Source organism: Mobula hypostoma, chromosome 30 (assembly GCF_963921235.1).
Source record: "Mobula hypostoma chromosome 30, sMobHyp1.1, whole genome shotgun sequence".
NCBI classification, from domain to species: Eukaryota; Metazoa; Chordata; class Chondrichthyes; order Myliobatiformes; family Myliobatidae; genus Mobula; species Mobula hypostoma.
In genome coordinates, this window is record NC_086126.1 from 18,652,185 (window position 1) to 18,723,961 (window position 71,777).

The window sequence follows — 71,777 nt, forward strand, 5'->3', positions numbered from 1 at the left end:
TCCTCCAGGTCACAGTCAAGCAACGGGAGATAAAACACAAGGGTGCAGCCGGCTGTCCGCAGATGAGCGCTGTGAGAGGACAGCTCCAATGCCTCCACTGGATGCATCCACCTCGCCAATGAATGACTGAGATGGGACTGGGCGTTGCAGCAGTGGGACAGTGGTGAAACGTCGCTTTAACTCTGAAAATGTCTGGTCGGCCTCGTCCGTCCAATGGAATCCTGCCGAGGGCTTCTTTGTGAGTGCATTTATTGGAGTCGCAATAGAGACCAAATTCCGAATGAAGCGGCGATATAATTCGCAAACCCCATGAAGCGCCGTACCTGTTTGACTGTGGAGTGTGTGGGCCACACTGCAACTGCCTAAACTTTACTCGGTTCCATTTGAACACTGGCTGGGGTGAGTATGTAGCCCAGAAACGACACCTGGTCTTTATGGCGTGCAGGTTATTTTCAAGAAGCCGTCTGAGTACTCTCCAGACATGCTGCCCGTGCTCCGGATGAGAACAGGAATAGATAAGGATGTCATCTAAATACCCAAACACAAACTGGTTCAACATGTCCCCGAGCACATTGTCAAGCAAGGCCTGGAATACAGCAGGGGCGATGGCCAGACCAAAAGGCATCACTAGGTATTCATGGTGTCATTAGAGGTGTTGAAAGCAGTTTTCCACTCATCCTATTCTCGTATGCGAATCAGACTGTAAGCATTGCACGTATCTATTTTGGAAAATATGGTTGCTCCTTGGAGATGTTCAAACGCAGATGCCAGCAGGGGAAGTGTTTAGCGGTTCTTTACAGTGATGTTGTTGAGGAACAGGACACCGATGCAGGGATGGAGTTTTTTCCATCTTTCGTGCTCACAAAATAAGAAGCCCGCTCTTGCGGGAGAGGTTGACGGACGAGAAAGCCCCATGTTCAATGCCTCCTTGATGTATTCCTCCATGGCCACCGTTTCAGGATGAGATAGGACAAGAGCCAGCCCGGGGAGGTGTAGTACCAGGTAGGAGGTCTATGGCGCAATGTTATGTCAGGTGTGGGGGCAGGGTGGTGGTCTTACTTTTACTGAAAACCTTAAGGAGATTCGCATTCAAGGAGAGGAGAATATGGCGATCACTCCGGTGGTGATGTCTGTTATTTGTCAAGTAGGGTGCCATGCACAATCCTGATTTGATGGCGACGGACATCTGGTGAAACTTCTGAAATGTCTGCTTCGCTGCTGCTGCTACCATGTGCTCCGAAATCTCCGGAGGGGAAGGCCCCGATTCCTCGGCTTTGCTTGGTGCTTGGCGGCCGGGGAGAGGTCGAAGCGCTCGGCCGAGGATGGTGCTCGGTGCTCGGTGTCGAAGGGCTGATCGGAGGCTCGAAGTTTTCAGACGGAATCAGATTCCGCTGCGGTCGGGAGCTTCTAATGGTGCTGCATCGGCAAGTTTGCGGCGCTTGCAGATTCATGGCAGGGAGAGTTTTTCCCTTCTACCGTCTGCGTGAGATGATGAGGCTATCGCGACTTTGAGACTTTTTTACAGTGCCCATGGTCTACTCTTTATCAAATTATGGTATTGCTTTGCACTGTTGTAACTATATGTTATCATTATGTGGTTTTGTCAGTTTTAGTCTTTGTTTGTCCTGTGTTTCCTGTGATATCATTCTGGATAAACGTTGTATCATTTTTTAATGTAGGCATTTCTAAATGACAATAAACGAGGACTTAGTGTCCTTATAATCTAATCTAATCTAATATCGATCCGGAAGCACAGACGGGTCCAGATCCTTAGCTGACACAGGAGAGGATTCATGGAACGGATGTTGAGCTGGACTCAGACAGGTAGACAGCATGCCCGACTCCACGCTTGGAGTCCCGTCGGAGACCAATCGATGCGTAGGTTATGTGAGGATAACCAGGGGGGACCAAGCACCAGTGGCAGTTCAGGTGAATTATCCGGATAGAAAAATATTTCTTCATGGCGCTTGCCTTCCAGCAGCAGTTGGAGGGGTTGGGTGGAAAGGTGGATCTGGCCTTCTCCCAGAAGTCGACGTCCAGCACCTTGACGTTGAACTTTTCTCTGAATTCCTGAGTTGGAACTCCCCATCTCTGACCGAGGGTGATGTCCATAAAATACCCGGCTGCACCAGAGTCTATAAACGCCTGAAGTTCATGGGTCTGTGACCTCAACGGCAAGGAAGCTGCGAGCTTTACAGAATTAAGAGAAGCTGACTGAAGGGAGCACCAACCTGACAGGATTCTCCTAAATCCCCTCCTTGCTGACTGGGATTCTCTTTTACTGGAGGCTTGGAACATGCCGCCTAGAAGTGTCTTGGATCACCACAACAGAGGCCTGAACCTATTTTCCTGCGCCGCTCTCGTTCCTCCTGAGACAGGCTGAGATGTGCATATTCACAAGCGCAATTGCCATATCTAATACGCTGCCGAATCCGTGGATGTGACAATATGCTTCTCAACCTGTCTTTTGCAAATCGAATTTCCCCCTTCACGATAGCTTTCATATTTTCATATGCCCTATGGTTAACATAACTACTATTTTTTTCTGTATTCCTTACTTAACTACCTTTTCATTAATAATATATATCTTCATTCATCCATTTAGTTGATCAATTTTTAGATTGTTTCTTCTAAGCTTGGGTATTAACATTTTCCACACTGTGTGATTTACCTGTTTAAATCGACCACATTGTTACTCAATTGACTGAACGTCAAGCAGTTCTTTTCAGTTTACCTTTTGAAGTCTTTGCCGCATCCAGACAAATATTGCCTTTCTGAAATTCAATTCAATGACGTTTGTTTTTACTCATATACTCCCCCAAGATGCTTCAAGGCTAGCAATGTTATGATCATTTGTTCCTAAAGTCTCAACAACTTCCGTCCTCAAAATTCTATCCTGTTTGTTACAGGTGATCAGATCCAGACAGGCCTCCCCTCATGTTGGTGTATTAAAATACTGGGTTAAAAACAATATGGTGCATTTTGGTAGTAGAAGTTGAAACAGTAACACAATGCTGAATGAAGCATAACTGCTGCAGAGAAAGGTAAATCATAGGGGTCAAGATCATTAGATGGTAGATTCTGGGACCAATAGTCCGTTATTTTGTTCTAGTCAGTGTGATAAATGTTGACACTAAGCCCCATTGTAAATGCTTTCAGGGTGACTTTCTAATTATTCCTGTGTCTTTGCAACTTTTTTCCCTTAAGCGGGATGGGAGACAGAGCTTATTGGCGCCTTGGGTTAAATTAGGTTAAATCAGTTAAATGCCTCAGCTCCATGAGAAGTTTTGGTTTGGTCACATAGCAGCTGTATGTAGGGGGTAAATGTGGTGTGGTAGAAATTGGTGAGGAATACGGTTACAGTAATTGTGCAGAAGGCATTAGGCCAGGGATGACAAGCCCATTTTAGGTCACGGGCAGGATTGCGCAAAATGAGACTTCATGCGGGCCGGATCAGTTGTGCACGCGCGAACGCACGCGCGCGCGCTCCCACAGCTTTCACTGACTTCGTTTTGTTCAAACAGCTCTCATGTGCCTCAGTCTCTGCTACAACTACAAAGTGCTTCACTTTACGAATGTTGTTTCTGATGAAGAAGATTGCTCAGCAAGAATTATTTTGATGATTGTTATTAAGTTACAGTCGCAGGCTGCAAGAATGTTGTGATGAGAGAGAGAAAGAACGATGCAATATTGGCTAAGATTGTTTTGGGAGCCACACCCTTTCCATTAATAAACCATTTAAAATCGAAGATTAGCAGACACAAATGTAGACCTAACGAAACAAATTGTAACTGTAGGCTACACAACTACACCTAATTTTTAACAGCCTGCCTATAAAATTCATTTCCAGCAATCAGACTCAGACAATGAGCACAGTTGGCCTCTAATTTTTAAAATAATAGAAGTCAGAAAATGAATGAATCACAATATTATGACACTCAACATTTCATAAGTGCTCTTTTATATCCACCAAAAATGCAAGATCATGAAGCCAGTCTGAGTTATCCAACTCTGCCACCGGCTTCCCTTTCTCGTTCATGAGTAGTCCAATTTCTGCATGTAATTAAAAAAGGTTTCAGCACAACCACTCTGCTCAACCAGCGGACTTCAGTGTCGTAGGGTAGGCCGTGTCCAATATTACTTTCGGACAAAAGAGTGTCAAATTGCCGATGGTTGAGTCCCTTGGCTGTAATAAAATGAACTGTTTTGATTACTACATCCCTGACATTGTCCATTTTCAGGCTGCTGCTGTATGACGCCTCTTGGTGTATAATACAATGAAAATTCCATAATTCCTGATCTGGATTCCCTGTCTGAACTTTCCCTCTGAGTTTCCCAACAACACCTGCCTTTTTCCCCACCATCGACCGTGCACCATCTGTTGCCACGCTGACCCACTCTGTCCAAGGCCTTGACGAGGCTGGAGAAAACGTTGTTTGCCATTGAGGTGTTTGTCATGGACACCATCTCCACAAAATCCTCGGCGACAGTCAAAGATGCATCATAACCACGAATAAATATCCCCAATTGAGCTTAATCGGTCACGTCGGTGCTTTCATCAATTGCAATAGAGAAGGCAATAAATGACTTCACTTTCTCTTTTAGTTGACTGTTCAAATCTCCTGCGAGGTCCCCGATTCTGTCTGCCACAGTATTTCCTGAAAAGCTGATATTACCAAAAGCCTGCCTCTTCTCCGGGCACACCAGCTCAGCCGCCGTCAGCATGCATGCTTTGATGAATTGCCCCTGTGAGTATGGCTTCGACGGAGCAGCTAATTTGCTGGCAATAATATAGCTGGCCTTGACAGCTCCAGCATGAGTCTCCCGACTTTTGGTGAACACTGATTGCTGTTTATTCAGGGCTGCTTCAAGCTCATTTAACTTTTGCGTTCTGAGTCGTCCTGCGGACTTGTCATATTTTTCTCCGTGTGATGTCTCATAGTGTCGTTTGATATTGTACACACTTGTCACAGCCACTTGTAGCCAGCATAACAAACACGCAGATTTGCCTTTGACCTCACAGAAGCAAAAAAAAATCTTTCCAATTATCGTTGAATATCCGACCTTCGATGTCAACTTTTCTTTTCTTGGAAAGCATCTTGAACCACAGCAGCGAACAGTCTCGGCCTTGCCACAAGCGATACTTACCTGAGGAGTCTGTGTGTTTATACTGTGTCTGACGACGTAAGTGGGGCCCCAGAGGTGTTCAGTGCAGGGTGGAAGGTGCTTATGCACAGCGGGTAGTTAACTGCCTCCTGTTGTTTTCCAAGTACACGCAACAAGCTGCCGGCGCAGCAGGCGGCACAGACACTGGTGGGAGAGAGAGCGGCTGCCGTACAGATACAAAATAAATGGTGCTGAATATTTTTTTTTTCAGAAACCCCTTCGCGGGCCGGTAGTTTGACACCCCGGGCTAAAACGTAGACAGTGTGGAGGGGAACATAGCTCTGTGTGTTCAGGGTGTCCTGTAGATATGAACGCTGTGGAGGTGCAGTGTTCTCTTCTGCAAAGGGGCATTTCATAGTCCGAGGCTCTTCAGAAAACACAGACGACGGTACCAATGAGACCTATTAATATCCAGAATGCAGATAGATTTCAGTCAGTGTGTGAAGAGCATGGTTTTATAACAAAGGATTCGTTGATTATTGATTAAGTTTGTTACTTTAATGGCATATGTGGTGAAGGAAACAACAAAGACTAAAGGTAGGACGAAAAGTATTTTGAAAACTGCAGAGAAAACTACAGAAAAAAGACAAAATTCGAGATTATTAATGATGTTTACAAGGGGGTAACTGATATTCTGACTTCAAAAAAGGGCTCTTAATGCCTTTTTTAATCCTACAATGGAATGCCAGAAGTTTGTTAGCTAATAGCCGAGAATTGAAGAATTTTTTTGAATACTTAAATAAACAAGATGTTATGTGTGTACTGGAAATCTGGTTGAAATCTGCTCTACGCGTTTAGTTACAATGTTATGATGATGTGGTCACTGTGTCCCGGAACGTATGGGGAATGTATCGATTCCGGGGTCGGAAAAAAGAGGACAATTACTGAAGTAAAATCTGAAACTGCCGGAAATATTCCACAGCTCAGGCAGCGTCTGTGGAGGGAGAAACAGGGTTCATGTTTCAGGTCGATGACCTTTCACCCTGAGCTCTGAGCGCGGAGTTGGAGGAAAGAATCTGTCTCTGCCGGGTGGCCTGAGCTGGGCGAAGGAATCGGTTTCATTCTCTGCCTCCTTCATATTGAACCGTAGTCCTTAAATCGAGCGTAAGACCGGCCTTTGCTTAAAGTTTAAAGGATAGCAGAGGTGGATGATGCAAATATTTTAGCGAACATGGGACTCTGTCACTGAAGGTTACACTGAATGTCGCTGAGATACAGAGTCGCTGACGGGATATCTGAAGAAGCAGAACACCGATCGCGAGATTCTCCCTTCCCGGGATCACTGCAGACCGGACTGTTCCACGTCCCCGATGAACCGATCATTTCAACATCAAACTCCGACTGAACCTCCTTAACACTTTTCTGTTTGATTTGAAAATCCGGTTTGAAATCACATTTAATATGGAAATAACAAAACTACTTCCTCGTCGGGGAAATGAAGCCCCCGTTTTCCGTGACGGGCGGGTATATTAACCAGTGACAAGAAACCAGCGTGAAAGTAAATCTGTCATTCAGATGTCCGAACACACGAGGTCTCACGGGGTCAAATCGATATTTGTTCGGCGACCGCGAAACCGGCGCTTTTCGGACATTTTACATTTCTTCCTCTGCGACCGGAAAGGTCTCGGGAATCCCTTCCGATTCAGTTACTTCTTTGTCGAGCACTGCCCAGAGGACACGCTCCCATTTGTGCCTGATTGTGCCTTGGGATGAAGAGCATTCTCCAACGGGATTTATTGTCTGAGTAATCGATGCAGGGAACGGTTTGGAAAATCGAGAGAGAGCGACGGAAGCTCCTGTGCAAGGTCCTCTCATCTCTTTCCCCAGTCCCGATGAAGGGTCTGGGCCGGAAACGTCGAGTGTATTCTTTTCCGTAGCCTGGCCTGCTGAGTTCCTCCAGCATTTTGTTTGTGTTGTTTATTTTCTCTCTTTTCCAGTTGGGTCAAACGGGCATCCACCGGAAATATCTAAGCTCTTCTTTCTGCAAATGTTGTCTACCCACTGCGTGTTTCCAGCATTTTTCTGTTTTTATACAGGACACGGCTTTATTCTGCAGAGAATAGATGACATTAAGATACCTCAATGCACAATCAGTTAATCTTTCCAACCAAACAGAAACCTCCGAAAAAGTTAAAAGGGATTACATATAAAAAAATACATCTCAGGCGAAAGCCAGTGGATTTCCTTGCATCTACCAATGATGGGACGGCCTCGTGTTTTAAAGCACACTGACGGAAAATTGGTGTTAGTAGCAGAGGATGGTTTCTATCCATCGACCTCTGGGTTACGGGCCCAGCACGCTTCCGCTGCGCCACTCTGCTATGGGGGCGGGGTTGGGGGGAACAGAATTGCACTCCCATAAATGTTGTGCAAACTGTTGTGTTTGTGTGTGTGTGTGTGTGTGTGTGCGTGTGTGTGTGTGTGTGTCAATCTGTGCGCATTTGCGTGTGTGTGTGTGTTCTTGCGTATCTCTATATGTCTGGGTCTATGTTTCTGTCTGTGTCTGTGTCTGTCTATGTCTGTGTCGGTGCCTGTATATGTTTAGTTCTTGTCTATGTCTGTACATGTCCGGGTCTGTGTCTGTACATGTCTGGGTCTGTGTCTGTATATGTCTGGGTCTGTGTCTGTGTCTGTACATGTCTGGGTCTGTGTCTGTATATGTCTGGGTCTGTGTCTGTGTCTGTACATGTCTGGGTCTGTGTCTGTATATGTCTGGGTCTGTGTCTGTGTCTGTACATGTCTGTGTCTGTGTCTGTATATGTCTGGGTCTGTGTCTGTGTCTGTACATGTCTGGGTCTGTGTCTGTATATATCTGGGTCTGTGTCTGTGTCTGTACATGTCTGGGTCTGTGTCTGTATATGTCTGGGTCTGTGTCTGTGTCTGTATATGTCTGTGTTTGTGTCTGTACATGTCTGGGTCTGTGTCTGTATATGTCTGGGTCTATGTCTGTACATGTCCGGGTCTGTGTCTGTACATGTCTGGGTCTGTGTCTGTATATGTCTGTGTCTGTGTCTGTATATGTCTGGGTCTGTGTCTGTGTCTGTACATGTCTGTGTCTGTGTCTGTATATGTCTGGGTCTGTGTCTGTATATGTCTGGGTCTGTGTCTGTGTCTGTGTCTGTATATGTCTGGGTCTGTGTCTGTATATGTCTGGGTCTGTGTCTGTGTCTGTACATGTCTGTGTCTGTGTCTGTATATGTCTGTGTCTGTGTCTGTACATGTCTGGGTCTGTGTCTGTGTCTGTAAATGTCTGGCTCTCCCTCTGTGTCTGTCCATGTTGCATCAATTCCATCTTTCCCCCTTATTCCTACCCACTTACTTCACTTTCTGTTGTTAATTCTGTCTCCACTTTCGTTTCTTTCTTCCTTACATTCTGGACCACCCTGTCATTCTCTCCGTGTCGTTTATGCTTTATCCCATCTTGCACCTTGTTCCCGGCATTTCGCCAGTGAATGTCGTTTCTCTAATTTAATTGTTGACATGGACAATTCATCCCTCTTATGGGAACTGAACTCGCTGATTTAGATACCGAGTTGATTTCCGCATCGCAAGCACGTACTACAAACCACCCCTTCATCGGGATTTAGTTAGACCATAAGACCATAAGACATAGGAGCAGAAATCGGTCATTCAGCTCATCGAGTCTGCTCCGCCATTCCATCACGGCTGATCCCGGATCCACTCAACCCCATACCCTTGCCTCCACCGCAGTCTGCGGCTGAGCATTCCACAGATTTGTTACTCTCTGGCTAAAACAAAATCCTCCTCACTTCAGTCTAAAAGGTCGCCCCTCAATTTTGAGACTGTGCCCCCTTGTTCTGGACACCCCCGCCATAGGAATCATCCCTCCATGTCCACCTTATCTTGGTCCTTCAACATTCAATAGGTTTCAATGAGAATTGTAGTTGTTGCTGTAAAGTGCAGAACATCAGGGCCGAGCTTTCGTCCCTTCCCTAAAAGCGGGGGTGTTTATAGAATTCCCCTACCGAAGACTGATACGCAGCAAGGAACCATTCTTAACAATCCCACGTGTTACAGGGTTATCGTGGCGCCTCAACGACGGCAATGAAAGGCCAACGATAGTGCGGGAAATTTCTTCATCTGGGATTTTCCGCCCAGATTTCAAACTTCACAAACAACAATGTGGGAATGCGGGGTTTCAACCCTGAAGTTCATGCTTGCGCTCCTGCACTGAGCCACGTCCCCAGCGTCAAATGAACGATGATATCTTCTGTCTGAGACTCTGATCACAAAGGTTTGACGTTGAAAGATAGAAAATGGAAGTCGGAGTAGGTCATAAGGCTTTTCGAGCCAATTCCGCCATTCATTTTGATCCTGGTCGCTCATCTAACCTCAGTTTCCCTTCCCGATCACTACGCACGCCCCTTGATCCCTTTTGTGTCTGAAGATAAGTCTGACCTCTCCTCGATTTATTCTCATTGTGGGGAGCTGCGTCAGGGAGAAAAGGAGAAGTGACTGTCTGATGGTCCCGCACCACTGACCTGCAAAGTTTAAGGAGTTTTAAGTCAAAGCGCAACAACAGGCTTTTAAAATCAGGGTATTAGTTTAAAAGGCCGAAGTAAAAGCGGATGAATTAAATATTTCACCAAACACAAGATTGCATATTAGTCCTGAATAGAAACAGAACATTTTTGTAAATTCGCATCCACGCCAAATTAAAGAGAAGATATTCAAAACGGAAATCACTTGTCACATTCTTGCAGACTGAAACGGAATGATCAATAATTACCCAAATTAACATTGTTCCCTGCAGTCGGGAATGCCGTCAACCGTGTCGTGAGAATGTCAAGTTGTGGATTTATTTATCTTGCACGATGATGTGAACGAAACATCCGGACTCCTTGATCGGAAAATGACACAAAGAGACTCGGTGAGGTCAATAAATCAGCCACTTGCCATAGAGGACATTGGGGGTCTGGGTCTAGTGTTGTGGCCACCTGCCAGCAGAGGGCAGAGAGGAGCTGGGTCTTGTGTTAGAGCCACCAGCCACCGGAGGGCAGAGAGGAGCTGGGTCTTGTGTTAGAGCCACCAGCCACCGGAGGGCAGAGAGGAGCTGGGTCTTGTGTTGTAGCCACCTGCCACCAGAGGGCAGAGAGGAGCTGGGTCTTGTGTTAGAGGCACCAGCCACCAGAGGGCAGAGAGGAGCTGGGTCTTGCGTTATAGCCACCAGCCACCAGAGGGCAGAGAGGAGCTGGGTCTTGTGTTATAGCCACCAGCCACCAGAGGGCAGAGAGGAGCTGGGTCTTGTGTTATAGCCACCAGCCACCAGAGGGCAGAGAGGAGCTGGGTCTTGTGTTAGAGCCACCAGCCACCAGAGGGCACCGAGGAGCTGGGTCTTGTGTTATAGCCACCAGCCACCAGAGGGCACCGAGGAGCTGGGTCTTGTGTTATAGCCACCAGCCACCAGAGGGCAGAGAGGAGCTGGGTCTTGTGTTATAGCCACCAGCCACCAGAGGGCAGAGAGGAGCTGGGTCTTGTGTTAGAGCCACCAGCCACCAGAGGGCACCGAGGAGCTGGGTCTTGTGTTATAGCCACCAGCCACCAGAGGGCACCGAGGAGCTGGGTCTTGTGTTATAGCCACCAGCCACCAGAGGGCACCGAGGAGCTGGGTCTTGTGTTATAGCCACCAGCCACCGGAGGGCACCGAGGAGCTGGGTCTTGTGTTATAGCCACCAGCCACCAGAGGGCACCGAGGAGCTGGGTCTTGTGTTATAGCCACCAGCCACCAGAGGGCACCGAGGAGCTGGGTCCGATGGAACCGCCGCAACATGTATTGGTTGGCAGACAAACGTTCGATATACTTGATGCCAAATGAGAGTTTGTATTGGTTTCATATTCCATGTTCTGTTCATTCATTTCATGGCAAAATGCATGCAAAGAAAGGCAAGTGGTGATAGTATTCTATTTTATATATGTGGTTATCGCTTTCAATAAATAAAATAGGAGCACATACACCGATTTCCAGAGACTATGAGTGGCCTCGACCACTGATGTTCCGACTAACGGCTCAAGGCTCTGATCGATTGCACCACAGAGACATCCTGAATGAAATTGGAATAAATCGGCTCTTCCTTTGTTTAGATAGGGTGACCAGATATTGGTGTTTCCACCGGTTCTTTCATAATCCGTGTCCGTGAGATGGATCAGAGAGTCATGAAGAATATAAAACAAGAAAGGAAGTCACAGGTAATGTCAGGTTTCGAACCGACGGAGAGACAGCATAATCGATTTGTCATCCATCGCCTTAACCACTAGGTCACAATAACTATGTTCACATGTGACAGGGTCAGAGAAACAGAAATTATTCAGAACTAAAAGCAGAAACTACTGGAAATACTCAGCATCTGTGAAAGGAGAAACAGATTCCACATTTTGCTCGGTGACCTTTCACCCTGAATTCCTTGCTGGCATTTGGGCGGAGAAAAACTATTATAGCGGGATAAGTTTTCATCATATCGCGATCACAAACCCAAAGATCCCCATGTGGGCCTCAGCAGCTGGGACAAAGGTGTTTGCCGTTTCCCAGCTGTCCTGGAGAAGGCGGAGCCGGGCCTTATTCCTGTCACACTGATCTACGTGCGCTGAGGGAGCCCCCAATGGGCACTCAAGCAGTGCGCAGGGACTGACTGCAATGGTGACGTCTGCAGGGTAGCAGGGGCCGCCGTCCCGCACTTGTTTCAATCTCCTCCTACTTTCTCCCATCAGGTGCATTAGCGCCACCTACTGTAATGGAGTATGAAGGGGCGCTTCATGGGGATCAGCTGCGACATCACAACTCTATTTTAACTAAAACATTCACCAGGGTCCGGCACGTCTTAACCGTCCCGGCCTGAGGTACCAGTATTTCCTGCAAATTCCGCACCCCAACTAGACCCATTAAATGCCTAAATAGCTTCCAACGTTCCAAAGAATATCTGTGGCACATCATGATCACATGCTCCACTGTCTCTGGGATATTACAAATATCACACGACACATTCCCATACAACCCAACAAGTTCCAAAGCGGACAGCAAACCCGTATGCCCGACTATTATTCTCATAAACCACACATCTTCCCTCCTATTCTTTCCTAAAAGGTGGCACCCCTGGACTGATGGAAACAAACTATAATACCACCTCCGTCTGCAACTCTTAACCGACAATTTCTGCTATTTCCCAGCCTAGTGCAACATTTGGCTTCATACTTTAAATATAATATCTACCTCAGATTTAGTGTCTGCTTTGCTTTGAGCGACGGAGGATGAGAGGTGACCTGATAGAGGTGTATAAGACGATGAGAGTCATTGATCGTATGGATAGACAGAGGTTTTTTTTCCCCAGGGGTGAAATGGCTAACGCGAGGGGGCATAGTTTCAAGGTGCTTGGAAATAAGTACTGAGGGGATGACAGGGGTAGGTTTTTCACACAGTGAGTGGTGGGTGCGTGGAATGCACTGCTGACGGCGGTGGTAGAGGCGGATAAAATAGGGTCTTCTAAAAGCCTCTTAAATAGGTATATAGAGCATAGGAAAATAGATGGCTATGTGCTAAGCAAATTCTAGGCAGTTTCTAGAGTATGTTACATGGTCGGCACAACCTTGTGGGCCAAATGGCCTGTAATGCACTGTAAATCTCTGTGTTCTGTGTTCTATTTTCTTCCCGCACACTTCAGAGCATATAGATCATAATACACTTCCATCAACAGATCGGCTGTGGTCTTCTTGAAGACTTCGATTCCAAACTCTGCAATACCGAGGCAGTGCCTGGGCAGATCGCAACTCTGTCTGACTTGACTTGTTCAACCCATTGCAGACTGATGATAACGACCATAAGTTCTGCTGTATAGACAGACAACCTTCTCCCACCACATTAAACCAGGGGATAAATAACGCATCCGGTTACTAACTGGGTTTTTAGAACAATCTAAAGATAGGCAAAAAGGAAATAATACTGATGCCGTAAATGACCGGGCAGCCTCTCACTCCCACAAGAGTTTGTTTATCCTCTGGAAATCTCAAATGTATTTCCACATCTGGAAACGTCCATGATGGCCCTCCTGGCCAGGCCACTTGTCCACAAATCCCCTTGACCATACTCCCACACTTATTCTCTAAGTGTCTGCAGAAAACATTTATCAGCTCTGCTGGCATATTCCCAACAACCCATTATAACAGAATTAGTCAGACGTCACGTCCTCACTCTATTAAGCAAGTCCAGTTTGCAAGGCTCATTGTTTTTTATCTCTCGGCAGGTCAAGAGACATCTCGCCTTGTTTAACCTCCGATGCATCTCCAGCTGTGGTCCGGAACGCTCCATTACAGATTCACAGTGCACTGGTCTGTAGAACATCCAACCTATATAAAACTGAATGAGCTGCCTCTCTATAAATGAAACAACCTGTGCAAAAGGACAATAAACTATCAATAGAACATTCTGGAAGAGTCACAGTCATATCCAGCATCACAAAGCATAAACTTAATGACCTGCTTACACTTATCCTCCAGACACTCTACATTTGCTCTCCACATCAGACAAAGCCCGATATATTTAAATACAGGAACACTCGACAGCAAACACTCATACACAGTAATATGAATATAATCCGCACTATGTTTCCGAGTAAACACATGCATTTCGATTTGGACACAGAAAATTTAAAACCCAGTCCAGAGACTATTCTTCCATTGCTGTTAACACTGAGTGTACAGACCGTAGCATATGGGCGGTATCGCAGCCCCTTTTCCACAGACCCCATCATCTGCACATAAAGCTAAACCAAGCCCAGGCCCAACATCATCGGTGGATCCGTTCGTCTCGCAAGACCATGGATCTGCACCTGGAAAGTCTTGCCTCTCCTCTCCAGGCCTCAGGCCTGGGCAATGTTGTATGGAAGACCGGCAGTTGCTCATGCAGCAACTCTCCCACCTCCACGACACCGATGTTGTCCAAGGGAAGGGCAAGGGCCGATACAGCTTGGCATCAGTGTTGTTGCAGGAGTTGCCAGGACGAGGTTGAAGACAATGTTGGACTTCCTTAGGGTCTCCAGCTCTGGATTTGTCCTCAGGGTTTACTCCCGAAGCCTTTCCCATCAGTGGCTATGGCCGCAAGGCAGCGGAGTTTGAAATCAGTTTTCCCTCTCTTAGATGGACAATCTTCCCAGGCTGACGAGCGCCATCCACCTGAACCCAACACTATTAATATATCATTAATCCTCAGATTAAACAATATTGGACTAATAACACCCTCCTGAGTGTGAGGCGTCTGCAAATTCTGATGACTTTTCTTCACAACCCACCATCACTCTGAATAACTGGCCAAATAAAACAATGCCCAGTTGTAAAACATACAAGTTACAGTATACAAGTAAAACATACAAAGACAGGGAAGTTGTGGTAGGGTACAGGCACCGTGGTGTAAAAAGGCTGTAATAACTCTAGTCAAGAAGAAAAGAAAAGCTTACAAAAGGTTCAGAGAGCTCGGTAATGTTAAAGATATAGAAGATTATAAGGCTAATAGGAAGGAGCTTAAGAAGGAAATTAGGAGAGCCAGAAGGGGCCATGAGAAGGCCTTGGTGGGCAGGATTAAGGAAAACCCCAAGGCATTCTACAAGTATGTGAAGAGCAAGAGGATAAGACGTGAAAGAATAGGACCTATCAAGTGTGACAGTGGGAAAGTGTGTATGGAACTGGAGGAAATAGCAGAGGTGCTTAATGAATACTTTACTTCAGCATTCACTATGGAAAAGGATCTCGGTGATTGTAGTGATGACTTGCAGCAGACTGAAAAGCTTGAGCATGTGAATATTAAGAAAGAGGATGTGTTGGAGCTTTTGGAAAGCAACATGTTGGATAAGTCGCTGGGACCGGATGAGATGTACCCCAGGCTACTGTGAGAGGTGAGGGAGGAGATCGCTGAGCCTCTGGCGATGATCTTTGCATCATCAATGGGGCTGGGAGAGGTTCCAGATGATTGGAGGGTTGCTGATGTTGTTCCTTTATTGAAGAAAGGGTGTAGAGATATCCCAGGAAATTATAGACCAGTGAGTCTTACCTCAATAGTTGCTAAGTTGTTGGAGAAGATCCTGAGAGGCAGGATTTGTGAATATTTGGATGGCTACAATATAATTAGGAGTAGTTAGCATGGCTTTGTCAAGGACAGGTCATGCCTTACGAGCCTGATTGAATTTTTTGAGAATGTGACTAACCACATTGATGAAGGTAGAGCAGTAGATGTAGTGTATATGGATTTCAGCAAGGCATTTGATAAGGTACCCCATGCAAGGCTTATTGAGAAAGTAAGGAGGCATGGGATCCAAGGGGACATTGCTTTGTGGATCTAGAACTGGCTTTCAACAGAAGACAAAGAGTAGTTGTAAACGGGCCATATTTTGCATGGAGGTCGGTCACCAGTGCAGTGCCACAGGGATCTGTTCTGGGACCCTTACTCTTCGTGATTTTTATAAATGACCTGGATGAGGAAGTGGAGGGATGGATTAGTAAGTTTTCTGATTACACAAAGGTTGGAGGTGTTGTGGATAGTGTGGAGAGCTGTCGGAGGTTACAGCAAGACATTATTAGGATGCAAAACTGGGCTGAGCAGTGGCAGATGGAGGTCAACACAGATAAGTGGGAGGTGGTTCATTTTGATAGGTCAAATATGATGGCAGAATATAGTATTAATGGTAAGACTCTTGGCAATGTGGAGGATCAGAGGGATTTTGGGGTCCGAGTCAAAAAGGGCACTCAAAGCAGCTGCGCAGGTTGATTGTGTGGTTAAGAAGGCATACGGTGTATTGGCCTTCATCAATCGTGGAATTGAATTTAGGAGCCGAGGGGTAGTGTTGCAGATATATAGGACCCTGGTCAGACCCCACTTGGAGTACTGTGCTCAGTTCTGGTCACCTCTCTACAGGAAGGATGTAGAAACCATAGAAAGGGTGCAGAGGAGATTCACAAGGATGTTGCCTGGATTGGAGAGCATGCCTTATGAGAATAGGTTGAGTGAACTCGTCCTTTTTTCCTTGGAGCGACGGAGGATGAGGGGTGACCTGATCGAGGTGTATAAGATGATGAGAGGCATTGATCGTGTGGATAGTCAGAGGCTGTTTCCCAGGGCTGAAATGGTTGCCACAAGAGGACACAGTTTTAAGGTGCTTGGAGCTTAGTAAAATAGAGGGCTATATGTAGGCCTAGTAATTTCTGAGGTAGGTACATGTTCGGCACAGCTCTGTGGGTCGAAGGGCCTGTATTGTGTTGTAGGTTTTCTATGTTTCTATACCACCAATGCCAAGCTTACTGAGTTTAATAAAAAGCCCCTCCCTCCTTGCAATAACATAAGGTTTTCAATGTGCAAAAAATGCTGATTCTTTACTGTAAAAAGCTTTCAGAATATTCTTTCCCAGTGGTACCAGGGCATCACAGATCTCCCTTCACTAAACACAAATTAGTGGTGACGAAGTAATTCTCTCGTCTCTCAAACAAAGAATGGACAGCACCACAGAACTTTTCCAGTCTCCTGGAAACATCCCTTGCTTCCAGACCTTCTTATAAATCTAAAAAAAAACTCTTTCGGGCTGTCTCGGGCCGATGGAGTATATGATAGCTTCGCTTATCCTATCCTGGGCTGTATTCGTTTCCCTATTGACAACAGATTTCAATTAATCCAACTTAAAGTCATCATCCAACGCACTCTCAATCTTCTAGTTTCCCATAGATCATTGTCCATCAAAATATGCTCTTGTCTCCTAAAATACTCATCCCCTATATAGTCTAGTCTTTCACAAACCGCCCGAAACGCCGACTGTACTCCTTTCCACAGATGCTGCCTGGCCTGCTGATTTCCTCAGGCATTTTGTGTCTGTTGTTCGTCTTGACTATATATCTTTGTAAACACGTTTTACATTTATTCTGCCTTTTTTTTTGTCTGTTGCCGCCAAGTTTTCATTCCTCACTGATACCGGTTATAACTTCCGACACTATTCATTTTATTTAGCATTGTCCACACCACTGTCAGAACAGATTCCCTCCCAATTGATCAGCAAATCCCCTCAAGCCGTTCTTTTGTAATTCCTAATAACCCTGCTTGCTATCGGTCTTTTCTTCTGAACATTCAGCAAAGCTTCTTGCGTGACCCCCCGTTACGAAACACCGAAAGCCCCTCTCCGGTCTCTCTCTCCATTCCCGCGCCCCGGCCCGTTGCCAAGGGAACGACTCTCGCGATCAACGCGCGTTCTCAGTGACGTCACTATTAAACTACTCATTAATCGCTGGGTATCACGTGACAGGTGCCAGTCTCGGACGGGAGGGGGGAGGGGCGGAATAAATTGTCAATCAGAGCAGCCAATGGGAATCCTGCAAATATTACAGGTAAATCATGAAAGAGGCGCAACCGGTGGCGGGGGAGGGGGACGTGGGGAAGCCTCATCTCCACACCGGGCCAAGGGAAAAGAAAATAACAAATACTTACAAAGGGAAGTAAAGAGCGAGATATAAAACTAAACAGAGATATACAATGGTCTACAGGACTGTCGGTGGGAGGTAAGAAATAGACGCCGATTTGGGTCGAACCCTCATCAGGACAATGTTAATGCCGAGATATGTAATACTGTATTAGTTGATTTCTCCCTGAAATTTTTAATTACATCGGGAAAGAACAGTAAGTCTAGTGGACGGTGTGGCAGTTAATGATTGAAAATAAAGAGATATGAGTTTAACAAAGAGGTATCAGCTAGCAGCTTGATAATATTCGGTTTTCCACACCGCTGGAGGACTGTCTGCAGTTCTGGTGGACACATTGTCGGACGAACATGATTACACTGTAATCTGTGACCTGGTGCTGTGGTCCCCATCCCCCCGCCAGTCCCAGGGAGCAGCAATGACCCTCCCTGACAGTGTAGAGCAGATTCACCAGGATGTTGTCTGGCATGTGGCCTTTCCGTGATGAGGTGAGACTGGATGGGTTGGCTTTGTTTTCCTCAGAAAGAAGGAGAAGCTGAGGAGCTGAAAAAAAGACCATCAAACACCCAATGTGCAGGAAAATAAAACAAATCGTGTGAACAACAAAGGCCAGCAGAGAATGATGTTCACGAGAGTGAGAGAGTGAGTCAAGGGTTGTGAGGCCAGTCATCACGGCAGCCGCTGCAGCAGCCCGTTAGTTGCAGCCAGAGCCTCAGTCCAGAGGAGAGACGAGTAAACCTCGCTGAGCAGCCAGCTGAACCGGACTATCCCTTGCTCCGGCCTCGACACGCTGACCTGCCACTTAGATCGATCACTCGGGTGTTTTCTAGCTCGCAGGCCCGGGCCCAAGCCCCGCCACCTCTGCTCTGCATTGCGGCCGCTTGTCTCTCCTCAGTTCTGTAACATCGAATCACCTCCAAGTCTGCTCCAGGAGTGGCCAAACATTGTCTCATTCCCCACACTCCGGCCCGGGCCCCGTCGCCTCGATTCGCTCCGTATCAGCCACGCACAACCGTCCTGAATCTTCAAAACTGCAGTTCACACCGCAAAAATTCCAGTTCGTATAGGCGGTTGGAAAGCTCGACTCCGAATGGCAAGCAACAGCCTGTTGATTGCAGTGATCGTTTACCTGAGAATGTGTGATTAATAAACTAGTTCGTGGTTTTGTTTGATACCGACAAGTGTTCGCTGTGCTTCCCAGCGCCATCATAAACCAGAGTGTCACTCACAACACGCTGGAGGAACTCAGCAGGTCGGGCAGCATCCGTGGAAAAGATCGGTCGACGTTTCCAGCCGGAACCCTTCGTCAGGACAGTCCAGACGAAGGGCTCCGGCCTGAAACGTCGACTGAGCTTTTCCACGGATGCTGCCCGATCTGCTGAGTTCCTCCAGCGTGTTGTGAGTGTTGCTTTGACCCCAGCATCTGAAGATTATTTTGTATAAACCGGAGTGTCCGTTCCCTGGTGCCAGGGTCAGGGACGTCTCCGAGCAGCTACAGAAATCTCTCAAGGGGGTCAGTGTTTATTCAGCCAGAGGTGGTGGTACACGTCGGCAACTAGAAATGAGGTGATGCCCAGTACTGTGAATATAGAGAGTTAGGGAAGAAGTTAAAGAGCAGGACCTGAAGGGTTGTAATCTCCGGTTACTCCCAGTACCGTGTGGCAGTGGGGGTAGGAACAGAAAGTTAGAACAGATGAATGTGTGACGGAGGAGCAGGTGCAGGGGCAGGTTTCAGGATTCTAGATCATAGATTCATAGCGCCATAAAAAAGTTTAGCGGAGAAACAGACCATTCGGTCCATCTAGTCTGTGCCAAATCATCTACACTGCCCAATTACATCGACATGCACTGGGAGCATATCCCTCCATATAACCATCCATGTACCGATCCAAACTTGACATTAAACTTGCATGTATCACGTGTTGGCAGCTCCTTCCAACACCCACATCTGAGTGAAGAATTTTCCCTCTGTGCTCTCATTAAATTTTATCACCAACCAGCCTTAACCCATGATCTCCAGTTGGAGGCCCACCAATTTCCGAGGGAAAAGCTTGCTTGCATTTACCCTGTCACTGGGACTTCTCCTGGTGCAGGAAAGACCTGTACAAGATGGATGGTTTGTACCTTCACTGGAGTGGGGGCGGGGGGGGGGTGGGAATTCAGTATCATAAAGTTCATTACTGCTCCCAGGGAGGGTTGAAACGAGATTGACAGGGGGATGTGAACCAGAACACCAGTCACTGAAAGGAGGGATTGAATCTAAGTTAGATGTCATGTTCAGAAATACTGTGTGGATGGATGGGCAGGAGCTCAGGGATATAAACGACAGGACAGATGGATTGAGATGTGTTCAGTTGAATGAGAGAAGCATTAAGAGTGAATCTACAAAATTAAGGACGGCAATTAATCTGATGGGTTTATGTTATACAGCCTCATCTCCATCAGTCACAGAGACAGTTATAGGAAGGACATAAACAGTGTTATCGTTATGGGTGACTTCAAGATAATCACTGTGGGTGTTGATTCGGAACGGGTTTAAGATGGTGATGGTGAATTAAGAGATTTCTGGCTGGTGCCTAATGAAACACCAAATACATTTTTTTAATTCAGCTTTTTCTGGCTAACGATCACTGGAAGTAATAATCTGTAACTTCTCTTAGGTCTTTAAGGTAATTCGCAGTGGCAGAACCGAGGCAAGGTGAGGAGACGGGCCGGTCGCCAAGAGCGAGGCGGACTCTAGGTTCGATCAATTTCAGCGCCGTGCCGATGGCCGAATGGAGGTGGCGACGTTCGGGCACCAGCGCAAACCGATTCGACTGAGCTCGATGTTTGGACCCAGAATTAATCGCCGTGCCGAATCGGGGATCAGATCGACGCGACGAGGTTCAGGCCGCAGATCTTATCGAGGCGATTAGACCCGACATTTGGCCATCGATTTGGGTGCCCGAGCAAACTGAAAATATCAGGGTGACAAGGCCCGAAGCCCTAGGATCGCTGTTCCACAAAGTTCACTCGGTTCCGCGTTGAACTATGGGCTCGCTAGCGGAATTCAGTTCCGAATGCTGTTTGCTTGCGTTTGTTTCTTCTCTGCACATTGGGTGCTCGAATGTCTTCCTTTTTATATGATTGGGGGGGGGGCTTTGTTTTTGTGGCTGCTTCTTAGGAGACGAATCTCGAGGTTGCATAGTGTATACATACTTTGATAATAAATGTGCTTGGAACTCTTGAACTTTGAACCGCTCCAACATTGACTGGAGACTCTAATGGGGTAAAAGATTCGATGGGGCAGTATTTGTTTGCCATGTCTAAAAGGGTTTCTTTAAGCAGTTTGTGCGTGGTCCAAGTAGGGGGGAGGTTATACACTGTATCCCGTTCCCGGAAATGAGCCAGGTGACGGAACTTTCATTAGGTGAACCAGTGCAATTTGCAACAAGGCAAGAGTTAAGTTATTGCTCAGGTAAGGATAGTTTTCAGATAGTGTGCAGTCAATCTCGGCAAGAAAGGTCTTTGAAAAGCAGAGCTTCCCTTCCACAGAAGCGGACTGGATCCATTTACATACTAAGACAAGATAATGACAATTATAGCAAATGACAGATTATAGTGTAACGTTTCCTTTACTAATTCTAAGTTATCATTCTCTTTAATGTGCAGATTCTTTTGGCTATCAATACTGTATTATTTTAGTTTGAACGTTGACTAAACAAGGACACAAGGAATTTGAACAAAAACAGGTTCCATTGCAAACACGAGGAAATCTGCAGATGCTGGAAATCCAAAGTAACGCACATAACATGCTGTAGGAACTCAGCAGGTCAGGCAGCAGCTATGGAAAAGAGTAAATAGTTGACGTTTTGGGCTGAGATAGTTAATATGGACTGGAAAGATAGAGGTCAGATTAAGAAGGTGAGGAGAGAAGGAAGAAATACAAGGTGGTAGGTGATAGGGGGTATGGTGGTGGGGTGAAGTAAAGAGCTGGGAAATTGATTGGTGAAAGAGATAAAGGGATTGAGGAGGGACATGAGATAGTAATGGATAGAAGACCATGAAAGAAAGGATGAGGGATGGGTAAGGAGATAAGGTAAGAGAAGGAAACAGGAATGGAGAATTAGGAATGCTAATGGAGAGGAGAGGGCAATTACCAGATGTCTGAGAAATCGGTGTTCATGCCATCAGGTTGAAGCTTACCTAAACGGAATATAAGGTGCTGCTCCTCCAACTGGAGTGTGAATTCTTGGTGGTAATAAAGGAGGCCATGGTCTGACATGTCGGAATGGGAATAGAGGGTAAAACTGAAATGAGTAACCACAGGGAGATCCCACTTTTTCTGCCGGATGGAGCGAAGATTCTTGACAAAACGGTATTCCAATCTACATCAGGTTTCTCTGATATACAGGATGCTACACCATGACCACTGGATACGGTCGGCAACACCAACATCCTTGCAGGTAAAAGTGTCTCCTCAGTCTTCTTGGGGCAATGAAAAGTAGTGAGGGAGGTGGTGTAGGGGCGGGTATGGCACTTGCTCCGTTTGCAAGGATAAACACCAGGAGGGGGATCAGTAGGGAGCAACAAGTGGACATGGGACTCGCATGGGGAGCAATCGCTGCAGAAAGCGGAGATTGAGGGTGGAGGAGGGGAGAAAGATTACCATTTGGTCATTATCAGTCTCCAAATAAACAACTCTGTAAAAAATGGCATTTCTTTGTTCAAACTTCATAACAGTTTGGTTCCGAGGCCATGTTGTTCTCCTTCTGCACAGGTAACTGAGGTTTGATTGAAGAACGAGGGCGAGTTTTCAGATTCCAGCTAATGGTGGTGGTGGACAAATGGAGTTTCCTCCGGGACACCGAACCTTTGACTTAGCTGTACAAGAGAAATTAATTCAGCCCCAGTAGCCGATCAGTCCTCACACAGAATTCCTCTTGTGGGAAGTAGTCCATCACCTTTGTCAAATGTGGGAAAGCTGCAACAGTAAAACAGGAGCATTAGATGGGCTTGGATCAGGTGAGTGAACAGGCTGGATCCCATGAGTCGATGGGACAAGAGGTTGCCTCATGCTGCAGTGAATCCCATTGGTGCATGATGGATAGAGAATTCCTCGGGATGGATTCGATCCCATGATGTATGAAAGAAGCGATTGAGTGAGAAAGTGAATTCTGAAGTATGAGTGAGTGCCTGGATTGTGTGTCTGAATGGTCACGTGAGAGTCCCTGTCCTGGACATCAGCAGGACTCCGGTGGCGTGTGTGTTGCACGTTGTGGAGTAGAAAATAGGAAATATGTTGAGAAGTGGGTGGAATGGAAGAAGCGAGTGCCTGCAGGAGTACAGATATAAAAGGAAAATGGGAGAAAGCTAGCAGATACCGTGTGATTGTTTACTGGAAGAGCGAAATGCAAAACATAGCGATATGATTCCCGCAGTAAGAGGAAAAAATATGAACTAAAGTTGGAGAATGAAAAGGCACAGAAAGAGCAGTCTACCTCAGTGTTTAACAAGAAACAACTTGTAGCAGAGTCTGAGGAGCAAGTAATGTTTATAACCCTCTGCACCCCTGCCTCCCACAGGCACAGTAACAACAAAGCCCACCCCTCAATTGTACTGAGTTTGAATCTGTTTACCACTTCGATAAGAAGATTAGAGCTGTGAAGGGAGCACTGGACCGCACTGCCCAGTGAAATCACACTTGCCAATGGAACTGCTTTGAACCATGGCCATAAACTTCTCATCATGGACTGCATAAATCCTCAGCTCTGAAGCTGCTTCATGAGGATGAGGGTGAAGTTTGTTACTGCAACTACGGGGTGATGGGATCAGATTTAGGTAATAATACGTGTAATCCCGATGTCACCAGTGATCCTGCAACTTCTGTTAATGACATTTACAGTATTGGCTGGCAGGCCTACTGTTGTTTGCCAAGGGTATCCCTTTGCCTTTAAATGGAATATTTTGCCTGAACAAGAGCTGTCAAGCGGTTATTGTTCTTTGGTGTATGTAGCAGCGAATACGTAACACCTGCCAGCATTGACTCATGAGGAGAATAATGAGCGTTACTGGATTGTAGTGTTCCTGTTCTGGAGACCTACCAGACGGACACGTGAGGTCATCGGTATGGCCCCAGTGTTGCAGTAATTGGCTAGCAACATTGCTATAGTGCTACATGATACAAGTCTGGTCACCAATGACATTTCTAACAAAATGGCAGCAAGCTGCAATGTGGTCTTTCAAAACTGACCAGAATTAAACTTTATGTTGGCTGATAGGGGAGGTAGTTGTGCCATCATTGGTTGGAATGATGCACAAACATCCTTGCTATATGTGAGAACATCACCAACTTTAGCCATGAAGATCCCATGTGAAGCAATTAAGGTTAAGAAGTTTGGGCAGGAGAGACATGCCACTCTATCATCACCTTTGGAAGTCTACTTATTAGCTTCACTCCCTGCTCGGAAGTTTGTGCAACTCGAGTGTACAGTGGGCAAGGGTTATTTTCTTGCTGGTTTTGACATTTGTGCTACTCTCCTGCCTGAAATCACTCTGTGTAGTAATGGTGCAAATAACAGCTGCCTCCATTACAGTTCAACAACCCTCCTCTTCAGATAGTCCCTGAGGAGAGCCGAATTCTCTGTGCAAATCAACTGCAGCCACAATCCATGTTGTCATTTACGAGGGAAGGGAATTGGGGAGTGTAGAAGTTACAGCAAGTCAAGTTAATGTAGCGCCTTGGCAAAGGAAGATTTCAGATAGTGTTCAGGCAACCTCGGCAACAAAGGTCGTTAAAGAGCCTGCTTCCCCTTTGCATACCAAAACAAGATGAGGTTGCAAAGGACGAGTTCTAGGAACATTTAATATTGGTCACAAATAAGAGAAATCTCCAGGTGCTAGAAATGGAAATCCAAGCAAAACAAAAAATGCTGAAACGTCTCGGCAGGCCAGGCAGCCTCGATGGAAAAAAATAAACGGTCGACGTTTCGGACCGAGACTCTGCATCAGGACTGATATTGGTCAGTTCCTTTACTGAGGTGGTGGGACCATGTGGGAGTTGATATCTGACAACAATAATGTGTTCGGAGTGATGGACTCCGTCACAGAGTGTAACAACGAATGCTGATGAGATACAGACTCTCGGATAATATTTGAGGAAAGAAGTTGAACACAACGTCGCTCTCTTCTCGGATCTACATTCTCGAGCTCACAGCAGCCGGGATATCCACCTTTCCAATATCCAAAGAAATGATCACTTCAAAACCGAATTCCTTGTCCGCATTTACTTTTTGAAGTTACATAATCAGTTAAATGGAGATGACCATGTGCAGTCAAGGTGTTTCAATTGATTGTAGTACACCTGTAAGTGGAAGGTCGAACTGCTGGTGAGTCAGTATCCTGGGAGAAACTACACCGTGAAGACAAATTAACACTCCGAGCTGCTCTGCAAAAAAGTAATTGAAAAACACAAGCCAGGAGATGGATACAAGAAAATTTCAAAGTCACCGAATGCCCTTGGAATATAGTTAAGTCACTGATCCAGAAGTGGGAAGAATATGGCACAGCTGTAAATCTGCCAAGATCAGGGAATCCTCAAAAACTGAGTGGCCATGCAAGAAGGGGCCAGTGAGGGAGGCCACCAAGAGACCTATGATAACTCCAGAGGAGTCACAAGCTTCAGTTGTGGGAGAGATTGTGCATACATCAACTGTTGCCCGTGTATTTCACCAGTCTCAGCTTTATGGGAGAGTGGCAGAGAAAAAGCCACTGTTGAAAAATGCTCTCATGAAATCTTGCCTGAAGTTTGCCAGGATTGTGGGGGACTCTGAAGTTAGTTGGAAGAAGATTCTATGTTCTGACGAAAACAAAATTGAATTTTTTGACCATCACAAACACTAAGTTTGGAGTAAGCCTAACACCACACAACATCAAAAACACACCATCCCTACCGTGAAGCATGGTGGAGACTGCATCATCCTGTGGGTATGCTTCACTGTAGCAGGCCATGAAAGGCACATAAAGGTAGAGGGTAAAATGAACGCAGCAAAATACAGGGAAATCCTGGAGGAAAACCTAATTCAGTCTTCAAGTGAACCTCGACTTTTGAGAAAATTAATTTTCCAGCAAGACAATGACTGCAAGCATAAAACCGAAGCTGCACAGGAATGCTTTAAAACAACAAAGTTAATGTCATGGAATGGCTTTGTGAGAGTCCAGACCTCAATCCAATTGGGAATTTGTGGCTGGACTTGAAAAGATCTGTTCACTCACCAACCCATGCATTCTGACAGAGCTTCGGCAGTTTTGTAAAGAAGAATGGGGAAAATTGCAGTGTTCAGATGTGCAAAGCTGATAGACACCTATCCACACAGACTCAACTGTAAATACTGTCAAAGGTGCACCAACTAATTACTGATTTGGAGGAGATGAATGCAAAGGCAATGAATTATTTTGTTTCATATCTACAATTAATTTAGATCACTTTGTAGAGATCTGTTTTCACTTTGACACAGTGGAGTCTTTTCTGTTGATCAGTGTCAAAAAAGCCAAATTAGATCCATTGCAAAACAGTAAAACATAATAATTTCTAAGGAGACTGAACATTTTTTATAGGCACTATATCCACTCCTTCACCAGCACGTTATGAACAAATCCACCCTGCTCCTTTCCATTTTGCTGATTCCGTGTGGAATATTGAATATTGTGGAATGTCGAATTCTCAGTCCCAGTCTCTGTAACCATGTCCCTGCAGCAGCTGGTAGATCAAACATATTCACCAGTATACAATATGGAACAGATGGCAACCTGCCCTTCGGCCCACAATATCTGTGCCAATCATAATAATGATCAGACTTTATAAAGTACTGGGGAGGTCTCACCGGAGTATCTTGAGCAGATTTGGGCCCTTTTTCTCATGAAGGATGGGCTGAAACTGGATTGCTTTCAAAGGAAGTTCTCCAGATTGATTGCAGGATGAAACAGGTTGCCACATGAAGAGTGTTTGATGGCTCTGGGCCTGTATTCACTGGAATTTTTGAACAATGAGGTGTGGCCCAATTGAAACCTATCGAAGTGTGAAAGGCAATGATAAAGTGGATGTGCAGAAGACGGGAGTGTCTAATATCAGGACACAGCCTCGGAATAGAGGAGCATCCTTGTAGAATGTGGAGATGAAGAATTCCTTTAACCAGAGAGTGGTGAATCTGTGGAATTCATTGCCAAAGGAAGCTGTCAAGCCAGGACTTTATGTATATTTAAGGCAGAGGTTGATTGATTCTTGATTGGTCAGAGTATGAAGGGATACAGGGGAAAGGCAGGACACTGGGGCTGAGAGGAAAAAATGGATCAGCCATAAGGAAATGTCAGAGCAGACTTGATGGGCCAAATGGTCGAATTCTGCTCCTATATCTTAGTCTGTGTCACCTCCTCAGAAACCTCAATCAATTTTATCAAGCGTGATCTGCCCACACAAAACCATGTTGATTGTCCCTAAGCAGGCCATGCCTTTCTGAATGTGCATAAATCCTGGACCTCAATATCCTCCCCAGAAGCTTCTCTACCACTGAGATGAGGCTGCCTTGCCTATAGATTCCTGGATTCTTGTTATTTCCCTTCTTGATCAAAGCTGCAACATTTGCGACACTCCAGTCCTGTGGGTCCTCACGTGTTGTGATCGAGGACACATAGATCCTTGTCAAATCCCCAGCAATCTGCTCACTTGTTTCTTTCACTATTGCAGGATATATGCCTTCAGGCCTGGAGTCTTATCCATCTCATTGCTTCTCAGACGTCCCAGCACAGCCTCCTCCTTAATCTCAACACCTCTCTGCACATTAGCATGTCTCACTCTGTTTTCATTGTCATTCAATTCCTTCTCCTCATAATTACTGACACAACATACTCATTTAGTACCTCAGCCACTTGGTCTGACTTCAACCACAACATTCCTCCTTTAATCTTGAGTCGACCTTTCCATTCTCTGTTTATCCTCGCCTCATTAATACAAATCACAAGGCCTTGGGATCATCTTTGGTCCCACTCCACAAGGACAGTTTGTGGCCCCATTTGGCCTTTCCTATCATCTACTTTAGCATTTCCCTGCTATCTTAATATTCCAAAGGTACCCAGTCTGACTTTAGCTTCACAAACCTTCCATATCATTCTGACTAAATTTAGGATCTCTCTGCTCATCCGAAGTTCCCTTACTTACCATCCTTCTCCTCACTCCTCACCGGAACATGCTGATCCTGAACTCAGAGTTGCTGGTCTTTAAACAACTCCCACGTCAGATGTGGACTTGTCTGACAGTGGCTGCTCCCAATCAATGCCCCTTGGTTCCTGTCTTCCTCCGTCCTGACTTGCCCTCCTGCAATTTAGTACCTTCATACAAGATATAATTTTATTCTTACTCGTAACTTTAAATAAAGTTGTGATCACTGTTCCCAAAATGTTCGCTGACTCTTGGCTGTCGGTTGGCCTGGCTCATTTCCCAAAACTAATTCCCATCTGTTCTCAGCTCTGCTTGGGACCTGTACATAAGGTTTCAAACACTCCTCGGATTCACTGAACAAATCTTGTGCATTTGAGCAAGATCCAGTCATTTGCAGGGAAGATGAAGTCCCTCACTATGACAACCCTGTTGTTCTGCACCTCTCCATAAGCATCAACATATCCGATCCTCCACCTCCCGGTGGTTATTGGGGACCAATACGATAATCCCATCAGTGTAACTGCAGATTGCCTCTGTAGATGAGCCTTCCAGTTTGCTGTGACATTCCCAGTGGGGTAACCTCTGCATCTTTTACCCCCCACTCACATGTAAAACAATCAAACCCAGGAATGTTGAGCTGCCAGCCCTGTCCCTCTGCTAACGTAATACTCGTAGTGTTGAAATAAACTCATTTCAGCCCATCAGCCCCACCGTGTTTATTGGCCTCACATTGGCTGTCGTTCATTTCAGACTGTCTTGTCATACATACATTCTCCCACTTGCTACTCTAGTTCAAACTCTGCCAAGTGACACCATCAAACCTCTTGACGAAAATGTTGGTTCCCCTCCTGTTCAGATGCAAATGGCTTTGTTTGTCCCGGTCTCCCACCTACCTGGAAGGGTGCCCATTGATCCATGAAGATCTCCCTCCCGCATCAGTTCCTCAGCAACAAATTAAACTGCATACAATATCGATTTCCCACCAAACAGCCACATGCTTTGCATCGTAATACAATCCTGAAAGTCCTGATTTTTTTAACCTTGTTCCCGAAAATCACTTTGCAGGAACTCATCCCTACTCGTTTAAACACTTCCGTGTAGCACGAAGGAGGCTCCCCGGAAACATATTGGCTCCCCTCCTCCTTGGACCCGTCTCTCGTTTCCCTTGAGACCCAATGATCCTTGTACCTGAAGACCCACCCACCTCGCACCAGCTCCTCAGCCACCCCTTTACCTGGGCTTTAGAAGCGCGGTCTATATATCTGGTCATGTATCCTGTTCCTGTATGTGACCGGTCTTTCATTTCCCTGGCGACCCAGAGGAACAATTGTTCTAATGAATCAACCCTCTCATCACTGGAAGTGACCGCACCCTCGCCCACCAGCTGCTGTGCCTGAGGGCGCTCGCACTGGTCGTGGGGCCGGTGGGATAGATGAGGTCCTCGGGGATTTGTAGAATGGAAAAACAGTTCCTATAATTTAAAGCAGGAGAATCGGTAAATTCCCAGAAATCCTCCAGTATGTACGTGGTGCGTGAGGGAGTTTTGTTTTTAGCTGGAGCGCTTTGTGTCGGATGAATCGTTGGAAATTGGCGGTTGTGGTAAAGTGAAGGCGGAGCTGGACGATGAGAGGCCGCTCTCGGCTCTGTCCGTCACTCTGACTCTGTCTCCTCCCCTCCCCGCCTCTGTCCCTCTGCGCGTTTCTCGGGCAGGTCGGGGCGCTGTGTATAAAAGGAGACAGCAGCAGGCAGTTTGTCAGTGAGCAGCGACCTGAGTGAAGCAGCATCATGTCTGGCAGAGGGAAAGGAGGCAAAGGACTGGGCAAAGGCGGAGCCAAGCGGCACCGTAAAGTGCTCCGTGATAACATCCAGGGCATCACCAAACCGGCCATCCGCCGTCTGGCTCGCCGTGGCGGCGTCAAGCGGATTTCGGGTCTGATCTACGAGGAGACCCGCGGGGTGCTGAAGGTTTTCCTGGAGAATGTGATCCGGGATGCGGTCACCTACACTGAACACGCCAAGCGCAAGACGGTCACTGCCATGGATGTGGTGTACGCTCTGAAACGCCAGGGCCGCACTCTCTATGGCTTCGGCGGCTGAAAAACTCCCACCTCCTCCCGAGCACAAAACAAAGGCTCTTCTAAGAGCCACCCACCGCCTCACAGACGGAGCCGTATCCACAGACTTTTAGGTATTTTTAATTTTATACTCAGCTGAGTTGCATTTGAAACAGATTGATCGGTTCCACTTGAAACATACTGCAATTCTGCCTTTCCAGTCGGAGATTACCGCAAAACCTGTATTAGAATTGATCTTACTCCTCTTATAAGTTCCGAACAGAAATCAGTTCACTCGTTCAGAGAACTACTCCGTATTTGTGCATTTAAATCTTAACTGAGGAAATTAGATATTAAATGAAACTGAAATTATATAATCCGACATACAATTAATTGTAAATAAAATGTAATCAAGCACCGTTGCTGGGTGCTCTGAAATTGGCGGGCGATTTTAAATAATTCTGCGCCAATCACACTGCATGAATGAAATCCGACCGCCGGTCAGTTTCCTATTTTGTCGTAAATTGTTATTCGCCCCCAGCCTGCAGGAAATGAATCAACCAATCGCAGTAAGGAACCTTAATAGACACCTGGTTCAGCCAATCAGAGCTGATGGAAAGACCCTTTCCAACAGTATAAAATCCTGTCCCGGAGTACGTTTCGTCTATCTTGTTCCTGTATTTCAGCCTGTGTTCTCAGTTCTGAGGGAGAATGGCCCGGACCAAGCAGACAGCGCGTAAATCGACCGGAGGGAAAGCTCCTCGCAAACAGTTGGCGACCAAAGCGGCGCGGAAGAGCACTCCAGCCACCGGCGGAGTGAAGAAGCCTCATCGCTACCGGCCCGGCACCGTGGCTCTGCGGGAGATCCGGCGCTACCAGAAATCCACCGAGCTGCTCATCCGCAAACTTCCCTTCCAGCGCCTGGTGCGGGAGATCGCTCAGGACTTCAAAACCGATCTGCGCTTCCAGAGCTCGGCCGTCATGGCCCTGCAGGAGGCTAGCGAGGCTTACCTGGTCGGGCTGTTTGAGGACACTAACCTGTGCGCCATCCACGCCAAGCGAGTCACCATCATGCCCAAGGACATCCAGTTGGCCCGCCGCATCCGCGGGGAGCGCGCCTAAACCCGGTCTCCGCAACAAACGGAAGAAAAGGCTCTTTTAAGAGCCACTACCACAGCAAAGGAAAAGGTTGTCGCTTGCTGATCATTGTATTATTGTAGTGGCGATCTGCCTTCTTGATGGGGTTGTTCGGTTTTGCACTGACTGACCGCGATCATCAGCTGTTCTGTGCCGATAGGTTAATTCAGCGAGGGACAGGAGATGAACGCGCTCCCTCCCAGTCAGTGTCTCACCTGGCCCTTCACTTCTCCCACAAACCTGCCATGAACAGCTGCTGCAGCTGTTACCGTTTTGTTTGCTTCGGACATGTCCGGCTGTCCTTGGAGTGGGAGCATGCGGTCGCGATGGGTACAGAGGGAGATTTCCGAGAGCGGTAATTATATATTTTTGATTTTTCTCTTGTAAATGTTGTGTAAATAAACTTTTGTAGATGGTACCTGATTGAAGGTCAGTCGGCAAAGTCGCCGGGTAGTTTAGCATATATCTTCCCCCTGCAGTCCATCCCCAGAGACAGATCCGTCTCTCAAGACGCCCCCTCCCCTCTCACATAGGTTTCAGCAGTTCCCAATCAACTCAGCTGAATCGGGCTTTGTGATGCGAGGCGCAGAATCTCAGTCACGCTCTCCTGGAGCGGGAGAAGGAACTGGGCCTGCAGACCACCCCACCGGTCTCTCACACACACACAGCCCGAGTGAAACGCAGTGTTTCACTTCAAATCTGGGACGTCACGGCCGCACTGAATGTCAGAGGTACCGGGAATATCGGGTTTTATGCGAGAAGTTCCCCCGCAAAACTCATTCAGAACCGGCGCGGTAATCACAATATTGATGATCAGCTCTTTTCTGAGATGTGGGAGGCTCTGAGAAGAGCCCTTGGGTTCAAACACTTAACAAACGGTATATCTCAATTCACTTTTTGACTGCTGTCCTCTTGGCCGCCTTCTTCGGGGCTGCGAGTTTCTTGGGCTCTTTGGCTTCGGCGCCGCTAGTTTCTTCGCTGCCGCTTTCTTAGCCGCTGGTTTCTTGGCGCCAGACTTCTTGCTGGGAGATTTCATGACCGGATTTAAAGGATCCCGAAAGACCCGCGCCCTTGGTCTGAACCAAGGAGCCGCTTTCCACTCTCTTCCTGATGCACATCCTGATCTGGGCGCGACGTTTCCCCACATCGACACCGCTGCTGGTCAGAGCCTTCATGATGGCCACAGCGGACATACCCTTCCTATCGCGACAATCCGCCACAATCTTATCGATTTGTTCGCCCAGCTTGGGACCGGCTGGTTTGCTCCGGCCGGCCGCCTTCTTCTTGGGACTCTTCTTTGCGGCGGCGGGTGCGGCTGCAGGAGCCGTTTCGGCGGGTGCTGTCTCGGTCATGTCGGCGACTCTGAAAAATCCTTCTCACAATCAGACTGAATGAGAAATGAAGCGAAAGGCGGCGATACAGAGCATTTTAAAGGCAGAGAGCGGACGGGGCGGAGACATCCTGCTGTCAGCTCCCGGAGATTTCATTTTTCTGTGTTTCTCTCTCCTCAAAAACTCTCCGATTCCAATTAAAATCGGACACTCCGGGGACTCGGACTGGTCCCTGTCTGTCACTGAGGCCGCAAAGTTCGCTGGAAAGAGAGTTTAATCGGGATTAAAGGCAGCACTTTCTATCTTAACCCGTTTCATTACTGCACTGCCCGCGATCTCTCTCCATTTTGTTGACCTGTTCTCTGCTTTTCGGCTGAAATTTTGAGACTAACTAAAACTTTGCGGTTAATTCCCGCTTCGGGACTGAGCTGGGGAGTGGGGCCATCCCGTAACAGAGAAATCTTTTCTTTTTGTACAGGAGGCGCTGGGAAATCCGGCGATGTGTTCGGACCCACAAACACAGTGATACTCGTCTAATCCACCCGCCGCTTTAAAACACTGTCTCTGAATCAGCAAGTCAGGCAGCATCAATGGTGGGAATAAACAGTCGACATTTCGGGCCGAGACCCTCCATCAGGACTCTGGTGGGAGATGCTGCCTGACTTGTTGGGTTCCTCCAGCATTTTGTCCGCGTTGTTCGCGATTCCCAGAATCTCTTGACGTTATGCTGACACAATGTTCACATCTCAACCTTCAGAGGCCTGTACTGCTGTCAGAATAAAACGACAGGTTCCTCGTCATATAACACGGTGATAAATCTGATTCTGATTCCAAGGAATAAGACAAAGGACATTGTCTGGCCAAACTCTATGTGTAACTGAGAACCTCGGGTCCGGGAAATATACCTCAGAAATCTTTTCTACACTCTCCCTAGTTTAACCACGTTTCTTATAACGGTGATAAGAGCTGTATACAAATCGGCAAGTGTGGCCTCCAGTCATTCATACAAGTGTAATATAATGTCACAACTAATATACTCTATCCCCTGACTAATGAAGGCCAGCATGTTAAACCCCGTTCTTCACGACCCTGTCTACAAGAGACACAACTTTCGATGAACTGTGTGTGCACTTTACCCCTAAATCTCTCCGGCCCATTCCACTCCCCAATGACCGATCATTCATAGTGTAAGTTCTACACTGGTTTGACTTTCCAATATGCAACGCCTCACACTTATCTGTATTGAAATGCATTTGCCACACTTGACCCTCTTCCTTAAATGATCACGGTCCCCCTGTAATCTGCGACAACCATCCAAGTAAACTTGAGGGAAGTTATTCCAACTCATTAATGAATCTTTTGTGCACTGGCATTGATCAGTGAAGGTGATTAGTATGAAAATCATGTTCGTTATCACGGACATATGGCATGAACTGTTGTTTTGATACAGCAGTACAGAGCAATTTCTAAAAAAAACAGTTAAAATAAGAAATACAGAATAAACTAAATTGTGTAAAAAGAGGATCAGGGAGGGGCGTAAGTCCGAAGATGAGAATAGGAAACCTAAAACCTTGTCCATTCTTGCCTCTTTTACTCTTCATATATCTGAAAATAAATCTTTTTGTATCTTGTTTATATTATGGGCCACTTACTTTCATAATTCATCTGACTTCTGTATATTGTCATTATAGTTGTACTCTATTTTTTAAAGTTTCATAATCCTTTAGCTTCCCATTAAATTTGATGATATTCTTTGCCCTCTCATGTTCTTTTATGCTGCCTTTGTCTTCTGTTGTTAGTGATGGTTGCCTCATCCTCCCTTTTAAATACTGTTTCTGCTGAGGGATGAACCGATCCTGTGTCTGCCAAATTTCTCCTGGAGACTGAAACTTTTCATACAAGGTAATATGAGGAAGTTCAAATGCCCAACTACTGTAAGCTTGTTCCCATTACCCCTCTGTTTGATTTACCAATACGTCTGCTGCACAGTATCTGAGCCTATTGGGAGGCCGGTAGTATAATCCCATCAAAATCATCATTCATCATTTTATTTAAAACCTCTACTTACAAGACCTCATCAAAACCCCTCTTATTCCTGCAGTGTTGGTCTCCTTAATCAAAGATGCAACATCCCCCACCCATAAGGTAGCTTTTAAATGTTTCCCCTTCACCTTAAACAATTACCCTGTAAATTTAGGCTTCCCTACCCTACAAAAAGGGTGCTCACCTACTGATTTTGTAAACCTCTGGATGGTCACCAGACAGCTCCTTACTCTCTCAGTAGAGAGAAAGAGAGTCCCAGTCTGTCCAAGCTTCTGCTGATAATTAAAATCCTCCAGTGTCTGTAACATCCTCATCAAACTTCCCTCCACACTTGCCAGCTTCATGACATCTTTCCTGCAACTGGATGACCAGAACTCTGCAAAATACAGTCTGGTCTCACTTTGACTTTTACCGCTGTCATATGGCACCCCAAATCCTCTACTCAGTTCCCTGATCAATGAAGACAAATAGGCCAAACACCACCTTCACCATCCTGACTACCTGTGTTGTCACTTTCAGTGAATGATGTTTCTGTATTTCATGGAACCTCTGTTCTGTAATTATCTCCAACGGACAAGAATTTACTGTGCAGATCCTTCCCTGGTTGAACTTCTCATAATGCAACACCTCACACTTGTCCACATCAATATCCTTCTGCCATTCTTTGGCCGACTTCCCCAGTTCATCTCGATCCCATTGTAATCTCACACAATCTTCACAGTCCACACTACCACCAACATTGCTGTCATCTGCAAACTCACTGTCACTACAATGTCAGAGAAATTGTTAATGTAGATGATAAATGACAGTACCAGCACTGATCCCTGTGGATGTCACTGGTCAGAGGCCTCCAACCTGAATAACAAGCTGCCACGACCACCCTCTGTCTCCTTCCATCAAGACAAGTATCTTGTCTGGCATCCCCTCTGCTCTAAATGTGCAATAGAAAAGAAATAAATATTAAATCAAAATATATCTACTTACAGCCTACATCTCTCAGAAGAGACGAAACCTCAACTCCCCACTCCAATTCTGGCCCACTCATACAATGACCGCTCTGGTTAAATCGAACTTCTTTTTATTGGTCTTGCCACATTCCGAATTATGGGCAATCAAACATTTCCTTGGGAACTGTGACATGCAAAATGTGCCAACTGCTCATGTTCACTTCATTCAAACTTCCTCTCCCTTTACATAATCTGATGACTGTGTGGGACTGTGGCACTCAAAACTGTGGACTGCAGGAAACCAAAATACACGCCTGCACTGTTCTACAAGGCCACAAATGATAAAAAAACACTGTATAACAAACACTGGAATTCCCTAACTGAGATGAATGGGGAGGCTGGATAATTGAAAAGATTCAAAGAGAAGGAAGATAAATGTTTTGTAAAATCAGGGAAGTGGGATTGACATACAAGGAAGGCTGATGGCAGATCAGCCTTTATATGGAATTGTGGGTGAGGGACTAAGAGAGGACACACTGAAGGTTTCATCCAGTGAGACAATGTGGATAGAGCTCAGGATAAGAGAGGTGCATTCCCTGATGGGGTTATACCACAGGCCTCCCAAATGCCAGCAGGAGATAAAGGAACAGAAATGTAGCAGGTAATGAAAGATGTAAAAGCAACAGGGTAGTTGTAGTGGGTGACTAATTTCCCCAATGTTGACTGAGACTCCCTTGGAGTCAGGGGCTCAGATATCACCGAAAATTTTAGAAGAATACTGGGATGTTACTTAACATACTAACCTGAGAAGGGGGGTCATAGAAAACATTGTATTGGGAAATGAGCCTGGCCATTGTTAGAAGTTTCATTTTGGGAACAGTAAATAAGGACAAGACTGGACCTGGTGGTAATGTGGTCATTTGGGGTACAGTTAATTGCAACTGTCTACATTGAACATGTAAATGATGTTTAAGAGCAATCAGGTCAGAATTCAGACAGAACTGCTTCTATGAGGAGGAAAGACAAGGATGGTAAAGTCTGGCAGAGGGGCATAGTGAGAGATGTTATGAATTCAGACTGATATAAAATGAAGGATAAGGAATATTTCAGAAGTAGAAATTGGAGAAGGCCTCTGGCAACATGAAGCAAGCAAGAGAGAAGTTAGAGAGAATCAGAAGTGTGAAACGGGAAGAAGAAATAACTTTAGTGAGAAGGGGCACTGCGGAGAGGGTACGACAACACAAGCACAGAGGAGAGAGTTTATGTCTGAAGTGTGCGAGGGACTAAACCAGAACAGGGGGATGGTGTTCATTCAGCCAGAGATGGTGGTTTACATCGGTACAAATGGACAGGTAGAAAAGGGATGATGTCCCACAGTGAATATAGAGAGTTAGGGAAGAAGTTATGGAGTAGAACCTGAAAGGTTGTAATCTCCAGTTTACTCCCAGTGCCCTGTGGTGGTAGGGATACAAACAGAAAGTGAGAGCAGATGAATGTGTGGCTGAGGAGCTGATACAGCGACAGGGTTTCAGGATTACAGAACATTGGAACCTCTTCTGGTGCTGGGGTGACCTGTACAAGATGGATAGTTTGCACCTTCACTGGAGGGGGGTCAGTATCATGAGGTTCATTGCTGCTCCCTGTAAGGGTTGAATGAGATTGACAGGGGGATGTGGAACAGAACACCAGTCACTGAATGGAGAGATTGAAGCTGAGTTAGATGCCAGGCACAGCAATATGTAATGATGGATTTTGAGGCAAATCCACATCTGACCTGGAGTTTGTTTAAAGACCAGTGCAGTGTTTCAGGCCCAGTTTGTTCCAGTAAGAGGGAGGGTCAAGGATGGCAAGGTTCAGGAACCTTGGATGATGAGACAGGAAGTTAATTTAATCAAGGAGGAGGAAGAAGCTTGTAAGTCTTAGGAAGTCTTAGGAGTAAGGCTTAGGAAGCTAGAATCAAACAGGGTGTTTGAGGACTATATTTAAAAAACAGGGGAACTCAAGAATGTTCGGAGCGCTGGAAACAGTGATGAAAAATCTCAGGCAAGTAGGATTGAAGATAATCCCATTGCATTCCATACATTCATTGTGGTGAAAAGGATACCTAGGGCTGCACTTTGGGAGATCCATCATCAAGGGTGTGTGCAGTTAATGGCAGGAACATTAACAGTATTGACAAAGGGAAGGATGTCGAGGTTCAGAGACATCGGTTCCCTAAAACTGGGAGCACAGGTTGACAGGGAGGTGAAGTCGTGTATGGCATGTTTACCTTCATCAGGCAAGGCATTGAGTTCAAGCACCAGGACATGATGTTATAGGTTTATAAAATGCTGGTTAGACCACATTGAGAGTACAGTGTTCAGTTCTGATCACCTCATTATAGGAAGCATGTGGAGAGTTTGGAGCAGGATGTCTGGAGGAGGTGTGTGCTGAGGAGAGGCTCGACATGCTGAAACTTTTTCTTCTGAAGTGGCGTCGGCTCAGGAGAGATTTGACAGAAACCTGAGGGATTTTGTGGGTCATAGTTGGTGTAGACAGCCAGTAGTATTTTTCACAAAAGGGATGTATTTAAGCTCAGAGGAAGAAAGTGAAGACAACAGATTGATGGAGACATGGAATGCACTGTCAGGGGTGGTGGCAGAGGCAGAGAGCACAGGAGTATTTCAGGAAATCTTAGACAGTCACAGGAATATGTTGAGATGGGCCAAAGGGCCACTCCTGTACTGTTCTCTGAACAGCAGATGGTCCCTGGGCATGGATCAGTGCATGAGACTGGGATATTATATTTAAAAGTTAAAGTCTGTCCCGAGCCTTGTGGCCCATCAGGCCGGTGCTTATGCTGGTTTCTGTGGCGTGAAGCGACTGAGAGTACGAGACTCCCCCCCCCCACCCCCACCCCACCCCATAGGACGCCAGTCTATCGCCAGGTTAACCCCCAGCATTTGCTCGGACCCATTTTCAGCTGGATGGACTGGAGCAGTGTGTGGTTATCTCCAACAGAAAAATGATTGTCACGGTCAGGACCGGCAACTCAGTTTCACAGTACAAATGCTACAGGTACGATGGCGTGGAGGGGAGAGAGACGGAGAGATGTGTTTGACCAGAGAGAACATCTCAGTGGTACTTAGAGAAGACATCCCTGGGGATTGCCGCATCATGTTGACTGGGACCGCCGCACTGCAAAAGGGTTGGTGGAGCAGAATTTATTCTGTGTCCGGTTTTATCCATCAGTGTTTAGAAGTTCCTACTGGAGACAGGACAGCACTGAACATCCTTGTCGATCCACCAACCCCTTCCCTTTTCTCCCTGGCACAAACAAAAGTCTGTTCTCAGAGCGACCCACCGCCTCACAGAGGGAGCCGTGTCTCGGGAGATCTGACCAAACTGACCCCTTCTTTGCAAATGTTCATTTATATTTCAGAGACCCAGGTGGACGAGATTTTCAGTAAATACTGTCAGTTCCACAGGGTAAATGTACTTTTGTAGATACATGTAAAGCTGCAAATATTATTGTTCTGTGAGGCGGTGGGAATTGCTCATGAAGCGATCAGCAGGCAGTGTTCCCGTCTGCTGCGCACCGGAACGGTCCAGGGTCAACCCGCAATATAAAACCCAGACAACGCGGTTTCAGGTCATGAAGAGGTTCAATGATCGGAGATTAAATTCACCCTCCGCGGGCTGACTCTGAAAGTTCATTTCCCCATCCCGCAAGGGGAGAGAGCTCCATTCAGCCAGCAGAGAGGGGAAATGAGTCAGGGTGAAGCGGACCGCGTACTGTGCAGACTTATACCGGTTTAATTCGCGGAATAAACACGACGGAAGGAGAGAAAACGTTACCAGGGGTGGCTCCGGTCGGGGCCGTGACAGATACACAACCCAGTTACTCTGAACGGAAATCACCCGCTGCTCAGCCCTTCCACAGACACCGTGAGTGGCTCTGAAAAGAGCCTTTGGGTAAATAGGTTCAGCTTACGTCGCTTCACTTACTGGCACCGCCGGTTTTCTTGGGCAACAGCACAGCCTGGATATTGGGTAACACACCGCCCTGAGCGATAGTCACCCCTCCCAGCAGCTTGTTCAGCTCCTCGTCGTTGCGGACGGCCAGCTGCAGGTGTCGGGGGATAATGCGGGTTTTCTTATTGTCCCGGGCCGCGTTGCCGGCCAATTCGAGGATTTCGGCTGTCAGATACTCGAGCACAGCAGCCAGATAGACCGGGGCTCCAGCACCCACCCGCTCAGCATAGTTGCCCTTTCTTAGGAGTCTGTGAACCCGGCCGACTGGGAACTGCAGTCCAGCCCGAGATGAGCGAGATTTGGCCTTGGACCGAGCTTTGCCAGCGGTGCCTTTTCCACGTCCAGACATTTTCACAGTCACAGTAACTGCCCCAACTCGCATTTTTATACCTTCTTTGAGAATGCAAACTAATGCTTGTGAGTGGTTTAATGCTGCTTGTTTTCATTGGTGAAAAGAAATGGCCCAATCGACGAACTGTCTTAATCACCAATCAAGAGCCCGTAAAGGTAGAAGCGCGGAAAGTAACCGTCTCCTCCCCAAAGTACACTGGAAAATGGAAAAAGCCCGCCAAAAAAAAACTATTGTTCAAATTTAATCTGAAATTAAATCATTGCTGATCTGTTTGACGACTGGGTCTTCGCATTTCCCCGTTACTGAAATCGGACACATTTAATGCAAATGTAGTTAATATTGGAATGTCTGGGAACTCAATTCTCTAATACTGCATCTTTAAATTCGTAAAGGAACCGAGTAAATCTGACACACAGCTTCTGCCCGGTTCAGGTCATTGTGTAAACGTTATCAGGTTATGGACAAACGGCTCTTCTCAAACTGTCCCCAGCGTCTAGTCTGCAACTAAAAGAAAAGTTGTTCTATGAAAGAACCGTGTAGTCGTTCCGGCCTCGCATTGAAATGAGATTCAGAGAAGTTACCTAACTGTAACCAATAAACTCCTGAACCCACAGCTAAAACAGCAACGGCAGCAATCCTCCGCTCGACATGTATACCGGCAGGGACGGACTGATGGGGATGGGGAGGTAACAATTCCGTTTTAGGAATGATAAACACGGGATTATACGGGGAAGATGAACCGGATATTCCAACCGCTCTTTAGCTCTTGTAAAAGTCACCACACATAAAATATGCGCCATGCATTGCCTAAACGTTGGTACAACTCTCTCAGTGAAATCGTGAGTGGCTCTTTGTGCCGTTGTGTTTTCGATCATCGCCCTGGGGAGCTTTACTTGGAGCTGGTGTACTTGGTCACCGCCTTTGTCCCTTCGGACACGGCGTGCTTGGCCAGTTCCCCGGGCAGCAGCAGACGCACGGCAGTCTGAATTTCCCGTGAGGTGATGGTTGACCGCTTGTTGTAATGGGCCAGGCGGGAAGCCTCGCCCCCGATGCGCTCGAAGATATCGCTGACGAATGAGTTCATGATGCTCATGGCCTTGGAGGAGATGCCAGTATCGGGGTGAACCTGCTTCATCACTTTGTAGATGTAGATGGAGTAACTCTCCTTCCTCAGCCTCTTGCGCTTCTTCCCTGCTTTGCCTGCTGGTTTGGGCAGAGCTTTCTTGGCGCCCTTCTTCGGAGCGGGTTTCGCTGTCTCAGGCATTTCAGCTGACCGCTTCAGAACCAGAAATAAGCAAATCCCGCCCGGAGCACGAATTAAATAGGCAGCGCCCAGAGGTGTTTGCAAATGAGGGATGGGATGCCGATGATTCTCAATGGCTATTTGAAGCAAAGATTCACGCAGTAAAATTATTTGATTGGATATCTGAAGAAATTCGTTTAACCAATCAAAACTCCGTCTCCACGAATCCGTGTTCGGTCTGGGTAACACCGTGGACTGGGAACTGTCGCTGATCTGGTGAGTTGCCGCTGCCGGGTAATTTGGCAGGAAGGAAATCTAAAGTACAAAATGGACCAACTACAGCGGCAGTATTCGGCCATTTGGCCCATCGTTTCTGCTAGAAAAGCAGATGGAATGAGAAAAACACACAGTTGATAATATCAGACGTTGATGTAATGAAACAGGACAGCAGGAGACCGAAGGTCAAATGGACCAGGTAAAAGATAAATTTACTGCAGCAGCATCATAAACACATGGTATCCACGATACAGCGCTCACAAGAACTAAACGAACAGAATTGTAAAAAGAGAAGAGAATGTGAATATCAAGACAGTCCATTGCAGTGTAAATTGATCAAAGTGGTGCTGTCCTGAGATGGAGAGGAGCGTTGTTCGGGTTTGTTAAAGTACGTAATGTCTGTACTTGTACAGCGTGAGCGTCTGGGTTTCGTTCTGTACCTGTCAGTCTCCGGTACAGTGTGAGAGTGTGGGGTTCATTCTGTACCTGTCAGTCTCCGGTACAGTGTGAGAGTGTGGGGTTCATTCTGTACCTGTCAATCTCTGGTACAGTGTGAGAGTGTGGGGTTCATTCTGTACCTGTCAGTCTCCGGTACAGTGTGGGATTGTGGGGTTCATTCTGTACCTGTCAGTCTCCGGTACAGTGTGAGAGTGTGGGGTTCATTCTGTACCTGTCAGTCTCCCGTACAGTGTGGTAGTTGATACTTGGCACTGTGTCTCCCGGTCTCTCATGCAGTGTAAATGTATGTAAGTTCTTTCAGATTCATCCTCACAATTGAATTCTTTTTAGCTTTTTAAACAATATCATACAATGCGATGTGGCCACACATTTGTTGGAGGAACAACACCTTATGGGTAGCTTCCAACCTGATGGCATGAACATCGAACTCTCGCATTTCTGGTAATGCCTCCCACTGCCCCCCTCCCCTTCACCATTTCCCATCATCTTACCCACCCACCATCTCCCTCTGGTGTTCCTCCTCCCTTTTCTTTCTTCCATGGCTTCCTGTCTCTTTCACTTATCCCAGCTCTTTACTTCATCCGTCCCCTTACAGGTTTCACTCACCTTATTTTTCTCACCCCTACCCCAACTTTTAAATCTACTCCTCACATTTTCTCCTTAAGTCCTGCCGAAGGGTTTTGGCCCAAAACATTGGCTGTGTTTTTTTCTATAGATGCTGCCTGACCTGCTGAGTTTGTTCAGTATTTGTGTGTGTGGCTTGGATTTCCAGCATCTGCAGATTTTCTCTTGTTTGTGACACAATGCTGTACATCGGTATATCAGGGATGATGTATCTGGTTACATTGTACTAATCTGGATGGACTTTGGAGCACAGCATCCAGAGTAACAAGTCCAGACCATTCAACCCAACTCTGGTCTTGTGATAAATGTGTCACTTTCCTCGAGTCTCTGCATGGGAGGGTTTGAATGGTGTGTATCGTGGAGCGACATTCGAGCTGATGGAATTGAGAATGATTTTGACTGTAGATATGTAACCAGTGTGTCCACAGTGATCAGTGATGGGACCTCTGTTTGATCAGATCATATCACACATGGGCTGATCAGATCGCTGATGACACGAATGTTGGTGTAGTTGTGGATGGTGAGGAAAGTTTTCAAACAGACAGAATTCCAACTGATCTATATCCACTTCTGTCTGATACACTGAGGGATCTTGACGTGTTTGTCCGTATCATACTGCAAGTGCCATTGAAAGGAAATAAACTGCTATGAAGATCACAGAGTCAAGTCAAGTCAAGTCAAATCAAGTTGCTTTTTATTGTCATTTCAATCATACACTGCTGGTACAGTACACAGTAAAAACGAAACAGTATTCCTCCAGGACCATGGTGCTACATGAAGCAACACAAAACTAGACTAGACTAAGTGAGAGAACACAAGGCTACACTAGACTATGTAAAACAACACAAAAACTACACTTGACTACAGACCTGCACAGAACTACATAAAGAGCACAAAACAGTGCAGGGCAGTACAATAAATAATAAACAAGACAACAGGCACAGTAGAGGACAAATTACAATATAATAACAAATGATGTAGATGTCAATCTAGACTCTGTGTATTAAGGAGCCTGATGGCTTGGGGGAAGAAACTGTTGCCCAGTGAGAGCCCAAATGCGTTGGTACCTTTTGCCAGATGGCAGGAGAGAGAAGAGTTTGTATGAGAGGTGCGTGGGGTCCTTCACAATGCTGTTGGCTTTATGGGTGCAGCGTGTGGTGTAAATGTCTGTAATGATGGGAAGAGAGACCCCGATGATCTTCTCAGCTGATCTCACCTCACTATCCATTGCAGGGTCTTGCGATCCGAGACGGTACAATTCCGGAATCAGGAAGTGATGCAGCTGCTCAGGATGCTCTCGATACCTCCTCTGTGGAATGTGGTGAGGATGGGGGGTGGCAGATGGGCTTTTCTCAGCTGTTGCAGAAAGCAGAGACGCTGCTGGGCTTTCTTGGCTATGGAGTGGATTCAGTTGTTGGGGGGGGTGTCAGTGCAGAGTAATGTAATGGGTGGAAAAGTGCATAATTAACGACCACTGACATTGAGTTGTGTTTCTCTTTAAGAAGCTGGACTGATGTTACGATGGAAGTACATGGTTGTTTTTTAAACTGTGTTTTACGTTTCTGTATTTGGAGGACAATTAATGAGTTGTTATGGTTTTCCTGAAACAGAAAATGCCTCATGCCATTTTATTTTTAATAGCCTCCACACCACAAGAATACTGCAGTGTCAATCTGCACCCAGAAAGCCTGATCACATTCTCCTGAGGTTCAATGGCATTGCTGACTCTGAGTTTACCGCCGTCGAATGTCAGCAGGGTCACAATCAGCAGAAACTCTCACAAAGCAGCTCTGTTTGTATTGTGTGCTGAGTAGGTCTGTGGGAGATACCCAGAATGTGAAGCTATAGTTATGGAGAGAGATACAAGTCACAGCTTGATGGGCAGAGAGGAAAACAGAGAATTTGATGTTGTGTCCTTATGCCTGAACCATGCCCAGTTAGAAGTGTTGATCCTCCGGACAGTGTTCAGCCTCACTGTAACAGTGTAACATCAGACATCAACATGAAAACTAAAATAATCTCACTGAGATATATTCTCTTTCACCTGTTGATCTTCTTTGCAAACATTTTACAGGGCAGAAAAGGCAAAGAATTTCTGTCTGAGAATCTCAAATGCAACAGTGTGTCATTTCTGCTGTGTCTGTCAGTTCCCCAGCATTTGAATGCGACCAATCACTGAATATGAAGGGGGAGATGGTTGAGAAGACAGCACACCAGAGTCCCAATATGTGGACTTCTCCGTGGACTGACCTGATAAATGGCCATAGAGTTGATACCAGTGAGTTGACGTTCACTACCACTCAGTTTGGAAGGGATTCATTAGATCAGGGCACTGCACCTGCAGATACACCAGCAAGTTCACATGGGGAGAGGCCACTCACCTGCTCCGTGTGTGGGACGGGATTAATTCAGTCCCATGAGCTCTTACAACACCAGCCAGTTCACACCGGTGAGCAGCTAGACTTGGCTCTGTTGTCTCTGTCTCTCAGTATAGCTTCACACCTGTTCCAGTGTGGGAGGAGATTCATTCAGTTCACCCACCGTGTGAGGCTCCAGTGAGTTTACAATTCATAGAGGACACACTTCTGTCCTGAGTCAGCAAAGAAATTTACTCAAGTCATCCCACCTGCTGAAAGACCAGCAACTTCACATCAGGGAGGAAGTTAAAATAAGCTCTATATGGGACTGTTAATGTCAGATTCCACAGATATTGTGGCTGCTCATCAGATCCAGGACTGAACCCTGGTCACTGAGCATTGAGGGGGTTCATCCCACCATCTTAAAATACACTGGTGTTCAATATTGTGGATCTGCCATAGACAAATAAATCAATTCCATTTCAAATCCTGTGTCTCAGGTGCTTCCTCCCTGTCACACGGCTAATGAACAGTCCAGAGGCCACTCAGTCCAGCTGGTACCTGCTTGTGTTCCTATTCCACACCAGAGCTTTCAAACCCATCCCTGCTGTTCACCACTCACTCACCCTATAATGTTCAGGATGTAACTGGTCACCTGTCTGGGGATGAAGAAGATTACCTTGAATTCACTCCATGAATGACTTTCTGTAAACTGCAGAGGATTAATTTACTGGGGTTTTCTCCCAAATATTCCTCATCCCTCACGGCTCTGGACCAAGGATGAAGTCTTGTGTGGTTAAAATCTTCCTGTCCTGCTCGATTCATTGTTTTATGTCATTTTCACTGATTTCGAAGAGCTGTGCCTCACACTGCCAGGCTGTTGCAATACAACATTCTCCTCTAAAGTACGACAGCAGAATGGTGGAGCAGAAACAAGAGGGGTCAGCACAAATGAGGGCTTTGGGGCTCCAGATGTGATGGAGGCTCGAGTTTACGTGGAGGAGGAGGAGGGAATCAGACCAGGAGGATGAGGCTGCAAATGAAAGTTTAGGGACATTTGGAAACTGATTGACTGAAAAAAGGTTTATGTTTGCAAAATGCTGGAGGGAGTCAGTGGCTCCGGCAGCATCTATGGAGAGGAATAAATAGTTGATATTATGGGCCAAGACACTTCATCCTATCTAGACTGTGTACTTGTCTGTTTAGTTGCTGCCTGACCTGCTGAGTTCCCACAGTACTTTGTGTGTGTCACTTTACAGTTTACTCCCAGCACCTGCTGAACCTCGAGTTTCATATCTGCATTTCAAAGTGAGTGGGACTTTGACAGTTGTCACACAAAATGCCTGTTGACATTGGGTAATAAACAGAAGAAAATCTGCAGATGCTGGGAATCCAAGGAACACACACAACATGCTGGAGAAACTCTGCAGGCCAAGCAGCATCTGTGGATAAAAGTACAGCTGACATTTTGGGTCGAGATTCTTCAGCAGGACTGGAGAAAAAAGTGAGGAGTAAATTTTAAAGGTGGGGAGGGGAGAGAGAAACACAAAGTGACAGGTGGAACTGGGAGGGGAGGGATGAAGTAAAGAGCTGGGAAGTTGATCGGTGAAAGAGATACAGGGCTGGAGAAGGGGGAGTCTGACAGGAGAGAACAGAAGGCCATGGATGAAAGAAAAGGGGGGAGGAACACCGGAGGGAGGCAATGGGCAGGCAACGAGAGGGAAAAGGGGATGGGGAATGATGAGCGAGGGGAGGCATGACTGGAAGATCAAGAAGTCGATGTTAATGCCATCAGATTGAAGGCTGCCAAGACAGAATACAAGGTGTTGTTCCTCCTACCTGAGTGTGGCCTCATTGTGTAGGAGGCCATGGATTGACATCTCCATTGAGTATATTGTTTGTGGAAGCTTGTTGTATTAAAGTAGCTGCTGAGTTTTCTGCATTAAATCATTGACTGATTTTGAAACATGTGGCGTGGAACCAGCACTTGCCCCTCAAATTAATCCAGTATGTTAACAACAGCGCATCACCTCCCTTTTCCAGAATATAATTCAACCACACTATTACCATACATTCTGTCAGTTTACACAAATGGGACGTCAGTGATATTGGTCTATATCTAGGAGGATCCAACAGGGGTTTCCCAGGTTTTAGAATCGACACTATAATTGCCATTTTCCATGAGGAGGGAAGATGGCCTGAACTCCAATTATAATTCAGAAATGTAATATTATCTCTAAAGAGTTGTTGACCATATGTTAAAACATGCAATAACATGTATCATCCTTTCCTGGAGCCGTCTGACCTGTACTATAAATAACTTCCTTAAATTCACACAAAGAAACTCTACATCACTAATACTATCATTGCTACAGCTGGTTTCCAACACATTAAGGTATTTTGTAAAACCTTATCACTACATTGTTTAGTCTCTCTACCTATTTTGATTATGAACTGAAGCAAATGACCGAGCCAGGACTCAACCGTCTCTCTTTCAGGAACAATTGTATTACCTTCTTTAATCAATATTCGGAACCCTATGAATCCCATGCCCCCATTTTCTTAGTCATTCCCCAAACATCTTCAAGTTTAATAGTCCTTCCAATACTTTCACAATATGACGTCCAGTAAATGTTTTTCACAAGCTTCATTATTTTCCTCACCACGGCCTGTGACCTGTTACACTTAATATGATCAGGCGGAGAGTGATACTTCTTAACTTTCGGAAATGCCACGTTTCTCTCAGTAACTGCCTCTGCACACTCCTCCGTCCACCATGGTACAGCTTTTCTCCCACTAATGCACTTTTTAAATTGAATCTCTGCCACCACTATTTGATGAATAATGTTTCTTTGCAGAAATCCACATCATCCTCACCATTCAGCCCAGACACTCAACACATAAAACATTCAAACTTCTCCCAATTTGCTTTACCAGAGTTCCACCTCCTAAAAGTGGCCTCATGCCCCATATATAAATCCAAACCCAAGCTTATAAACATAGGAAAATGATCACTCCCCAATGCTTCATCTCCCATGACATCCCACTACTCACTCCAATGTTCAAAACTAAAGTTAAATTTACAGCATTTTCAGAACTATTATGAACATTAAATCTCGTACCTCTCCCACCACAGGATATGAAATATCTGAAACTCTTCTATAAACAAAACATCACCAATCTGAGAACAACCCCACAGTGAACTAACTATGTGTTAAAATCCCCACACCATACAACCCTTAGTGAGCTAGAGCTACATATACTCTCCAGAAACTCAATCGGAAGCTTTCCATAATGATTATAACAACACACAAACACGAGGAAATCTACAGATGATGGAATTTCAAGCAACACGCATAAAAGTTGCTGGTGAACGCAGCAGGCCAGGCAGCATCTCTAGGAAGAGGTCCAGTCGCCGTTATAATAATATACCGCTTTATTGCACCTACCTGTGGAATCAAATGTGTCTTCAAATGTCTCAGACATTTCATTTACATCCACAACTCTATGCCCTCTCCCTCTCTTTAAAAAACTTGCACCACCACCTGCTCTACCAACTAAACTATCATGCTGAATTACAATATAACACTGGAAGGAAGAACTTAAATGCGATAACAATCAGGTTTCCTGAATACATATAACATCACATAGATTTGATAAATCAGAAATAAAAGTAGTTTTGACCATTAGGAATCAGGCTTCTGCAAATCGCCCTATGATACAGGCGGGGCGGGAGATGCGGAATGTAGTGGGGCGTTTATGATTGGTGAAACAGTGCCTGATCTGATTGGAAAGAGCAAATATTCCAATCACAGAGCTGCCTTATTCACCAATCAAGAGACAGCAACGGTAGAAGCGCGGAAAATGCCGTCTAACCGTCGAAATAAACTGAAATTTGTAAACACCGCCAAAAAAGCCTTTGTTGCTGAAATTAAACCACAACAGGTTTGTTTGTCGGCTCTTTACCCCCGTTACTGGACTCCGACACACTTAAACAAAGTGTAGTTAATATTGCGATGGTGTCTGGGACATTAGTTCACCGATATCTTTCAGTTGATAAACGATTGGAATAAAACTGATTCTCAGCTGCTATTCGCGGTCGGTCATTGTGTAAACTCAAATCAGTTTACCAACGGGTCACCCGTCAGAAAGTGGAGCTTTATCAAATACTCTGAACGACCCGTGACAATGTTCAGCTCTTGCGTTGGAATGGGGTTAAGAGAAGTAACCAAAATGGGACAAAGCTTAACGAACCCACGGGTAATTAAACCAAAAACAACAATTAGCGTCCACGTCAGAGAAATGTGATAACCGAGAGGAAGCGACGGGGAAACGGGTGCGTAACGATTCCGTGTCTGTGCTGTTGGCAGGAATTAACAGAGAAATTGTGATTATACTGAGCAGCGGACAGCAAGTTCTGATTAACGGGGGTAAGATTCTGAATGAGCCGTGAGTAGCTCTTAAAAGGCGTGAGTGGCTCTTAAAAGAGCCTTTGATTTTCCGGTTTGTTTTGTCAGTAAGTTTGTCTTCACTTGGAGCTGGTGTACTTGGTCACCGCCTTTGTCCCTTCGGACACGGCGTGCTTGGCCAGCTCCCCGGGCAGCAGCAGGCGCACGGCGGTCTGGATCTCCCGGGAGCTGATGGTTGACCGCTTGTTGTAATGAGCCAGGCGGGAAGCCTCGCCCGCGATGCGCTCGAAAATATCGTTGACGAATGAATTCATGATGCTCATGGCCTTGGAGGAGATGCCGGTGTCGGGGTGAACCTGCTTCATCACTTTGTAGATGTAGATGGAGTAACTCTCCTTCCTCGACCTCTTGCGCTTCTTGCCAGACTTGCTCGCTGGTTTGGACAAAGCTTTCTTGGCGCCCTTCTTGGGAGCGGGTTTCGCTGGATCCGGCATTTCCTGGTCGGTTTCAAACACGATAATGAGCAGAAGCTGTTCGGAGCGCGGATTAAATAGGCAGCGCCCAAAGCGGTATGTTAATGAGGATGGGAATTCTGAGCATTTCCATTGGCTGTTTGGAGAAATGAATCACCAATCGGAACGCTGGGGGATGGGAAGCGGCGCCAATGGGCGGGGTTACCGCTGTCGTTTGATGTGGGAGGAAGTACTGAAGGGCAGAGACAGGCCGGTGCGCGGGCTGAAATTGAAAAGGGAAACGCAAATTTCAAAAGCAAAATGAAAACAAAGATGAAATATTGTAAAAATTAAACACTAAGACGTTTAGTTCATGACACAGGGCAGCAGGAGAGTGAAGTAGAGATTTCGACATTTCAATATAAAGTTCAAATCGAGTTTATTTACGCACAGGTGAAAGGAACAACGTATTTGTAGCAGCATCACAGACACAACACTGACAAGAAACACTGAAATTAAATATGAATTATACCAAAATATTAAAATAGAAGACTATCAGAACAAAATCTAAATAACAAAGAGATTATGCGGGCAGTGGGAGAATCATCCCTCTTGTACTTCTTCATCTCGTCACTCCAGATTCAGTGTCACACAACGCTGCCACTTTGATCTGGCCCATGCCTTCATTAACCAGGTCCAACACTTGCCTTTATTGGATCTTCCTCCTCCTTACATGAGTCATCGGGTTTGTGGGGGTGTGCCCAGGGTTAATTGGGGTGTGTGCCCCCTTGGATCTCAGGATTAGGTTTGAGGGTAGGGCTGGTGGATGTGTATGCGGGGCTGGGAGAGATAAGGCTGTAGAGTTTAGTATGGTGAGATAGGTGGGGCTATGGTGGATAGGGTAGTGTAGTGTAGCCACTTCAATCTGGCCCATGCCTTTCATTAATGTGGCCTGACACAACTTGGCTTAATGAACTGGGTGTGCAAAGGGACACATCATTAGTAACAGTATTTAGGGTCATTGGGTGGTTCGGGTCTTCAATCATGAGACATCGTCGCCCAGGCGACCCAGCCAGGGTTTATCCCATGGACTAACATAACAAGAGGTATGTAATTCTACATGTTGTGGGTATTTTGGACCTTGTTACTTGGCTTTATTTTGATCATTTGGGCAATAGAATGTTCTGAGGCCTAGTTATCAGGCTTTACCCCCAAGTAAGATTCAACTTCCCTACTTTAAATTTACACCTGTCTTTATTTTGCATCTGTGTGCCTGGGACTGCGTGGATAAACAGTGTTTACTGCAGTACAAAGTAGTAATTAGGGTTGTGCAGATTGGTCCATAATTCCAAAATGCAAACATCTCTGAAATCCGGGATTTTTTGTGCTGACATGACATCACAAATGGAGAATTTTACTCACGATTAAATTGTGATTTACACTTCATTCTGAGGGTATTTTCCTCAGTTATGGAATTCTTATTCAGGGGAAATATTCTCCTTGCTGACTGCCTGTCACATCCTGAAAGAATCTAACAGATTTCCACGTTTTCACATGAACTGCAGGGAATGCAGACCTAGCCCACACACTCTCCTCTCACATAACCAACCTTCCATCCCTGGAACCAGCCCAGTCAGTGTGGAGAACAGTCACTGCACTCCCTCTATTGCAGGGATATCCTTCCTGAGGAAGTGTGACCAAACCTGGACACGATACTCGAGATGTGCTCTCACCAGGGCCCTATATAATCCCAGTGAGACATCTGTACCCTCTTCTCCACTCCTCCTGGATCACAGGACAAAATACTGTTTCCCTCTCTCATTACTTGTTGTATCTGCATGTTAACTCAAGTGATTTGTTTACAAGGATGCCCAGGTCCCTGTGAACATCCCCGTGTGGAATGACTCTTATAGTTTGTTCCTGGGAATGGGTGATCGCACATTTCCCCACATTCTGTTCCATCTGCCACATCCTCAACCATTCACTCTCCTGTCTACATCCCCCAAACCTTCTCACTACTGACACTGTCCCTCCCGCTCTGCCACAGCAGCAGACGTAGTCACTCAGTTATGCAGCACAGAAACAGGCCCTTCAGCCCAACACATCCATGCTGACCATGTGGCCAAACAAAACCATTGTCAGTTGCCTGCATTTGGCCCATGTCCCTGTGAGACTTCCCTCTCCACAGTCCAAGAGATATTGCAACTGTGCCCACCTATACCACCACTTGGGGTAGTTTGTTCTATGTAAATAGCACATTCTGTGATTAAAACCTCCTCATCAGGGTCTCACTGAAATCTTTCGTCTCTGACTTTATATCTGTAATCTTGGAGATAACAGATTCACTATTGACCGTATCAATGTCTGCCATTATTTTATCAGCCTCTCTAACGTCACATACACTCTGGTGAGAAAGGTCCTGGCCTATCCAGCCTCCTGTTAAATCCCTTTTGCACCCTCTCCAGTTTAATGCCACCCTCTGATCCCAGGGCAACTATAACTGTACTCCGTGCTCCAAGAGTAGTTTCCCCGAGGCTGGGAGAGCTGTAATGTGACGTCACAGTCCAGTGCCCGATACTCTGACCGATGAATGCAAATGTGGCGACACCTTCTTCACCGTCCTGCCTACCTGTGTTTACACTCTGAAGGACTTCGATATCTGCACCCCGATATCTCTGTTTTACAGCACTCCCAGGGACAGACCATTCCCCACGGCAGTTCTGCCCTCGTTCGTCAATGACAATGGAACATTTAACATTTATCCGTCATTCCTCAAATCACTGACTTCATTGATCACCATCCTGTTGTAATGTTAGTTGCATTGTTTCACACTCCACGGTATCACCAACTTTAGTGACATCGGTAAATCTGCTGAGCCAGGCAGTGACATTGTCAGCCGAGTCTTTAATAAATGAACAGCAACAGCAGACTTGACTCGAATCCCGGTGCCACACTATTGATCACAGCTCTCCAGTCTAAACAATGACTTTGTCTCCCACCACCAGGCCGATATTGTACCCAGTCCACCTTTGGTCCCCACCTGGCACTCAGCTCTCACCTGTGGCTCCCCGTAGCTGTTTGCATGCGACCGCGGCCACACCCCGGGCAGCCGGCTAAACCAGGTGAGGGTAGCCGACGGGTCTCAAACCCTCGGTGAGATAGGGAGTTGTCTATCCCAGCATGTGAAGACAGACTCCGGCGGATTGAGCGGACGAGACCAATGGAAGGTCCAACGGTCAAGAAGGCGGTCTCTGCAAGCGTCGTGGAACGTGCAGAGCAGGACAAGACACAGAAGACGTCCTGGTCATCCACTGCGCCTAGTCCCATCTCCAGCCGTCTAGACTCTGTCTTGCCACTGGATCCAGATGGGAATTGGGACGAGAGAGTGAGGCTGACACTGCGCAACTCTCCCTCACTTAAATCCAAATCACGCGCTAGTCTCGACACCATCATAATGGTGTTGAGGTCCTCATTGACGTCAATGATGGACGAACAAACGATTGTACCCAGTGCCCTGGATCACGTGATCTCTCCTTCCAGGCACGAGTCTCACCAGTCTGAAGCTCCCGGGCTTTTCCTTGCAGCGACACACACACAATGCTGGAGGAACTCAGCAGGCCAGGCAGCCAGTAAACAGCTGGCATTTCAGGCCGAGACCCTTCATCAGCATAATGTCTTGTGCTTACTTTTCCTTCGATTCTAAATTACCACATAACATGACCCATCCTCCAATCCTCTGCCACCACTCCTGCCCGAGAAACGCGCAGAGAGACAGAGGCAGGGAGGGGAGGAGACAGAGTCAGAGTGACGGACAGAGCTGAGAGCGGCCTCTCATCGTCCAGCTCCGCCTTCACTTTACCACAACTGCCAATTTCCAACGATTCATCCGACACAAAACGCTCCTGCGAAAAACAAAACTCCCTCACACACCACGTACATACTGGAGGATTTCTGGGAATTTACCGATTCTCCTGCTTTAAATTATAGGAAGTGTTTTTCCATTCTGCAAATCCCCGAGGTTCTCGGTCTGTCCCTCCCGGCCCCATGACCAGTGCGAGCGCCCTCAGGCACAGCAGTTGGTGGGTGAGGGTGCAGTCACTTCCAGTGATGAGAGGGTTGATTCAGTAGAACAATTGTTCCTCTGGGTCACCAGGGAAATGAAAGACCGGTCACATACTGGAACAGGATACATAACCAGATATACAGACCGCGCTTCTGGCACCTTCTAAAGCCCAGGTAAAGGGGTGGCTGAGGAGCTGGTGTGGGGTGGGTGGGTCTTCAGGTATAAGGATCATTGGGTCTCAAGGGAGACGACAGACGGGTCCAAGGAGGAGGGGAGCCGATATGTTTCCGGGGAGCCTCCTTCGTGCTACACGGCAGTGATTAAATGAGCAGGGATGAGGTCCTGCACAGTGATTTTCGGGAACAAAGTTAAAAAAATCAGGACTTCCAGGATTGTATTACGACGCAAAGCATGTGTGGAGGGAAATCGATATTTTATGCAGTTTAATTTGTTGCTGAGGAACTGATGCGGGAGGGAGGTCTTCATGGATCAATGGACTCTCTTCCAGGCAGGTGGGAGACCGGGACAAACAAGACCATTTGCATCTGAACAGGAGGGGAACCAACATTTTCGTCAAGAGGTTTGATGGTGTCACTTGGCAGAGTTTGAACAAGAGTAGCAAGTGGGAGAATGTATGTATGACAAGACAGTCTGAAAAGAACGAGAGCCAATGTCAAGCTAATAAACACGGTGGGACTGATGGGCTGAAATGAGTTTATTTCAACACTACGAGTATTACGTTAGCAGAGGGACAGGGCTGGCAGCTCAACATTCCTGGGTTTGATTGTTTTACATGTGAGTGGGGGGTAAAAGATGCAGAGGTTACCCCACTGGGAATGTCACAGCAAACTAGAAGGCTCATTTACAGAGACAATCTGCAGTTACACTGATGGAATTATCGTATTGGTCCCCAATAACCACTGGCAGGTGGAGGATCAGATATGTTGATGCTTATGGAGAGGTGCAGAACAACAGGGTTGTCATAGTGAGGGACTTCATCTTCCCTGCAAATGATTGGATCTTGCTCAAATGCACAAGATTTGTTCAGTGAATCCAAGGAGTGTTTGAAACCTTACGTACAGGGCCCAACCAGAGCTGAGAACAGACGGGAATTAGTTTTGGGAAATGGGCCAGGCCAACTGACAGCCAAGAGTCAGTGAACATTTTGGGAACAGTGATCACAACTTTATTTAAAGTTATGAGTAAGAATAAAATTATATCTTGTATGAAGGTACTAAATTGCAGGAGGGCAAGTCAGGACGGAGGAAGACAGGAACCAAGGGGCATTGATTGGGAGCAGCCACTGTCAGACAAGTCCACATCTGACGTGGGAGTTGTTTAAAGACCAGCAACTCTGAGTTCAGGATCAGCATGTTCTGGTGAGGAGTGAGGAGAAGGATGGTAAGTAAGGGAACTTCGGATGAGCAGAGAGATCCTAAATTTAGTCAGAAGGATATGGAAGGTTTGTGAAGCTAAAGTCAGACTGGGTACCTTTGGAATATAAAGATAGCAGAGAAATGTTAAAGCAGATGATAGGAAAGGCCAAATGGGGCCACAAACTGTTCTTGTGGAGTGGGACCAAAGATGATCCCAAGGCCTTGTGATTTGTATTAATGAGACGAGGATAAACAGAGAATGGAAAGGTCGACTCAAGATTAAAGGAGGAATGTTGTGGTTGAAGTCAGACCAAGTGACTGAGGTACTAAATGAGTATGTTGTGTCAGTAATTATGAGGAGAAGGAATTGAATGACAATGAAAACAGAGTGAGACATGCTAATGTGCAGAGAGGTGTTGAGATTAAGGAGGAGGCTGTGCTGGGACGTCTGAGAAGCAATGAGATGGATAAGACTCCAGGGCCTGAAGGCATATATCCTGCAATAGTGAAAGAAACAAGTGAGCAGATTGCTGGGGATTTGACAAGGATCTATGTGTCCTCCATCACAACACGTGAGGTCCCACAGGACTGGAGTGTCGCAAATGTTGCAGCTTTGATCAAGAAGGGAAATAACAAGAATCCAGGAATCTATAGGCAAGGCAGCCTCATTTCAGTGGTAGAGAAGCTATTGGGGAGGATATTGAGGTCCAGGATTTATGCACATTCAAAAAGGCATGGCCTGCTTTGGGACAATCAACATGTTTTGTGTGGGCAGATCACGCTTGATAAAATTGATTGAGGTTTCTGAGGAGGTGATATAGACTAAGATATAGGAGCAGAATTCGACCATTTGGCCCATCAAGTCTGCTCTGACATTTGATTGTGGCTGATCCATTTTTCCTCTCAGCCCCAGTCTCCTGCCTTTCCCCTGTATCCCTTCATACTCTGACCAATCAAGAATCTATCAACCTCTGCCTTAAATATACATAAAGTCCTGGCTTGACAGCTCCCTGTGGCAATGAATTCCACAGATTCACCACCCTCTGGCTAAAGAAATTTCTCATTCTCCACATTCTACAAAGATGCTCCTCTATTCCGAGGCTGTGTCCTCTGATATTCGACACTCCCATCTTCTGCACATCCACTTTATCATTGCCTTTCACACTTCGATAGGTTTCAATTGGGCCACACCTCATTGTTCAAAAATTCCATTGAATACAGGCCCAGAGCCATTAAACACTCTTCATGTGGCAACCTGTTTCATCCTGCAATCAATCTGGAGAACTTCCTTTGAAAGCAATCCAGTTTTAGCCCATCCTTCATGAGAAAAAGGGCCCAAAACTGCTCACAACACTCCAGTGAGACCTCCCCAGTACTTTATAAAGTCTGATCATTATTATGATTGGCACAGTGGGAAGACAGAGGACTGGGAAGTTTTTAAAACCTTAAAAAAGGAAACCAAGAAGGTCATTAAGAGAGAAAAGATTAACTATGAAAGGAAACTAGCAAATAATATCAAAGAGGATACTAAAAGCTTTCTCAAGTATATAAAGAGTAAAAGACAGGTGAGAGTAGATATAGGACCGATAGAAAATGATACTGGAGGAATTGTAATAGGAGATGAGGAGATGGCAGAGGAACTGAACAAGTATTTTGCATCAGTCTTCACTGAGGAAGACATCAGCAGTACATTGGACACTCGAAAGGTGGCAGGGAAGCGAAGTGTGCGCAGTCACAATTACGACAGAGAAAGTACTCAGGAATCTGAATAGGCTGAAGGTCGATAAATCTCCTGGACCAGATGGAATGCACCCTCGTGTTCTGAAGGAAGTAGCTGTGGAGATTCCGGAGGCATTAGCGATGATCTTTCAAAAGTCGATAGATTCTGGCATGGTTCCGGAAGACTGGAAGATTGCAAATGTCACTCCGCTATTTAAGAAGGGGGCAAGGAAGCAAAAAGGAAATTATAGACCTGTTAGCTTGACGTTGGTGGTTGGGAAGTTGTTGGAGTCGATTGTTAAGGATGAGGTTACAGAGTACCTGGAGGCATATGACAAGATAGGCAGAACTCAGCATGGATTCCTTAAAGGAAAATCCTGCCTGACAAACCTATTACAATTTTTTGAGGAAATTACCAGTAGGCTAGACAAGGGAGATGCAGTGGATGTTGTATATTTGGATTTTCAGAAGGCCTTTGACAAGGTGCCACACATGAGGCTACTTAACAAGATAAGAGCCCATGGAATTACGGGAAAGTTACATATATGGATAGAGCGTTGGCTGATTGGCAGGAAACAGAGAGTGGGAATAAAGGGATCCTATTCTGGTTGGCTGCCGGTTACCAGTGGTGTTCCACAGGGATCAGTGTTGGGGCCGCTTCTTTTTACATTGTACATCAACGATTTGGATTATGGAATAGATGGCTTTCTGGCTAAGTTTGCTGACGATATGAAGATAGGTGGAGGGGCCGGTAGTGCTGAGGGAATGGAGAGTCTGCAGAGAGACTTGGATAGATTGGAAGAATGGGCAGAGAAGTGTCAAATGAAGTACAATGTTGGAAAGTGTATGGTTATGCACTTTGGCAGAAAAAATAAACTGGCAGACTATTATTTAAATGGAGAAAGAATTCAAAGTTCTGAGATGCAACGGGACTTGGGAGTCCTCGTACAGGATTCCCTTAAAGTTAACCTCCAGGTTGAGTCAGTAGTGAAGAAGACGAATGCAATGTTGGCTTTCATTTCTAGAGGAATAGAGTAGAGGAGCAGGGGTGCGATGTTGAGGCTCTATAAGGCGCTGGTGAGACCTCACTTGGAGTACTGTGGGCAGTATTGGTCTCCTTATTTAAGAAAGGATGTGCTAAAGTTGGAGAGGGCACAGAGAAGATTCACGAGAATGATTCCGGGAATGAGAGGGTTAACATATGAGGAACGTTTGTCCGCTCTTGGACTGTATTCCTTGGAGTTTAGAAGAATGAGGGGAGACCTCATAGAAACATTTCGAATGTTAAAAGGCATGGACAGAGTGGATGTGGCAAAGTTGTTTCCCATGATGGGGGAGTCCAGTACGAGAGGGCATGACTTAAGGATTGAAGGGCGCCCTTTCAGAACAGAAATGCGAAGAAATTTTTTTAGTCAGAGGGTGGTGAATCTATGGAATTTGTTGCCACGGGCAGCAGTGGAGGCCAAGTCATTGGGCGTATTTAAGGCAGAGATTGATAGGTATCTGAGTAGCCAGGGCATCAAAGGTTATGGTGAGAAGGCGGGGCAGTGGGACTGAATAGGATAAAATGGATCAGCTCATGATAAAATGGCGGAGCAGACTCGATGGGCCGAATGGCCGACTTCTGCTCCTTTGTCTTATGGTCTAAATACTCAAATGGCAAAATGGTACAACCGTGGCTGACAAGGAAGTCAGAGCTAATGTAAAACCAAAAGGGAGGGCAGACAACAAGCAAAAAATATTCAGAATACAGAGGATTGGGAAACTTTAACACCTGACAGACAGCAACCTAAAGAGGGAAGAGATGAAACATGCAAGCAATCTGGCAAACATGATCAAAATGGATAGTTTTAGCTTTTTCAAGTACGTAAAAATAAAAGAGAGGTGAGATTGGATATAGGACTGCTAGAAAATAAGGCCAGAGGAATAATAACAGCCGGGGAGTTGCGGCGGGGGGGGGGGAAGGTTACAAGGAGATGGCAGATGAACTAAATGAGTATTTTGCATCACTGGAAGGTACTAGCAGTGTGCCAGATGCTGAAGGGTGTGAGGGAAGAGAAGAGAGTGCAGTTATTATTACAAGGGAAAAGGTGCTCAAAAAGCTGAAAGACCTGAGGGTTCAGAGGTCACCCGGACCAGATGAACTGCACCCCAGAGTTCTGAAAGAGGTAACGCCCCTGACTGACCGTGTGAAGGAAATGGAGCTGGAGATGGACAGACCTAGAGATTGCAGGATGCTGAGACCAGAGATTCAGTGGGTTGGTCAAACCTGAAGTCAAGCTGCAAATAGTTTGGTCACGACCACAACTGGAAAGGGGAAGAGACAGACAGTGCAATGTCTTCCTGTGGCTGTGACCCTCAGAAACAAGCACGTTCCTTTGGATATCCCTGGGAGGATGATGAACCAGAGCACAGCAGCCCATCAGCTCGGTGGTACTGACACCGCGGTCCGATGCTCCGCGGGAGGAAAGGACAAGCAGAGCAGTGATGACAGCAGACTCACAGTACAGGGGATGTGCAGGAGATTCTGTGGCCGCAGGAGAGATGACACAATGGTGTGTCGCCTCCTGGGTACCAGGGTCAGACACATCTCAGATGCGCAGAATTACCAAAAGATAAACTTCCCAGTTGAGTCGGTGGTAAGGAAACCAAATCCAACGTTAGCATTCATTTCAAGAGGACTACAATACAAAAGCAATAATGCTCAGACTTTATAAGGCAGCGGTCCCCAACCAGCAAAGCACATGCTACCGAGCCGTGAGGAAATTATATGAGTTGGCTGCACGTTTCCTCATTCCTTGTCACGCACTGTTGAACTTGAACATAGGGTTGCCAACTGTCCCGTATTTGCCGGGACGTCCCTTAATTGGGCTGAATTGTCTTGTCCCGTATTTCCCCTGCTAAGGTAGAGCGTTCCTATGAAATGGCATGAAGCGAAGAAGCAATTACAATTAATTTATATGGGAAAAATTTTGGAGCGTTCCCAGACCCAAAAAAAACCTAACAAATCATACCAAATAACACATAAAACCCGAAAATAAATAAAAATAAAACATATAGTAAAAGCAGGAATGATATGATAAATTATACAGCCAATATAAAGTAGAAATAATTTATGTACAGTATAGTCAGGAAGATGAAGGCAAAGCCAATTTGTGGGAAAAAAAATCGGCACGTACGCACATGCGCACACAGGTGCCCACGCAAGGCTTCATGGTCATGGTAGTCTTTTTGGGGTAAAGTGTCCCGGGATTTGACTGCTACTTCTGTCCTTTATTTGGGAGTGAGACAGTTGGCAACACTAACTGTAAAAGACACGTTGAGGTGAATTTAACCCTATTTAAACAACACCCCCCCCCACCCGGGTAGGCCGGTCCGCAACAATATTGTCAATATTAAACAAGTCCGTGGTGCAAAAAAGGTTGGGGACCCCTGTTATAAGGCATTGGTCCGATCACACTTGGAATATTGTGAACTGTTTTGGGCCCCATATCTAAAAAGGCACGTGCTTGCATAGGAGAGGGTCCAGAGGAGGTTCACAAGGATTATCCTGGCAATAAAAGGGGTAATGCACGAAGATTGTTTGATGGCTCTTGGCTGAAACTCAATCTTCTTTAGAAGAATGAGGGAATCTCGTTGAAACCGATCAAATATCGAAAGGCCTGGGATGGAGTGGGGAGGGTGTTTCTGATAATGGGACAGTCCAGGACCACAGGACACAGCCTCAGAATACTGGGACACCCTGTTAGAACAAAGATGAGGAGTAAGATCCTTAGTAAAGGTATTGAATCTGTTAAACCTATGTCAGGATGTTGTTCACTGACTAGAACTCAGCGTTTAACACCATCATTCCCACAGTCCTGATTACTAAGCTACAGAACCTAGTCCCTCTGCAATTGGATCCTCGACTCCCTAACCAGGAGACCACAATCTGTGCAGACTGGTGATAATCAGATTGTGTGGATTAATGGAGACAGGCTAACCCCTACTGACATCAATGGATCCGGGGTTAAGAGGGCAAACAGCTTTAAGTTCCTCGGCATCAATATTACTGAGCTCACATCGTCTATACATACAGGCTGTGTGGTGAAAAAGGCACAACAGCGTCACTTTCACCTTAGACGGTTGAGGAAGTTTGCTATGGGCCCCCAAATCCTAAGAACTTTCTACAGGGGCACAATTGAGAACATCCTGACTGACTGCATCACTGCCTGGTGTGGGAACTGTACCTCTCTTAATCGCAGGACTCTGCAGAGAGTGGTGTGGACAGCCCAGCACATCTGTAGTTGTGAACTTCACATGATTCACGACATTTACAAAGACAGGTGTGAGAAAAGAGCCCAAAGGATCATTGGGGACCCGAGTCACCTCAACCACAATCTATTCCAGCTGCAACCATCCAGGAAATGGTACCACAGCATAAAAGCCAGGACCACAGGCTCCGGGACAGCTCCTTCCACCAGGCCATTAGACTGATTAACTCACGCTGATTTGAGGGTATTTCTATGTGAAATTGACTGTTCTATTTTGTATCAATTATTATAAATTACTATGATTGCACATTGCACATTTAGACCGAGATGTAACGTAAAGATTTTTTCATGTACATGAAGGATGCAAGGAATAAAGTCAATTCAAATTCAAATTAATATCTTCTCTTCGCTGACAATTAACACTGGCCCTGGTGCCCCTCAGGGATGTGTGCTTAGCCGACTGCTCTGCTCCCTCTACGCCCATTACTGTGCGACTAAGTATAGCTCAAATGCCATCCATAATATGCTGTTGGTAGAATTTCAGATGGAGAGGAGAGGGCGTAGAAGAGCGAGCTACACCAGCTAGTTGAGTGGTGTCACAGCAACAACCTTGTGTTTAATGTCAGTGCGACAAAAGAGCAGATTGAAGGAAACGTAAGATGAGGGAACACGAACCAATCCTCAGAGAGGGATCAGAAGTGGAGAGAGTGAACAATTTCAAGTTCCCGGGTGTCAATATCGCCGATGATCTAACCTGGTCCCAACATATTGATGCAGCTACAGTATAAAGGCAAGACAGTGGATATATTCCATCAGGAGTTTGAAGATATTTGTTCTGTCACTTTAAAACACTCAAAAACTGCTATAGATGTATTCTATCTGCTGTATTATTTGTACTATATTATTTCTGTTTTTGCACTGTTTTTAATCTACGTAATACACATATCCATATACACACATACTGATTTATTTATTCTTTCTATATTATCTTGAAATTGAGACCAGGTATCCGGAGGTTTTGCTCATTACAGCCAGGGACTTTAACCAGGCCAACCTCAGAAAGGTGCTGCCAAAGTTATACCAACATGACTCCTGCCCCACTAGAGGCCTGAATATACTTGACCACTGCCACACAACAGTCAAGGATGCCTACCGTTTTGTCCCACGACCTCACTTCGGAAAATCGGACCATTAGGCCGTACTGCTCCTCCCGGCTTACAAACAGAAACTGAAGCGGGAAGTCAGGGTGTCAAAAGTTGTGTAACGTTGTACGGAGGGAACGGATGAGGTCCTCCATGACTGCTTTGAATCGGTGGACTGTTCGTATTCAAGGACTCGGCAGCTAACCTCGATGACTATGCCTCAGCTGTCACAGACTTTATTTGGAAATGCACGGAGGACTGTTTGTCTCACAAGACGATCTGGGTATTCCCTAACTGGAAACCTTGGATGAATATAAGGTCAAGTCCCTTTTAAAGGCTAGAGCTGCAGCTTTTAAGTCTGGGGATACCAGTTGCTACACTGAATCCAGGTGTGAACTCCGGAAAGCCATTCAGGGTGCCAAGAGGCAATATCGAGCCAAGTAGGAAGCCCAGGCCAACCAGAGGGATGCCAGTAGACTATGGCAGGGTCTAAATGAGATTACTGGGTGCAAAGAAAAGGCTGGGAATATCAATAACTGTGGCGCTTCTCTTCCTGACGAACTTAACGTATTCTACGCAAGATTCGAACAGAAGAGGAACGTCCAGCTCCCTCCGGATGAACCAGACCTGATGGCATCGAGATTCATTGTCACCTAGGACATTAGAAGGGCCTTCCTGAAAATAAATCCAAGGAAGGCGACGGGCCCAGATGGCGTCCCAGGACGGGTTCTCCGACCCTGTGCAAGCGAGCTGGCTAGAGTGTTTGCTGACGTCTTCAACTGCTCCTTGCTTCAGTCAAAGGTCCCCTTGTGTTTTAAGAAGGCAACGATAATCCCAATGCCGAAGAAGAGCAAGGTGGCATGCCTGAACGACTATCGACCTGTGGCTCTGACATCAATTGCTATGAAGTGCTTCAAGAGATTGGTTTTGGCACACATCAACCACAGCCTACTGGTCAACCTCGACGCTTTACAATTCGCCTACCGGAGCAACAGGTCAACGGCAGATGCCATCTCTCTGGCCCTACATTCCTCCTTAGAACACCTGGAGAATAAAGGCGCATCCGTAAGGCTCCTTTTCATTGACTACAGCTCTGCCTTTAATACCATCGTTCCAAATAAACTGATTCCTAAGCTCCGGAACCTGGTCCTCAGCACTCAGATCTGCAGCTGGATCTTCAACTTCCTCACAGACAGGACCCAGGCTGTGAAAATAGGGGACAAGCTCTCCTCTACAATCACTCTGAGCACTGGTGCCCCACAAGGCTGTGTACTCAGCCCCCTGCTGTACGCACTGTACACCCATGATTGTGCAGCCAAGTTTCCATCAAACTCAATATATAAGTTTGCTGATGACACAACAATTGTAGGCTGTATCCCGGGTGATGATGAGTTTGAGTACAGAGAGGAAATTAAGAACCTGGTGGCATGGTGCGAAGACAATAACCTAATCCTCAACATCAGCAAGACGAAGGAATTGGTTGTTGACTTCAGAAGGAGTAGCGGACCGCACGACCCAATTTACATCGGTGGTGCGCAAGTGGAACAGGGTTAAAGCTTTAAGTTCCTTGGGGTCAATATCACAAATGACCTGACTTGGTCCAACCAAGCAGAATCCACTACCAAGAAGGCCCACCAGCGTCTTTACTTCCTGAGAAAACTAAAGAAATTTGGCCTGTCCCCTAAAACCCTCACAAATTTTTATAGATGCACCGTAGAAAGCATTCTTCTCGGGTGCATCACAACCTGGTATGGAAGTTGTCGTGTCCAAGACCAGAAGGATCTTCAGAAGATTGTGAACACGGCGCAGCACATCACACAAACCACTCTTCCGTCCGTGGACTCACGTTACACCGCATGCTGTCGGAGCAGCGCTGCCAGGATAATCAAGGACACGACCCACCCAGCCAACACACTTTTCGTCCCTCTTCCCTCCGGGAGAAGGCTCAGGAGCTTGAAGGCTCATACGGCCAGATTTGGGAACAGCTTCCTTCCAACTGTGATAAGACTGCTGAACGGATCCTGACCCGGATCTGGGCTGTACCCTGCAAATATCCGGACCTGCCTCTCAGTTTTTTTGCACTACCTTACTTTCCATTTTTCTATTTTCCATTTATGATTTACAATTTAAATTTTTAATATTTACTATCAATTTATAATCCAGGGAGCAGAAAGCGCAGAATCAAATATCACTGTGATGATTATATGTTCTAGTATCAATTGTTTGGCGTCAATAAAGTATAAAGTATCATGTACGGCATTGAACTGCTGCTGCTAAATTAACAAATTTCATGACACACGCCAGTGGTAATAAACCTGATTCTGGTTCTGACTCTGAGTTTATCCCCACAGACGGCTGTGGCCAAAAAATTGGGTTTATTTAATGTGGAGGTTTTTGATTGTGGAGGGGGAAGAGGGTTTGAGAGGGCTAAGAGATCAGACATGATCTCTTACTCCTGGCAGAATGGTGCAGCAGACTGGATGGGGCCAAACGGCCTAATTCTGCTCCTGTGTTTTATTGTCTGATGGTCTCAGAGCAGCTGCAGGACATTTCAAATGGAAGGCTGAGCAGCCAGACATCGTGGTGGACGGTGCATGTTGGGAACAGCAACGTAGGGAGGAGGAGGGTTGTGTCCTGTGCAGTGAATCTGGAGAAGGAAGAGAGAAACTAAAAATTAGTAAGCTCTATGTTACTCCCAGTGACACGTGTTAGTGCAGGGAGATATAGGAAGATACCACCGATGAATGTGTGGTTGAGAAACTGGTGCAGAGGACAGCTTCATGGATCAATAGAATCACCTAGAGATGTACAGGTAGAAACTGTTGAAGGAACAGTTTTCTCATTGCTAAAACTGGAGGGAATAGTTTTTGGCGTGACAGATTGGAGGTTTAAAGGGGATCTGAAAGGTGAGTTGATGGAGGTGGATAAAATTATGTGAGGCATACAGAGGTTAGAGAGGCAGACACTGTTTTCCGAGGTGTGGCTGCTTAAAACTAAAGGGAATGGATTTAAGGTGAGGGGAGGAGGTTTAAAGGTGATCTGACGGTAAATATTTCTCATGGGGAATTGATTTGAATTGACTATTTCTTACATCCTTCACATACATGAGGAGTAAAAATCTTTTCATCATGTCTCTGTCTAACTATGCAATCACAGTAATTTATAATAAATGGAACAGTCAATGTAACAGAGAATAGCTGGTATCCCAAATGAGCCGCCAGAGGAAGTAGTGAAGGTAAAAACACACAAAGTCTCTGTTCATGAACACTTCTCAGGAACCTGTCATTCACTGTGTACATCCTGCCCTGGTTGAACTTCCTGGTGCTGGGTCCATTGTTGTTTTCCATCTGTATTAATGATCTGGATGATAATGTGGTAAACTGGATCAGCAAATTTACGGATGACACCAAGGTCAGCTTCCTAATCTTGACATAGGATATGGACCAGCTGGAACAATGGCAGATGGAATTTAAAGCACACAAGTGTGAGGTGTGTGCAACATAAGTTTAACAAGAGAAATGTGAGGTTTAAAGAGGATCTGAGGAAAACTGTTCTCTCTCCCTAGGAGGTTACAATCTGGAACACACTGCCTGAGGGGGTGGTGTAGGCAGTTACTTAAGGACTATCTGGATGAGCATTTGATTCACCAAGGCAGGGTAGGAGACAGACCAAGTGCTGAGTTAGTGGGGACAGATTCTCGATGGTCAGTATGGACATGCAGAAACCACTGACTGTGAAAGTGCAGTGGGAACCTGAAACACAGGACTTCAGGATGGACTCAGCTAAAACATTCAGTATCCAGTACAATGGATTTTTGTTGGACGAAAGTATTAATGGTCAAATACTGAACCAACCCCCTCAAAAGGCTACTGAAGTACTCCCATTCCCTGTGTACCAATAATAGTAATTCTATATGGAAATTTGGTTAAGTACTCTGGTTAATATTAGGAGAGATGGCTGATAGCTTGGTCACAGTGAGAGGGTGCAAATGTCTTCTCAGAGGATAAGGGGTTCAGTGGAACAAGCTCACAGCTGAGAATGAAGGTGACAAACCCCACTGCAATGGAGGACTGCTGTGGTCGGGTTGTACAGGATAGAAACAGACCCTCTGGCCCATCACATTTCTGCTCCCCATCGTGCACAGCTATACTAATCCCACTGTCCTGTATTAGTTTCATATTCCTCTGGGCCTTGCTCACTGAAGCCCTTGTGCATGTGCCTCTAATAATGTTACACAGTTCCCTGTATGTGGCATCACAGGCAGACAGGGTTGTGTGTTCTACTTGCCTTGTCAGCCAAAGAACTGCCTCTCATTGGAGTAGGACAAAACTGTTCAAAGACAGATTTAAAGGGGATCTGAAGGGTAAATATTTCACACAGAGAATAGCTGGCATCTGGAATTAACTCCCAAAATAGAGTCACTGGTTTATACAGAAATGAAACAGTCCCTTCGGTACAACTCATCCACGCCAACCAAGTTGTCGACCTGAACTCGGCCCATCTGCCTGCATTAGGCCTGTATCCCTCTCAACCTTTCCCATCCATGTGACTGTGCAAATATGTTTTAAATATTGTATCTGAGGCAGCGAGCTGGTGCAGTGAGGTGCTGACGGACACTCACTGTTCCGCGGACAGGAAGAGGAGAGGCGGATCCCACAGCGGAGCCCAACACCACTTCGCCAGAGTCCTGATCCCACCATCCCGGATTTACCGTTCCCCAGGAAACGACGTCGGTGAGGTGGGACCACTGTGACGTCAGCGCGCCACGGATTGGTAATCTCATGGTGTCACGTGACGGTCAGTGCACAGCCCGGGAGGCGGGGCAGAGAGAACTGTCAATCAGTGGAGCCGCTGAAAAACTTGCGACCATTGTAAACAGAGTGGGTACAGTGGGCGATTTCCGGGATCGGTGACTCCCTCCCCACCCACGGGAATTGAGTGTGTTATAAACAGCAATATTTTCATTTGACACTTCGGTCTTATACATATTTAATGTTTGTATTTGGCATATGTTTGTGTGGATAATCTTTTATAATTTCGGTTAAAAAACGTTGGAACTAGAGCACTGACCCCTTCATGAAAAAAGTGCGTCATGGGAAAATATTGTCAAAGCCCAAAATTTAACCCAAAGTAAGTTGTTATCACAGTCCACATATATCACCGTCCAGTTCAAAGTAAAATCTATTCTCGCAGTAGATTCATGTCACCACAAACAACCCTGAGATTCTTTTCTGCGTGCATTCTTAGCAAATCTATAGAACTTACTGTAAACTGTAAATATGAGAAACTATAAACTGAAAACAAACAGTGCAAATGCAGAAAAATGAATAACAATAAATAATGAGCATGAAAGAACAATGTAACAGAGTTCTTAAAAGAGTCCTGACATGAGTGTATCTATCCCCTTTTGTTCAAGCCCCTGATGGTTGAGGGGTAGTAACTGTTCCTGAACCTGGTGGTGCGAGTCCTGAGGTACCTGTACCTTCTACCTGATGGCAGCAGTGAGAGAAGATCATTGCCCGGGTGGTGAGGATTTTTGATGACGGATACTGGTTACCTACGGCAATATTTCATGTAGATGTGCTCAGTGGTTATGAATGTTTTACCCATGATGTAGCTGGACTGAATCCACTAGCTTTGCAGGAATTTCCACTCAAAGGCATTGGTGTTCCTATATGAGGCCATAATGTGGACAGTCAGAATGCCTTCCACCACACATTTATAGAAGTTTGACCAAGTTTGCAATGACCTGCTGCATCTCTGAGACTCCTGAGGAAGTAGAAAAGCTGTTGTGCCTTGTTCACAATAATATTTATATGATAGGTCCAGGACAGGTCCTCTGAGAGAGTGACACACAGGAATTTAAAGTTACTGACTCTCTCCGATCATCCAAAGATCCTAAGGTCTACAATCCGTCCCTTGGTTTTACTGACATTGATTGAGAGGTTGTTGTTATTACGCCACTCAACCAAATTTCAATCTCCCTACTGTATGCTGATTCATCACCACCTTTGATACAGCCCACAACAGTGGTGTCGTCAGCAAACTTGTATATGGTGTTGGAGCTGTACTCAGTCACACAGTCATAGGTGTAAAGTGAGTGGTGCTGGGGGCTAAGCACACTTCCCTATGGTGCTAATGTGCTGACAGAGATTGCGGAGGAGATATTTTTGCCAATCTGAACTGACTGGGGTTTGCAACTGAGGAAATCCAGGATCCAATTGCACAAGGGGGTTTTGAGGCCCAGGTCTCGGAGTTTACTGATTAGTTTTGAGGGGATGATAGTGTTAAATGCTGAGCTGTAAACAATGAAGGGCATCCAGATGTTTGCATCTTTGCTGTCCGGATGTTCCAGAGTTGTGTGAAGAGCCAACGAGACAGTATCTGCTGTTGCTTTGGTAGGTGAATTGGAGAGGATCCAAGTCACCATTCAGACAAGAGCTGATATGCTTCAACATCAGCCTCTCAAAACACTTCATCACTGTGGATGTAAGTGTCACTGGGCAATAGTCATTTAAACAGGTTACCACCGGTATGAATGAAACTTCCTTGAAGCAGGTGGGTACCACACACTGCCAGATCGAGAGGTTGAAGATATCCATTAATATACCAGCCAGCTGGTCAGCACAGGTCTTCAGTACTCGGCCAGGTACTCCATCCAGAGCGGATGCTTTCCTTGGATTCACTCTCTTGAAGGCAGCCCGCTTGGCACCTTCAGATACGGAGAGCAAATTATCATCGGGAGACATTGGATGCATGATGTTCCTCCCACATGCATAGAGGACATTGAGCTCATCTGGAAGCAAATCTCTGCTGTCCCTTTTATCGCAAGAGTTAACTTTGCAGAAGGTTCTGGCATTGAAACCCTGCCAGCAGCTGTCAAGCATCCCTCCTTTATTCCAGTCTAGTCCGGAATCTCCACTTTGCCGGAGAGATGGTTTCCAGGTATCATCATACCTGCACCTCTTGTAGCATTCCTGATCTCCAGACATGAATGCCTCTGAGCTGGCACTCTGCAGGTTCCAGATTTCATTGCTCATCCAGGCCTACTGATTTGGGAAAAGCCTGAATGATTTTGTGGGGACACACGCCTCCACAGCTGTTTTAGTAAAGTCTGTAATAATCCCAGTGTCTTCCTTCAGGTCCTGAGATGAGTTCTTGAACATGGCTCAGCCTGCTGACTCAAGGCAATCCTGTAACCGTTCCTCTGCCTCCCAACACCACCCCTTGGTTATCTTTATCTCTGGATCCTTGTTCCTTAGGCTCTGTCTGTGTGCAGGTAGGACGAGTACAGCCAAATGATCCAACTTAACAAAATACGGTCTTGGGAGCAAACGATAGACAATCCTTATCGTAGTGTAGCAGTGGTCTCCTGTCTTGGGACATCTGACGCAACAGGTTACTACTTTCAGATTCATTTTCTTTCAGTTATTTACAGGGAAATAAATATAGTGGAATTTAGGAAAACTATGAACAGCAAAGACTAACAGAGAACCAATGTGCAAAAGAAGACGGATCATGCAAATACTAAAACATAAATATTACTGTGCAATTCAGTTGTGGAGTACTTGAAAGTGAGTCTGCAGGATATGGAACCAGTTCAGTGAAGATACCTATGCCATTTCAAGAGCATGACTGGTGTAGGGTAACAACTCTTCCTGAACCTGTTTGTATGGGACCTAAGGCTCCTGTACGTCCTTCCCGATGGCAGCAGATGAAGAGAGCATGAGGTGGATGAAGGATGTTGTTGATGATGGATGCAGCTTTCCTGTAGAAGTAAATGTACTGAATGATGGGGAGGGCTTAGCCTGTAATGAACTGGGATGCATCCACTAGTTAGAAACATAGAAAACCCACCGCACAATACAGGCCCTTCAGCCCACGATGTCGTGCCAAACCTGTACTTACTTTAGAAATTACCTGGCATTACCCAGAGCCCTCTATTTTTCTAAGCTCCATGTACCTATCCAGGAGTCTCTTAAAAGACTCTATTGTATCCGTCTCCACCGCCTTTGCCGACAGCCCATTCCACGCACTCACCATGCTCTGTGTAAAAAAACTTGCCCCTGACATCTCCACAAAGATCTTGTAGACCTTTCCTTTCCATTCCTGATCATTGTGTTTCCATATCAGGCCGTGATGAAACCAGTCAGGTTACTCTCCACTCTGCATCTATATATGTCACAGTTTTAGATGTCACGCTGATTACACACAGGTAGAGTCACTGTCGTGCCTTCTTTATAATGACACTTACTGCTAGTCCCAGGACAGACCCTCTGAAATGATAATGCTAAGGAATTTAATGTTACTGACTCTCTCCACCTCCAGTCCCTGATGATGACTGGCTCATGGACCTCCAGTTTCCTGCCCCTGTGGTCAGTGATCAGCTCTTTGGTTTTGCTGATATTGAGTGAGAGGTTGTCGTTGTGGCACCATTCAACCAGATCGTTCATCTCCCTCCTGGGGGCAAATGTGTCACCACATTTGATTCATCCAATAGCAGTGGTGTCATCTGCAAACTTAAATATGGCATTTGAGTTGTACATAGCCACACAATCACAGGTATAAAGTGGGTAGAGTAGGGGCCATGCACATAGCCTTGTGGTGCACCAGTGCTGATGGTGATTGTTATTGATTTTGAATGCAAAGTCCTTAACCATGCAAGGGAAATAGAAATTACAACTGAGGGAGAAGATTACATTAAAATAAGCAAATATAAGAATGAAAATTAGTTACTTTTTTCGCAGAAATGTGAAAATAGGGGGCACACTTGTCCATACTGACCAAAATCCTCTAAGCTGTTCCTATTTGGCCTCCTTTGCCCACATCCCTCTCACCCTTCACAATCCACATACCTGTCCATGTGTCATTTTACATCCTGTTATTGTACAAGCCTCAACCAATTCTGCTGTCTGCTGGTTCCATATTCCCTCAGCCTCAGGGTGAAAATGCTTGTCCTTCATGTTTTAAATCTTTCCCCTCTTACCTTACATCTATGCCCTCCAGATCTGCTTCCTCTTTGCTAGAAATATATTTCCATTTATCCTATCAATGTTTCCATTCATCCTGATGAATTTATATAACTCAAATTTAAAAACCAACAGAAGACTTTGTAAGACATTTGACAAGTCCGCAAGGAGTACTGTGAGCAATGGTGGGCCCTTTATCCAAGGAATGATGGGTCCAGAGCAGGTTCACAAAAATGATCCAGGAATGAAAAGGTTAACATATGACGAGCATTTGATGGCTCTGGGCATGTACTTGCTGGAGTTTAGAAGAATGAGGAGAGAATCACATTATAACTTCTTGAGTGAACATGGAAAGGATGTTTCCTATAGTGGGTTAGTCCAGAACCAGATGGCACACACTCAGAATAGAAGGATGTCCCTTCATAACAGAGATGCGAAGACATTTCTTTAGCCAGAGGGTCATGAATCTGTGGAATTCATTGTCAAAAGTGGAGGAGGCAACACAGTGTAAGCACCAGATACAGTCAATTGACACGTCAATCCATGGTCTCCTCCACTGTTACGATGAGGCCACACTCGGGTTGAACGTATAACACGTTATATTACGTCTGGGTAGCCTACTATCCGATGACATGAACTTCTATTTCTCTAACTTCCGGTAATGTTCCATGCCTCCTTTACCATTTCCTATTTCCTTTTCCATCTCTCATTATTTTCCTACCTGCTCATCACCTCCCACTAGC

The 71,777-nt window shown here is 46.0% G+C and overlaps 6 protein-coding genes across 6 annotated transcripts; 2 read left to right on the forward strand and 4 right to left on the reverse strand.

Annotated features, from left to right (window-relative positions):
• The first annotated feature begins 29,326 nt into the window (after nucleotides 1-29,326).
• LOC134339673 (histone H4) lies at nucleotides 29,327-29,979 on the forward strand. Its single transcript, XM_063036372.1, has one exon. The coding sequence runs from the start codon at nucleotides 29,600-29,602 to the stop codon at nucleotides 29,909-29,911; it is 312 nt and encodes a 103-aa protein (XP_062892442.1). The 5' UTR covers nucleotides 29,327-29,599; the 3' UTR covers nucleotides 29,912-29,979.
• Nucleotides 29,980-30,579: 600 nt separating this feature from the next.
• On the forward strand, nucleotides 30,580-30,990 carry LOC134339656 (histone H3-like). Its single transcript, XM_063036354.1, has one exon. It carries the CDS (start codon nucleotides 30,580-30,582, stop codon nucleotides 30,988-30,990), a length of 411 nt encoding a protein of 136 aa, XP_062892424.1.
• Nucleotides 30,991-31,895: 905 nt separating this feature from the next.
• Nucleotides 31,896-32,357, reverse strand: LOC134339558 (histone H1.11R-like). The gene is given in 3 exon segments (XM_063036184.1): nucleotides 31,896-31,967; nucleotides 31,970-32,044; nucleotides 32,046-32,357. Coding segments are annotated over 3 exon segments (459 nt in total).
• Nucleotides 32,358-39,181: 6,824 nt separating this feature from the next.
• LOC134339660 (late histone H2A.2.2-like) lies at nucleotides 39,182-39,689 on the reverse strand. Its single transcript, XM_063036358.1, has one exon. It carries the CDS (start codon nucleotides 39,687-39,689, stop codon nucleotides 39,306-39,308), a length of 384 nt encoding a protein of 127 aa, XP_062892428.1. The 3' UTR covers nucleotides 39,182-39,305.
• An 892-nt stretch (nucleotides 39,690-40,581) lies between these two features.
• LOC134339785 (histone H2B 1/2-like) lies at nucleotides 40,582-41,022 on the reverse strand. Its single transcript, XM_063036559.1, has one exon. The coding sequence runs from the start codon at nucleotides 40,954-40,956 to the stop codon at nucleotides 40,582-40,584; it is 375 nt and encodes a 124-aa protein (XP_062892629.1). The 5' UTR covers nucleotides 40,957-41,022.
• Nucleotides 41,023-49,179: 8,157 nt separating this feature from the next.
• LOC134339588 (histone H2B-like) lies at nucleotides 49,180-49,554 on the reverse strand. The gene has a single exon (XM_063036217.1). It carries the CDS (start codon nucleotides 49,552-49,554, stop codon nucleotides 49,180-49,182), a length of 375 nt encoding a protein of 124 aa, XP_062892287.1.
• Nucleotides 49,555-71,777: the final 22,223 nt, after the last annotated feature.

What these genes read in the sequence shown, in the direction of transcription:
- LOC134339673 (XM_063036372.1), top strand. Translation starts at nt 29,600, where the DNA reads ATGTCTGGCAGAGGGAAAGGAGGCAAAGGACTGGGCAAAGGCGGAGCC.
- LOC134339656 (XM_063036354.1), top strand. Translation starts at nt 30,580, where the DNA reads ATGGCCCGGACCAAGCAGACAGCGCGTAAATCGACCGGAGGGAAAGCT.
- LOC134339660 (XM_063036358.1), bottom strand. Translation starts at nt 39,689, where the DNA reads ATGTCTGGACGTGGAAAAGGCACCGCTGGCAAAGCTCGGTCCAAGGCC.
- LOC134339785 (XM_063036559.1), bottom strand. Translation starts at nt 40,956, where the DNA reads ATGCCTGAGACAGCGAAACCCGCTCCGAAGAAGGGCGCCAAGAAAGCT.
- LOC134339588 (XM_063036217.1), bottom strand. Translation starts at nt 49,554, where the DNA reads ATGCCGGATCCAGCGAAACCCGCTCCCAAGAAGGGCGCCAAGAAAGCT.